General features: G+C 56.7%; 5 protein-coding genes and 1 non-coding gene across 9 annotated transcripts; 4 read left to right on the forward strand and 2 right to left on the reverse strand.

Annotated features, from left to right (window-relative positions):
• The first annotated feature begins 5,985 nt into the window (after nt 1–5,985).
• CLDN3 (claudin 3) lies at nt 5,986–7,245 on the forward strand. The gene has a single exon (XM_040973786.1). It carries the CDS (start codon nt 6,269–6,271, stop codon nt 6,929–6,931), a length of 663 nt encoding a protein of 220 aa, XP_040829720.1. The 5' UTR covers nt 5,986–6,268; the 3' UTR covers nt 6,932–7,245.
• An 18,546-nt stretch (nt 7,246–25,791) lies between these two features.
• ABHD11 (abhydrolase domain containing 11) lies at nt 25,792–27,925 on the forward strand. Its single transcript, XM_040973787.1, has 6 exons — nt 25,792–25,921; nt 26,050–26,185; nt 26,740–26,913; nt 27,067–27,237; nt 27,341–27,522; nt 27,718–27,925. Exons 1-6 carry the CDS (start codon nt 25,809–25,811, stop codon nt 27,848–27,850), a joined length of 909 nt encoding a protein of 302 aa, XP_040829721.1. The 5' UTR covers nt 25,792–25,808; the 3' UTR covers nt 27,851–27,925.
• Nucleotides 27,926–33,231: 5,306 nt separating this feature from the next.
• On the forward strand, nt 33,232–46,636 carry STX1A (syntaxin 1A). Of its 3 annotated transcripts, XM_040973791.1 has the most exons (10): nt 33,232–33,270; nt 39,871–39,948; nt 40,189–40,288; nt 42,263–42,337; nt 42,726–42,799; nt 42,921–43,029; nt 43,492–43,565; nt 44,130–44,267; nt 46,300–46,410; nt 46,559–46,636. In XM_040973791.1, the coding sequence occupies exons 1-10, from the start codon at nt 33,241–33,243 to the stop codon at nt 46,634–46,636; spliced, it is 867 nt and encodes a 288-aa protein (XP_040829725.1). In that variant the 5' UTR covers nt 33,232–33,240. The 3 variants fall into 3 exon arrangements, with proteins under 3 accessions (XP_040829725.1, XP_040829723.1, XP_040829724.1); XM_040973789.1 differs by lacking the exon at nt 42,263–42,337 and having other exon boundaries at nt 33,241–33,270; XM_040973790.1 differs by lacking the exon at nt 46,559–46,636 and having other exon boundaries at nt 33,241–33,270; nt 46,343–46,387.
• A 1,728-nt stretch (nt 46,637–48,364) lies between these two features.
• On the reverse strand, nt 48,365–57,662 carry BUD23 (BUD23 rRNA methyltransferase and ribosome maturation factor). Of its 2 annotated transcripts, XM_040972805.1 has the most exons (12): nt 57,562–57,662; nt 57,429–57,466; nt 55,869–55,964; nt 55,676–55,758; nt 55,483–55,579; nt 54,630–54,726; nt 53,028–53,078; nt 51,746–51,831; nt 51,472–51,517; nt 51,162–51,220; nt 48,627–48,716; nt 48,365–48,510 (listed from the first exon to the last, which is right to left on the reverse strand). In XM_040972805.1, exons 1-12 carry the CDS (start codon nt 57,607–57,609, stop codon nt 48,456–48,458), a joined length of 846 nt encoding a protein of 281 aa, XP_040828739.1. In that variant the 5' UTR covers nt 57,610–57,662; the 3' UTR covers nt 48,365–48,455. The 2 variants fall into 2 exon arrangements, with proteins under 2 accessions (XP_040828739.1, XP_040828740.1); XM_040972806.1 differs by lacking the exons at nt 51,162–51,220; nt 51,472–51,517.
• LOC121152107 lies at nt 48,991–49,119 on the reverse strand. Its single transcript, XR_005883237.1, has one exon.
• Nucleotides 57,663–57,789: 127 nt separating the features above from the next.
• On the forward strand, nt 57,790–58,838 carry DNAJC30 (DnaJ heat shock protein family (Hsp40) member C30). The gene has a single exon (XM_040973691.1). It carries the CDS (start codon nt 57,790–57,792, stop codon nt 58,474–58,476), a length of 687 nt encoding a protein of 228 aa, XP_040829625.1. The 3' UTR covers nt 58,477–58,838.
• Nucleotides 58,839–63,462: the final 4,624 nt, after the last annotated feature.

A 63,462-nucleotide genomic window follows, 5' to 3' on the forward strand; every position in this document is an offset into this window, starting at 1 on the left:
CTAGTGGCTAAAGTCTTTGCCTTGAGTGCACTGGGATCCCATATGGGTGCCGGTTCTAACCCTGGCCGCCCTGCTTCCCATCCACCTACCTGCTTGTGGCCTGGGAAAACAGACAAGGATGGTCCAGAGCCTTGGGACCCTGTACCCGCATGGGGGACCTGGAAGAAGTTCCTGGCTCCTGGCTTCGGTTCTGGACAGCTCCAGCCATTGCAGTCACCTGGGGAGTGAATCATCAGACAGACATTCTTTCTGTCTCTCCTCCTCTCTGTATATCTGACTTTGCAATTTTTTTCTTTATTTGCAATGTGGAATTACAGAGAGAGATATCTTTCATCCACTGGTTTACTCCCCGAATGACCACAATGGCCAAGGCTGGCCCAGGTCAAAGCCAGGAGCCAGGAGCCTCTTCTGGGTCTCCCTTGTGGGTGCAGGGGCCCAAGCACTTTTGAGTCATCTTCTATTGCCTTCTGAGGTGCATGAATGGGGAGCCAGTTCAGAAGTGGAGAAGCTGGGATTTGAACCAGCACCCCTATGGGATGCCTGCGGCAGACAGTGGCTTTACGTGCTATGCCACAGTGTTGCCCCTGTTGCTTCTTCACTATCTTTACACATGCCACACAAGCACTGCACACTCACAGCCACACACTTCCCACACGCACACCAATGCAAAGGTGGTACAGTTCCAACAAGCTGAGTGACCACAGCGAGCAGATCGGTGGTCTGGGCACCCCACTGCCTCTGTCCCCCCAGCTAGGACCACTGGGCCCTCACCCCTCAAAGCCTGAGTTCTTCCCTTCCTTGAGTCCGTGTATAGCTCTTACCTCTTGGTGTCCCTGTGTGTGGCAGGAGATGCTGAGACCAGGCTGGCTGGCAGGAGGATCCTGCGGCCGTAACCAGATGGGCGCAGCCAGGGGGCCCAGAGGACCACTTCTTGCGGGGAGGTAGAGAACAGCTGGGAGAGTGCTACTTACTCAGTACCTCTTTTCCTGGTCGTTTGTTGACTGGGAATCTCACACAGTCACACACACACACACACACACACACACACACACACACACACACACACACGGAGGGTTCTACACAAACACACACCATCATCTCCAGTAATCAAATCCTCCTCCTTGCCACCCTCCAAGGGAAGGCTCTTTTAACCCTGTTTTGACCACAGAAACCCACTTCCACAGGGCTCACTCAACCCCTTTGGCAGGGGCCAGTCCACTCCCACAGCCTAATCATGCTGTTGCTTTGGGACAGGAAATTCAAGGGTGTGTGCATGGAAACATGCCCGTGACCTTGGGTGGGGGGTGAGGTGAAATGGAGCTCCCCACCCAAGGTCACCCCACATCACAACTCACACCACTCCCCAGGCAGTGGGATACACACTGCAGATCCCTGCTGGCTTCGTTTTCGAAAGATTTATGTGTTTATTCAGTTCATTAAAAGGCAGAGTTATGGGGTCCATATCGTGGCATGGTAAGTAACGTCGGCCTGCAGTGCTGGCACTCCGCATGGACGCCAGTTCACTTCCCAGTTGCTCCACTTCCCATCCAGCTCCCTGCTTGTGGCCTGGGAAAGCAGCTAAGGATGGCCCAAAGCCTTGGGACCCTGCTTCCTGCATGGGAGACCCTGAAAAAGCTCCTGGCTCCTGGCTTCAAAACAAACCAACACAGTGCAATCAATTGCAAAATAAATAAATAATTTTTTAAAAAAGATTTGTTTATTTGAAAGACAGAATTACAGAGAAAGAGAGAGAAATTTCTCACATGCTGCTTCACTCCCCAAATGACCACAAGGGCCAGAGATGGGACCTGTCCAAATCCAGGAGCCAAGAGCTTCTTCCAGGTCTCCCACAACGCGGGTACAATGACTCAAGCACTTGAGCCATTATCTGCTGCTTTCCCAGGTGCACTAACAAGGAGCTATATAGGAAGTGGAACAACCGGGATACGAACCAGCACCCACGTGAAATGCCAACACCATAGGAGGTAGCTTTACTTGCTATGCCACACCGCTGACCCTAACTATAGAACATTACAGGTACTCTGTTATGTAAATATCAGCATACTCCACGGCCGAATATTTTTATTGTGCCAAAAAATCTATTAGCAGTCACTCTCCAAGCAGGGTGGGGAAGCTTTGTTCTGCCAAGGGCCATTCGGATATTTATAGCACCATTCTTGGGCTATATAAAATTGTCAACTTAAAAATTAACCTGCTGGGGGCCAGCATTGTGGCATAGCAAATTACACCACTACTAGTGATGCCAGCGTCCTAAACATGTTCCGGCTTGAGTCCTGGCTGCTCCACTTCTGGTCCCAGCTCTCCGCTAATGCACTTCAAGAACTCTAGGTGGGCCTCCCAGAGAGGAAGCAGGGACCTAAGCATCAGCTGCTTTCCCCAGTGTGTTAACAGGAAAGTGAATCAGAAGCGAAACAGGGGCCTGGCGTAGTAGCCTAGTGGCTAAAGTCCTCACCTTGAACACACCGGGATCCCACATGGGAGCTGGTTTTAATCCCAGCAGCCCCGCTTCCCAGCCAGCTCCCTGCTTGTGGCCTGGGAAAAGTAGTAGAGGATGGCCCAAAGCCTTGGGACCCTGCACCCACGTGGGAGACCCTGAAGAAACTCTTGGCTCCTGTCTTTGAATCAGCTCAGCCCCTTGGCGGGCGAACCAGCAGACGGAAGATCTTTCTCTCCATCTCTCTCTCCAAGTCTGGTTTTCCAATAAAAATAAATAAGTATTTAAAAAAAAAAAAAAAAAGTGGAACAGCCAGGACTCAAAGCAACACTCTGATTTGGTGTCAAAGGTGGCAGCTTAAGCTACTGCATCAACACCGCCAACACCTCTTTCTTTCTTTTTTCTTTTTATGAAAGCCACTTTAGAGACTGGTGCTATGGTCACCACCTGTGGTATCAACATCCCTTATGGGCTCTGGTTCGTGTCCGGCTGCCCCACTTCCCATCTAGTTCCCTGCTAATGGCCTGGGAACACAGCAGACAATGGTCCAAATCCTTGGACTCCTGCACCCACGCGGGAGACTCCGAAGAAGCTCCTGGCTCCTGGCTTCCGACCAGCCCCACCTCTAACCACTGTAGCCTTTGGGGAGTGAACCAGCAGGTAGAAGCGCTCTCTGTCACTCCACCTTTCAAACAAAGTAAATATACCTAAAATAAAATACCTCCCTAGCTGAGTTGATATCTCCTTTTGATTTTTATTGCCTTTGCCTATTTCTAATTGAATTTTTTTGTTGTTGTTCTGTTTCTCACTGGGTTGTACGCACCATGGTCGGTATTGAGTAAATAGCTGATGGGGCTGTGTTTGCTCAGAGTCGGTGCTATTTGCCGAGTCTGTGAAGTTTGGCCCCTGGACTCCAAGTCCTCTGTCCTGCTACTCTTTGCATCTAGCCGAGGGCACCTCCCTCAGAACCAAGCCACTGCGGGGTGCTGGCAGTAGAACCATGCCCATTTCACAGGCAGGGAAAACTGAGGCTCCGTGGGGAGGAGGGCCCAAGGTGCGCCCTGTGAGACTGCAGTTGGACTCAGACCTGTGCAGGACCGGCCTCACCATCCACCCCTGCTCCTTCCTGGGCTTCTGCCTCTAACCCTGTCCTTGTCACTGCGAAATGAGTCACACGCACATAATTTTGCTCACTTTATAGGAGGGGAAAATGAGGCTAAGGGAGGCCACATGACTTGCGAGATCCAGAATTCAGGAAACCTAGAGGAGGCCCAGCCCTTGGTTGGAGCACCTGACCCCAGCCAGTATCTCCCTCCCCACCACACACACACACACACACACATGCCACACACAGGCCGGCCATGCCATATTTCCCTGGCTCAGGGCCACCCGAGATAGGATCCTGGCTACATAAACTTCCTCCAGGACTGCCCACACCCAACACCAGCTGGACCCTTTGGCCTGGCACTCCCAACCCCACCCAGCAGTCCCAGCCCAAGGCCTTTGCCCCTATAGAAAGTGGGTCCCTGCGCTTGCCAGGGCCCTCTGGCTCTGTTTACCTCCATCTTCTAGCTCCCCAGGGCTTGGGCAGGCTGCACGCCCGTGTTTGGCAAAGCACGAAGCCACCCAGCACGACAGCAACGTAGGCTGCCCGGGTGGGAGAAGACATTCCCATTCACAGCAGTAAATCGCTTCTTCCTGGACCACACAGCACCAGTGAGCTAAACAGGCCAAACCCTCACCCATCTCAGGGACATTCTGGAGTTGATAGACTGTGTGTGTGTGTGTGTAAGAGAGAGAGAGAGAATCAAAAATAAACAGGGGCAGGCTCACGCTACAGCCGCAAAGTCATTCACTTGGCAGCCGGGCATCCAACACCAGGGTGCCTGGTCCCGGCTATTCCATTTCCCAATCCAGCTCCTCGCTGATGTGTTCCCCAGGGGACACAGTAAGTAATGACGCAACCTTTGGGTCCCTGCCACCCATGCGGTAGTCTCAGATCTCAGGTTAAATTCCAGGTTCACTTGCTTTCTCTCTCTCCCACCTTCTTTCAACTGAGATGAAAAGGAATGGGCCCGGCGGCATGGCCCAGCGGCTAAAGTCCTCACCTTGAGAGGGCCAGGATCCCATGTGGGCGCCGGTTCTAATCCCGTCCCGGCAGCTCCACTTCCCATTCAGCTCCCTGCTTGTGGCCTGGGAAAGCAGTCGAGGATGGCCCAATGCTTTGGGACCCTGCACCTGTGTGGGAGATCTGGAGGAGGTTCCTGGTTCCCGGCTTCGGATCGGTGCGGCGCCAGCCGTTGTGGTCACTTGGGGAGTGAATCATCTGACGCAAGATCTTCCTCTCTGTCTCTCCTCCTCTCCGTATATCTGACTTTGTAATAAAAAATAAATAAATAAAATAAAACTTTAAAAAAAAAAAACAGAAAAGGAACACTAACTTGTAAAGAATGTAAAAACGCAAATACACAGGGAATGTATGGAGTGTGTCTCACAGGCAAAGGGACCTGGCCATGGCAGGTGTTGTGTCTAGGAGCCCAGCAGCCTGAAGGCAGCAGCCACAAGCACACAAGCACTGGGACTAGAAGGGCTTGGGGACCGACCAGACGCACTGGAAACTCCTAGGCTGATTCCGAAAGGCTCAGAGCCGAGCCAGGTGCGGGAGCCAGGACCTGGTGGAAAACATTTCTGACTTTTCCATATTTGGTCCATCAAGCTTCTTTCATCACCACTTTATCAACGTGGACCCCGGCACTGATCCGACGTACCCCTGAGGGACGCGGGAACAGGCTCCCTGAGACGAGGGGACTCAGTGAGGTGGAAGGCGGGCAGGGGGCTGCGACTTTCTGGGACCAGTTCAGCTAAAGGCATCCAGGCTGGTTGCCAGCGCCGGGAGCAGCAGGGGGATCGGGAGGAATTTGGGCTCCCTTCTGCACCCCCTGCCCGCCGCCCCCCAGGCCTGAAGACCCTCGCAGCCCGACCTCGGTTTCCAGACCCAGCTTCCCCGCGGAACTGGACAATGCCCAACAGCTTGGTGGAGACCGGGCTGGCAGGCGCCAGCTGCGCGCATCTCAGAGGCGAGAGGGACCTGGGCAGGTGCAGTTCCCCTGGACGGAGCCCAGCCCACTCGCCCCAGCAGCTGTGGCCACGCCTTCTCTCTCTCTCTCTCTCTCTCTCTCTCTCTCTCTCTCTCTCTCTCTGGGCGCTCAGGGGCCCGGCCATCCAAAGCAGTTGGCCGCGCCCCCCAGGCCCACACCGCCAGCGCCAGAGGCGCCGAAATGCCTCGGGGAGTTTAGAGGGCGGGGTGGAAAGGGGCAGTTTCTGATTTGCACTTCAAGTCGTTCAAGTTCTGAGCTAAAGAGGGACGCGGAGTGGGGGATGGATGGGGAGGGGCAGACTCCGCCCTCCCCTAACAGCCCCCACCCCCAGCACCCGGGCGCACGTCGCCACTCGCCGCCAAGTCCTTCCCTCCCTGGGTGCAAGGTGAAGGTGGGAGGGGGCCACGTCACTGTCCCCAGGCCCGGCTCCGCCCCTCCCGCCCCCGGCGCGCCGCTGGGGCTATGAGCTAAGTCTAACCGGCCCCAACGCACCGAGCCAGAAGCAGGTGCAGGCGCAGCCGCGGCGCCGGAGTGCGTAGCCGAGCCGTTAGCGGCTGCCGTCGTCTGTGAATCCGTCCATCCAGCCGCCGTCTTTCCTCGGGTTCGCGCACCCGCCCGCAACTGACCCCGGCGAGGCCCAGCGGCCCCGGCACCCTCGTCTCTCCAACTCCCGGAGGCGGCTGGTGCGGAACCGTCCGGCACAACCGCAGCAGCCATGTCTATGGGCCTGGAGATCACCGGCACGTCGCTGGCCGTGCTGGGCTGGATAGGTTCTATCGTGTGCTGCGCGCTGCCCATGTGGCGCGTGTCGGCCTTTATCGGCAGCAGTATCATCACGGCACAGATCATCTGGGAAGGCCTATGGATGAACTGCGTGGTGCAGAGCACCGGGCAAATGCAGTGCAAGGTGTACGACTCGCTGCTGGCGCTGCCGCAGGACCTGCAGGCGGCCCGCGCGCTCATCGTCGTGGCCATCCTGGTGGCCGCCTTCGGGCTCTTCGTGGCGCTCGTGGGCGCCCAGTGCACCAACTGCGTGCAGGACGAGACGACCAAAGCCAAGATCACCATCGTGGCGGGCGTGCTCTTCCTGTTGGCCGCGCTGCTCACCCTCGTGCCCGTGTCCTGGTCGGCCAACACCATCATCCAGGACTTCTATAACCCCCTGGTGCCCGAAGCGCAGAAACGCGAAATGGGCGCCGGTCTCTACGTGGGCTGGGCCGCCGCAGCGCTGCAACTGCTGGGAGGCGCACTGCTCTGCTGTTCCTGTCCCCCGCGCGACAAGTACGCGCCCACCAAGGTCGTCTACTCGGCGCCGCGCTCCACCGGGCCCGCCACTACCACCATGGGCACCGCCTACGACCGCAAGGACTACGTCTGAGCCGATGGGCGCGCGGGGAAGAGACCCTCCATCCTCAACCTCAACCGCCACCGCCACCGGGAACTGGAGTGTCCACTAAGTCCTCCGTCTCGGCAGCCTCGCGTTCGAGACCCTGCGGCCCCGGGGACACCTTCTCCCCTTCGCCAGTTGCCACCGCCTCTTTGGGGCGCGGGAAGCCGGACTGCTGGGGAGGTGCGGGCGGTGGGGAGAGTCAGGGTTCGACCCGCGTGGACAATGTACCCCAGCTCCGCCCTCCTGCCCGCCGCTGGGGTGACGACCGCCGCTACTTGCCCGCTCATGGAGGCTCTCTTGTCCTCCACCCCCCACTCCAAAAGCCCGCCGTTGCTTTGGGTCCCTGCGACAAGGGCAGCCAGGAACCGGGCCACTTGATGTTTTTCAATAAAAGCCGTTTGTTTTTGCAGTGGCTGGCTCCTCCTTGTCCTAAAGCTCCCCCCGTCCGGGGGGAGGGGATGATCGGTTTTGACTGGATCCCACCACCCATCCGGCACCCTCAACTTGGATGCAGCTTAGCTGAGAACTAGGGTCTTCCGGCAGGGGCGCGGGGGGGGGGGGGGAAACCCGGGCTTAAATTCCATGCACCCCGCGGGGCTGGGGGAGGGGTCTTTGGCTTACTGGCTGCAAAGTCCAACAGAGCCTGGGGCGGCGGGTGTTTCCTGCTGCTCACCTGGAGGGGGTGTGGGGCAGGCGGCAGGTAGCCGCCACCCCGTTCTCTTGGATGGGGCTTGGAGCACCTGTTGGCGCCTCAGTGTCCCACACAGTCTTAAACAGGAGTTCTCATTCCCAGGCCGGGAAAAGGAAACAAAAGAAGACCTATTGTGTGGCTCCTAGAGCAGTTAGGGGAACGCTCACCTGGCCTCGGAAATGAGAAAGGGACCCCATCTTCCTGCGAACCCCAAGACAGGAGGGAATGAGGGAGAGAGGCCACAGACTCTGTATCAAGGAGACTTGGGGGAGGCCTGGGGTGGGCTCCTGGTGGGTGGGAGTGGCGCTGAGGCCACAGGCCAAGCCGTGGAGGGTCGTGGATGTGGAGCAGCACTCAAACCTCACTCTGAGCACTAGGGATTCTTGAAGAGAAGTGTGTGGAAGACCCAGCATAGCTCTGGACTACAAGGCAGGGGCAGTCGGTGGGGCTGGGCAGAGGGAGAGTGAGGGGAGAGTCCAGAGCAGCCCCAGTGATGGGCACTGCTAGGGGGGAAATGATGGATTCTTACTTTTAAACAAAATAGTTGGGGGCCCAGTGCCCTAATCCTCCACCTGTGGCGCCAGCATCCGATGCGGTGGCCGTTTGAGCCCCTACCGTCCCACTTCCCTGCTAATGCACATGGGAAAGCAATGGAGGATGGCTCAGGTCCTTGGGTCCCTGCACTAATGTGGGAGACCCGGAAGAAGCTCCTGGCTTTAGGACAGGCTCGGCTCCAGCCATTGAAGCCATGTGAGGAATGAACCGATGGAAAGAACATCTCTCTCTCTCTGTAACTGCCTTTCCAATAAAAATATATTTTAAAAAATTATTTGAGAGGCAGACCAACAAAAAGAGCTTTCCTGTACTGGTTCAACCCTCAAATGCCTGCAACAGTCAGGTCTAAGCTGAGAGACCCAAGCTAGAGGAGTTTGGAATTCCATCCAGGTCTCCCACCTTGACCGTGCTGGAACCCCAACAGCTTGAGCCCTCACCTGCTACCTCGATAGGGGGTGTGGGTGCTTTGTTGTTCAGGCCAAACGCCCAATCTCTGGGATTGCACTGTGAGAAGATGGAGCCTGGAGAGCTGGGGGGGGGGGGGGGAAGTCCAGAAGGAGGCGGACCGGAAGTCGGAGGCTGTACCTACAGATTGGCGGGGAGTCGTTAAACGTACACATGGCAAGTGAAACCAGGGGATGGGGTGAGGTCAACATCGAAACCAAAAGGGAAAGAGAGCGGGAAGGAGACCACAGAAATGACCACAGGGGTAGCTGCAACAGAAGGGGCCACTGGTGGCCTTGGCTAAGACCTGGGGATGGAAAACCATGGTGGGGGAACAATGGGCATAAGGTGATAACACGAAAGTAGAGCCTGTGGACCACGTAACCCCAAAGGACTCCGTGGCAAAGCCAGACACTTGAGGTGCAGCCAACCAGGATCACCCCAGAGCTTGGGGGTTAGAAAAACCTGGAAGTGATTGTATCTCAGATATATATATATTTTAAACCCTGGCTGCAACTCAGCCATGGCAGAGGGCATTTTGTGGCAGGTATAAAATTCCTTGGTGATCACCAGCTTCCGGAGGACTGGCTTGGCCAAGAGCCTGCTGCTAGCCACACTGAACCCCTGACCCAGTCACACCAGCACCCTCAAATCAGAGGGCTGTGGCAGAACAGGGCGACAGATCCAACCCTGGGGGAGAGTGGGCAAGCCCCATCTGTCCCCCAAACATGGATGTGTGCCCCAGGGGGACACAGGATATGAAGCTATGGCCTGTACCCTACACCCTCCAGCCAGGGCCTGGCTTTAAACTTGTCCTGACTTAGCTTCCTATGGCTCCTGACTGGAGTCAGGTGCAAGTAGCACAAGTTGAGACCCCAGGGCCACAGGCTGAAAGCAACATTAGCAAGTTCCAGGGTGGATTGTGATGGGGTGGGGGAGGCAGGTGTCTGGCACAGCGGTTAGGACACAGCCAGGGAGGTCTGCATCGAGGAACCAGTGGGTCCTGAGACTCAGCTTCCAATAATTGAAAGTCGTGCTGTTGGTGCAGAACCCTGGGAGGCAAGCAGGTAGTTGCTCAAGTACTTGGGTCCCAGTCACCCCCGACTGGGGATACTGGGAGTGAGTTCTAGCTGTCAGCTTCAGCCTGGTCCAGCCCTGCCTGCTTTAGACATTGGGGAGTGAACCAGTGGTTGAAAGATTCTCTCTCTTAGGCTTTCTTCCTCCCTTTCAAATAAAATGAAAGTAAACACATACTTCTTTCATGATATGAGTTTATTGTGGCAGGTGTGGTAGCACAGTAAATTAAGCCTTGAGTTTATTTTTAAAAAATGCAGGGAGAAAGAGGAAGGTGGCCCAGCACAGTAGCACAGCGGCTACAGTCCTCGCCTTGAACGCACCTGGATCCCGTACGGGTACCAGTTCGTGCCCTGGCTTTTCCACTTCCCATCTAGCTCCCTGCTTGTGGCCTGGGAAGGCAGTAGAGGATGGCCCAAGGGCTTGAGACCCTGCACCCGTGTGGGAGACCGGAAGAAGCTCCTGGCTCCTGGCTTCGGATCAGCTCAGCTGCAGCTGTTGTGGCCACTTGAGGAGTGAACCAGCAAATAGAAGATCTTTCTGTCTATCCCTCTCTCTCTGAAAATCTGCCTTTCCAATAAAAATAAATCTTTTTTAAAAAGGGTAGGAGGTTGAAAGACAAAAGTTCTCCTCGTTCAACCATCAACATGTGGAAGGCGCCCTCCCCCTGTTGATTTCCCTTGTTCATCTCCCAAGGTCAAGAACGAACAATGTCCCAGCTCTCCCGTTTGCAGCACCCAGGCTGGTGCGCACACAGGGAAGGCTGTGGAATGAAGGCTGGCCGGCCTGCCTGCCTGCCTGCCTGCCTGCCTGCCTGTCAGGCCCCTGGCACAGGGCTGAGCCCAAGGGAGGCGCTCAGCACCCCTGTTGTTACGGATTCACCTGGGAACTGGGGGAAACGTTGGGCTCTTGAGAAACATTCTCTGAGTTTCTTCAAAACAAACAAACAAAAAATATTTGGAGCCCCCCACTCCACCCCACCCCACTCCACCCCACCCCACCCCATTTCCCTGCTATGCCCTGGGGTTCCATCTCCCACTGTGGCATCCTGGTCTTGCCACACCTGTTCTCTTGCTCTCTTCCTCCTGGCAGACCAAGAGCCAAGGGCTTTAGCAAACAAACACAGTATTTATTGTGGTTCCGGATGGTACTGCCTCTTCCTCCCTTGCCAAGGTTCCACTAAAGGCAGCAAAGCAGGTGTGTCATGCCTTCAGTTCTCCAGTGCTGCAGCTCCCTGGGGTAGGTGGTACCGGGACATCACCAAAGCTGAGGACCTGATGAAACCCCGTGCCTAGCCCTGCCGCCTTCTGTCAATGCCAGCCCCTCACCTGTCCCCCTTCCCATTCCTTCACTCTCTCCTCTACCCACACAGCCCCAGCCCAGAGAACCACCAGATGGCGGCCATCTTGCCATCTCTGCCTCAGCAGCCAGGTCCCTCCCCAAAGCCTGCTGGACCCCCACTTTTCATTCTCCCTAGAACAATCTTGAACCTGATCCTGTCGCTCCTTTACAGGCTCCCCAAACCCCGGCCCCCAGGGAGGGGTGCATCCGAGGCAAGACACGGATCATAGGTCCCAGGCCCAGTTCGGAGGAGCAACTGTTTGTATCTTACAATCAAGTAAATGTAAATAGATTCCAGAAAAGTTCAAAGGACAGTAAGGAATAATTGGGAAGGGAGAACCTGGGACAAGTAGGTTTGGGTCAGCAGAGGAAGAGGGGACCACCGGATGGGCAAGCAGTGGCAGGTGAGCACAGGGTGCTATGCAGGGTGTGGCGGCCATGGGGAATTCACACCCAGAACCAGGAAGACAGCAGTGAGAGCAGCCAGTGGGGAAGTTGGCCAGGGACTCCAGCTTCTCCCCCGCCTGAAGCACAGCCTATTGCTCCGACTGTCCCACTCGCTCCTCACCGTCTGACCCAGCTTACTGCTTATGATCTCGGAGCAGTGGAGGGTGACCCAAGAGATCGGGGGCCCCTGCACCTATGTGTGAGACCCAGAAAAACTAGCTCCCAGCTTCAGATCGGCTCAGCTTTGGCCACTGTGGAGTCAACCAATAGATGAAAGATCCTTCTCTGTTTCGCTTTCTCTCTGTACATCTGTCTTTCAAATAAACACACAAGTAAACTTAAAAAAAAAAAAAAAGTGTGTTGGGCCCTGCACAATGGCTCAATGGCTAAATACTCACTTTGCAAGCAATGGGACCCCATATGGGCACTGGCTCATGTCCCAACTACCCCACTTCCCAACCAGCTCCCTGCTTGTGGAATGGGAAAGCAGTTGAGGACGGCCCAAAGCCTTGGGACCCTGCACCTGTGTGGGAGACCGGGAAGAGGTTCCTGGCTTCAAATCAGCTCAGCTCCAGCAGTTGCAGCCACTTGGGCAGTGAACCAGCAGTTGGAAGCTCTTTCTGTCTCTCCTTTCTGAGAATCTGATCTTCCTTCCCAATAAAAATAAATAAATCTTTTTAAAAATAAAAAAATGTGGAAGTCAAGGTAAAACACGAGAGTGGCTTTTAGAAGACTGAAAAGGGGCCCCAGCACAGTAGCCTAGTGGCTAAAGTCCTTGCATTGAAAGCACTGGCATCCCATATGGACGCCGGTGCTAATCCCGGCAGCCCCGCTTCCCATCCAGCTCCCTGCTTGAGGCTTGGGAAAGCAGTCAAGGACGGCCCAAAACCTTGGGACCCAGAGGAGGCTCCTGGTTCCTGGCTTCGGATTGGCTCAGCTCTATCTGTTGCAGCTGCTTGGAGAGTGACTCGACGGATGGAAGATCTTCCTCTCTGTCTCTCCTCCACACTGTATATCTATCGATAAAAATAAATAAATCTTTAAAATTTAAAATTTTAAGTGCAAAGGCAGATTTACAGAGAGAAGGAGAGACAGAGATGGAACAGTCTCCCATCCATTGGTTCATTCCTCAAATAACCGCAAAAACCAGAGCTGATCTGAACCCTGAAGCCAGGAGCTTCTTCTGGGTCTCCCACATGGGCACAGGGTCCAGGGTTGAGTTATCCTCTGCTGCTTTCTTACGCCATTAGCAGGCAGCTGAAAAATGGAGCAGCCAGGATACAAACCAGCCTCAGTATGGAATCCCGGTGCTTATAAGTGGAGGACTAACCTGTTGAGCCACGGAACCAATCCTTCCACTTTCTTATTGTGAAGCTTACTACAAAGCAGTAGTGATCACAGCAGCGTGGTGCTAAAGATCAATGTCATAGAACAGAGAGTCCGTGTTCCCCGATGTGCTCCAACGACTTGCAAAAAGCACACCAAGTCTCCACATGCCGGGAGGACAGGCTTTCAACACACACTGCTAAGCCACTGTTATCCACCTACGAGAAAACAAAGGTGGCATGGTAAGGTACAGCGGGCACCAAAGCTAACTGAAAACAGATGGCAGACGCAGTGGGGTGTTTCGTAAGGTAGGGAAGCAGTTTCCACGTCGAGACCTGCTAAAAGTCAGAGCCCTAGGGTGCGGGGCACGGGCAGCGTTGTGACACAGCACCTTAAGCCACCACCTGAGTTGCCGGCATCCCACATCCAAGTACCAGTTCAAGTCCCGGCTGCTCCACTTCTGATCCAACTCCCTGCTAATGCACCTGAGAAAGCGCAGAGTCCCAGGCTCTTGGCTTCATGACACCATTCGGGAAGGTGAACCAATTACTGCAAGAGCTCTCTCTGTCTCTCTCTGTATGTGTCTCTGTATATACATAACTCAGTAAACAAATAAAATCGTTTTTAAAACATTACTCCTTGGATCCAGAGCCATGGCCTAGCGGCTAAAGACCTCGCCTTGAATGCGCCATATGGGAGCTGGTTCTAATCCTGGCAGCCCCGCTTCCCATCCTACTTGTAGCTCCCTGCTTGTGGCCTGGGAAAGCAGTTGAGGACAGCCCAATGCCTTGGGAACCTACATCTATGTGGGAGAGCTCCTGGCTCCTGTCTTCGGATCGATGCAGCACTGGCTGTTGCACTCACTTGGGGAGTGAATCATCAGACGGAAGATATTTCTCTCTGTCTCTCCTCCTCTCTGTATATCTGACTTTGCAATAAATAAATAAATAAAGCCCAGAGATGAGGGAGGCCACACTGGTCTTCCAGACACTCCTGCATTAGCAAAAAATATATATATTTTATATATACTATAATATTATATATTATTTTATATATACTATTCCTTAAATGAAAGTTCTTAAAACACACACGCACACACAGAGACTGGGAGAAAATACAGAGGAGCGAAAGAATGTCTTCAATAAGAAAAAAGATTTTTAAAAAAACATGGATCAGAGCCAAGCTTGATAGCCTAGTGCCTAAAGTCCTCTCCTTGCACATGCCAGAATCCCATATGGGCACTGGTTCTAATGCCAGATGCTCCACTTCCCTTCCAGCTCCCTGTTCGTGGCCTGGGAAAGCAGCTGAGAATGGCCCAAAGCCTTGGGACCCTGCACCCATGTGGGAGACCCGGAGGGCTCCTAGCTTTAAGATGAGCTCAGTTCTGGACATTGTGGCCATTTGGGGAGTTAAGCAGCAAAAGGAAGATCTTCCTCTTTGTATATCTGACTTTCCAATTTAAAACAAACAAACAAAAAACATGAATCAATGAGCCAGTATAATGTGCCCAATTGGCTAACCCTCCACCTTCAAGCGCTGGCATCCTATATGGGTGCTAGTTGTGTCCCAGCTGCTCCACTTCCCATCCAGCTCCCTGCTTGTAGCCTGGAAAAGCAGCAGAGGATGGGCCCAAAGCCTTGAGACCCAGCACCTGCATAGGAGACCCGGAGGAAGCCCCTGGCTCCTGGCTTCAAATTGGCTCATCTCCTACTGTTGCAGCCAGTTAGGGAGTGAACCAGCAGATGAAAGATCTCTCTCTCTCTCTCTAACTAATCAATGCTAATCAATGGGTGAGAGATCGATTTCTTTTCTTCCTTTTTTTTTTTAACGTTTTTTCAAAAATTTTATTGCAAAGTCAGATATACAGAGAGGAGGAGAGACAGAGAGGAAGATCTTCTGTCCAGTGATTCTCTCCCCAAGTGACCGCAACGACTGGTGCTGCACCCATCCGAAGCCAGGAGCAGGAACTTCCTCCAGGTCTCCCACACACAGGTGCAGCGGTCCAAGGCTGTGGGCTACCCTCAACTGCTTAGCCACTAGGCCACGGCGCTGGGGCCTGACAGATGTTTCTCTGTGTATGTGTGTGTGTGTCTTACTGCTTCTCAAATCTATATATTTTTTTAAAGTTTATGGGCTCTTTGTTTTGTTTTGTTTTGTTTTTTAATTGAACGGAACTAGCAGTGACAACAGTCCTACTTTCAGCAGACAGTGAAAGAGAGTCAAAGGCAGATGTTTGCACAGCGTGTTCCTCTGGAGGGATTAAGGACGATGCCAGCGACCGGGTGGGCAACAGCGTGCTCTGTGGATGGAAGGCAATCCTGTCGGCTGCTCCAACACAGGCGGACCCGAGGAGTTCATGCCAAGTGAAACGGAGCGGCCGCAAAACAAAAACACTGGTCACGCCTGGGTGTGGCCGCTCCAGGCGTCAGAGTCCGAGAAACCGAAAGTAGGATGGGACCGGGAGGGCCCGGCTGGGGAACCGCATCTGAGTCAGCGTGGAATCACACACGTGCAGCAGGAGGACCTGATGATGACGGTCGGCAGGCGCGGGGACACGCTCAGCTAGCATCAAAAGATGATTAGAACAGTCGTGTGTGTGTGTGTGTGTGTGTGTGTGTGTGTGTGTGTGTGTGTGTGTGTGTGTGTGTGTGAAAGAGACAGTTATCCCCAGTAAACCAATTCAGATGGGGTTGGGGCTTAGCCTAACTAGGAAGACATGGCATCCCACGTTGGAACAGATGAACTCAACTGCTGGCTCCTGTGCCCGGGGCCAGCTCCCTGCCCATGAGGAGCCTGGGAGGCAGCGGGCGTGGCCCTGGTGATTGGGTCCTTGTTATGCCAGTGGGTTACCAGGAGGGCATTCTCTGCTCCTGGTTTTGGCCCAAGCCAGCCCTAACCATGGACATTCAGGAAGTGACCCAATGTATGGGGGCTCATTATATATAGCTCTCTTTGCCTGTCAAACCATAGCTACACACATATTCACAAAGGGATAAAAAAAACAACAACAACAAAAAAAAAAAAAACAGAGTTTAAAAATAACATGGGGCCCGGCGCTGGCCTAACTGCTAAAGTCCTCACCTTGAACGCACCAGGATCCCACATGGGCACCGGTTCTAGTCCATCCAGCTCCCTGCTTGTGGCCTGGGAAAGCAATCGAGGACGGCTCAAAGCCTAGGAACCCTGTACCAATGTGGGAGACCTGGAGGAAGTTCCAGGCTCCTGGCTTCGGATGGGTGCAGCACCGGCCATTGCAGCCACTTGGGGAGTGAATCATCGGACAAAAGATATTCCTCTCTGTCTCTCCTCTCTGTACATCTGACTTTATGATAAAAATAAATAAATCTTTAAAAAAATAAATAAAATAAAAAATTACATGAAACTTGGGCCAGCATAATGATTCAAGATTGACTCATTTTTATTGGAAAGGCAGAGTTATAGAAACAGAAGGAGGGGCGTCTTCCATCACTGGTTCACTCCCCAAGTAGCTGCAAAGGATAGATTTGGCTCTATACTAAACCAGGAACAGGGAGCTTCTTCTGGGTCTCCCACGTGGATGCAGGGTCCCAAGGCCTTGGCCATCCTCTGCTGCTTTCCCAGGCCACAGGCAGGAAGCTGGATCAGAGATGGGGCAGTCAGGACACAAACCAGGGCTCATATGGGGTGCCACCACTGCAGGCAGAAGCACAATATAACAGTCCCAATATACCTTAAAAAAAAAGTTCCAGGGGTGGGTATTGTGGCACAGTAGGTTGAGCCACTGCCTGGGACACTTGCAACTCAAATGAAATCCAGACTGCTCCATTTTTAACCCAGCTTCCAGCTCATGCACCCTGTGAGGAGGCAACGGGGCTGCTTGCAGCCTTGGGAGTGAGTCCTCAGGGACGGTCTGCTAGGGACTGGGCTTTCACATTCCCGAGAGACACATCACCTTTGTCTTCCCCTGCACGTGTCACCTGGCGTTCTTTCAATAACCGGAAGGTCCAAAGGAACAAGCCCAGGCCACATCAGGTTAAGCCGATGCCGCTAACAGGTCCTGTGTCCCAGCTGCTCCACTTCCGCCCCAGCTCCCTGCTAAGGCGTCTGGGAAGGCAGCGGAGTGCTTTGGGACCCCTGCCAATGACGTGGGAGACCTGGATGGAGTTTGGACAAGAGGAACCTGGACCTGGCATACAGCTTTGACCCCCTAGGGAGGGCAGAGTCCCGCCCCACACTCCTCGCCCCTGAAGTCAGCCTCACTTGGGGTTTCCAGCTAAAGACCTGCCAATCATACAACGTGGCTATTGTTAAAAGACGCCAGTATTTGCTCACACAATCCTGCGAGGAAAACTTGGCTAGAATTTGATCGATTTGCTAGATCCAATGTCAGTTTGCAAGGCGCGCATGGAAGTCAACAAAATCCAGGATATACAGAAATCAAGTGAACACCTGCCTTTTTCCAGAAAAATTCAAGCTGTAGGGGGAATGGGGGAATCTATACGTCATAAAGGGAATGGTACATGAAGCCATCACAGTGATTTCTGATTCAAGGTACGCAAATGCAGTTTATGAGGCTTAAGCAATTATTTAAGGGCTGGCGCAATGGCTCAATTGGCTAATCCTCATCTTGCAAGCACCAAGATGATGCAGATTCGTGTCCTGGCTGCTCCACTTCCCATCCAACTCTCTGTTTGCAGCCTGGGAGAGCATTCGAGGTCAGCCCTAAGCCTTGGGAGCCACATCAGATCAGATCAGCTCTGGCTCTTGCGGCCACTTGGGAATTAGCAGACGGAAGATTTTTTTTTTTTTAAGATTTACTTATTTTTATTGAAAGTCAGATATATACAGAAAGGAGGAGAGTCAGAGAGGGAGATCTTCCATCCACTGATTTATTCCCCAAGCAGCCGCCACAGACAGAACTGAGACAATCCGAAGCCAGGAGCCAGGAGTCTCCTCTGAGTCTCCCAGGCACATGTAGGGTTCCAAGGCTTTGGGCCATCCTCAACTGTTTTCCCAAGCCACAAGTAGGCGAGCTGGATGAGAAGTGGGGCTGCCGGGATTAGAATCAGAGCCCATATGGGATCCAGGTGCGTTCAAGGCGAGGACTTTAGCCACTAGGCCACATGCCAGGTCCCAGCATTCCCCTTCTTATCAATCAGGTTCCCCCTTACCTGAGGCCCCACTTATCATTTCCTGGCCTCATTACTGTCCACACAGCATCCTGCTGGCCGAATGGATGTCACCTTGTACTCACATACCTGCTTGTAGCCTTTCTCCTCCTCCCCCTGGAGAGTAGAAAGCCAGAAACTGGGGTGGGGGAGGGTGTTAGGAAGTGGAGAAAGAGGCTGGTAGAGTTTTTTGGTTTGTTTTTTAAAGATTTATTTCTTATTGGAAAGGCAGATTCACCGAGAGAATGAGACAGAGAAAAAGATCTTCTATCTGCTGGTTCACTCCCCAAATGGCCGCAGTTGCTGGAGCTGAGCTGATCTGAAGCCAGGAGCCAGAAGCTTCCTCCAGGTCTCTCACACAGGTGCAAGGTCTGAAGTCCTTGGGCCATCTTTCTCAGGCCACAAGCAGGGAGCTGGAAGGGAAATGGGGCACCCAGGACGTGAACCAGCACCGTGTGGGATTCCCAATGCATGGAAGGCAAGGACTTTGGCCATTAGGTTACTATACTGGGCTCCTTTTTTGTTTTGTTTTGTTTTGCTTTTAGTTCCTGAAGGAACAGACTCAGGAAGCTGCCATATTCCTACCCCCAAAATTAACACTTGACCTTGGCAGGTGCACAATAAATATTTGCTTTCTGAATGGTTGGGTTGCTGACTGACAGGGGACATCAGTTGGGGACTGGAGTGGACACGTGGCTTTGTGGCAATCAGGATTGATCTCACTGACTCTTCTGTCACAGATCCAGACACTCTCCCTCACATGACAGCCAGCCCAGGTGCCCGAGACAAGTTTTGCTTCAGTCCTTGATGCTGGGATCCCCAAGGCCAAGGTGTCCAGCACTGGACAACATCCAGATGGCAGTGGCGGGGCACCCATCGCTCTGACTCCTGCTGCTAGCATGGGCTCTATGCTTGGGACAAGGGACTCTGATGCCAGCTGCCTTGGGTCTAGCAGCCCCCTAATGCCGTTCCTTTCTGGGCGCACTATCCAAAACCACATGGGACGGAGCCCTTCCTATTCTCTTCCACTGGACAGTCTCTCCTTCCCTTGAGGCTTGGGGACAAGAGCAGACACCTGCTTTTCCACTGTGACTTCTGCTCCGGAGGGGGAAGAGCCAGACCCAGAGCACAGAGAAAAAGAAGTAGGTGGGAAAGCTCAGAAGTTCCACACAAGGTCCTTGCACGATGGCTCAGTGGCTAAATCCTCACCTTGCAAGCTCTGGGATTCCATACGGACACCAGTTCTTGTCCTGGCTGCTCCACTTCTCATCCAGCTCCCTGCTTGTGGTCTGGGAAAGCAGTCAATGATGGCCCAAAGCCTTGGGACCCTGCACCCACGTGGGAGACCCAGAAGAAGCTCCTGGCTCCTGGCTTTGGATCAGCTCAGCTATGGCCGTTGTGGCCTTTCAGGGAGCAAACCAGCAAATGGACGATCCTTCTCTTTGTCTCTCCTTCTCTCTGGAAACCTGACTTTCCAACTTTCCAATTTAAAGCAAAACGAAACAAAACCAAAAAAAAAAAAAAAAAAGGGTGGACAGGAGGAAGCAGGGGAGGGAGTTGCAGGGCAGGGACCTGATGTAGCAGCTAAAGTACTTTCAAGAGTCCCACATTCGTACCCTGACACTACCTACTCTCTCACACTGCATAGGGAAGGTGCCAGTTCATATGCTCGGGTCCCTGCTTCTTACATGGGAGCCCTGGATGGAGTTCCAGTCTCTTGACTCCTGCTCTGGACATTTGGGGGACTAAGCCAGTGGACGGAGGGGAGATGAGGTGTCTTGCACAGAACACTCCCACTTGCTGGAACACTCTCCTCCCTCTGACCTCCTACAATACACTTTCGCACAAAAGCTCTAAAAGCCGTGGGGCCGGGGATGGAGAGGGTAAGATGAGGCTGTGTGGGCCCACTACCCTGTACTTCCTAAGGCCTCCTTCCACCCCCACCCCATCCAAACCAAAAGGGACTCAACGGGGAATCTTGGGGAGCCCCTCTCCTCTCCCAGCCCCGGGATGGAGGAGCAGGGTGTGGAGGTGGCAAGGAGATCCCTGGGATGCTCCTGACACCAGGCCTGGGCTTGCTGCCTACTGCCAGAGGAGGAGGAGACCAGGGAGGCCTCCCTAACCTGCCCTGGAGCAAATAAATACTCCACACAAGCCATTATTGTGTGCTACCTTAATTTGTTCTTTTGTTCAGGGCTCGGTAGCGGGAGGGGCAGGGCGGGCAATGAGCCTGGCAGTTCACCGGGGGTCCAAAAATGTCAGCTGAGCCAACTTGAAAGCCGAGGAATAGAATGTTCTCTCCAAGCCCGGAGAGGCCCGTCGTTGTGGGGCGGGCTGGCCAGGTACCATAGCCTCGGGGATTCGTGCTTGCCATGCGGATTAAACGTCGTAGGGCTGGCGGGGTAGTCGACTCCGATCCAAAACCCGGGATGGAGACCAGCCGGACAGGAGGGCTCCCTGGGGAGTGGTGTGTTTGTGTGTGTGTGTGTGGGGGGGGGGGTGGCCTGCACTGCCCACCACCGGACAGGAGGGTGTGTGTATGTGTGTGTGCGCGCGCGCGCTGCACTGCCGTGTGTGTGTGTGTGTGTGTGTGTGTGTGAACGTGTGTGGCCTGCACTGCCCACCACCGGACAGGAGTGTGTGCGTGTGGTGTATGCCCTGCACTGCCCAGTGTGTGTGTGTGTGTGTGCGTGTGCACGTGTGTGTGTGCGCGTGTGTGTGGCCTGCACTGCCCACCCCGGGTCGTCAGGCCCCAGCAAGGCCGCAGCCCCTGCCCGCCCCACCCCGGCGGCTGGCAGGAATTTGCCCCGATGACCTCCCCAGGCGCACGCCTGTCGCCATGGCGACCGGCCTCGGAAACAAGCTGCGCGATTGTCCCTGCTCAGCGGGGCAGGTGAAACCCCGGCCACGTGACCGATACTGAGCCAGGTGCGGCTGTGGGCCGCGCGCCGCCTCCCCGCCTTAACCCGTTCGCCGCCCGCCGCAGGTCACTCCCCCTTTGGCTCCAGCCCCGAGGACGGCGCGGAGACGACGTCTGAGAGCGCCGCGCTGGAGGTGGCTGCGTGGACACACGCCTTCCTCTACAGGAAAACAAAGATGGCTCCTCCCCACGCCACCCGGCGCTGAGAACTTGACCTCGGGGCCTGGGGAACGGGGCTGGTCTAGACACCCTCCACCCCACCCTCCACCAGACCAGCACAGCCACCTGAGGGTTTCCTAACATGCTGGCAAATGACCACTCCCCAACACGTCACCCCCCACCCACCACTTTCTCTGGAATGTTCTAGGGAAAACCTCGAGCTAACTGGTTTTTCGGCTTACTAGGCCCAGCCCCAAGGGCCCGGGGCTCTGCGTAAATACCTCAAATCCTGTGGCTTCTGGACCTGGGCCAGGCTCAGGTTACCCAGATGAAGGGCTTGGGAGAGAAGGACAGCAGCGGGTTGAGGGGTGGCTGTTGGCTGTTGGTTGTCGGAGGATTCGTTTGAAATGCCTCCCTTTGAGGCACCCATCTGCCTCCAAATCCTTCCACTTCCCTGCCATCAACCCTAAAATAACAGCCTCCAGAGAGGACTGACCCCTTCTGGGGTTCACACCAGCCCCCCTATACACACACACACATCATATTCCTCCCTTCCCCCCAACCCTGCTGTACTTCTAGCTTTCTGATGATTACAAGAGTTACAGGGGAGCACACCATCTGATGTGCGCTCTCGCCAGGGACCTGCCTCAAATTAAAACAAGACACCAGCCAAGTCTTTCCTCTTTGGCAAGGAGATGACCCCTGGGAATTAGGGCACTCCCTGGGGCCCACAGCAGGAGAGTTAAGGACTGGTAAACTGCTGAGACAGGTGTTCTAGGCTGGAAGGGGCCCACCAACCCAGCTAGCAGGTTAGAGCTGCATTTGTGAATACCTGGAAGTCCTTGATGATGAGTCAGTAAAACTGCTACAATGTAACTCTGAGGGTGGGCCCTGGGGACACCTGCTTGGCCTCTCAAGGCTTGGGTTCAAGTCCAGGTTCTGCTGCTAGTCTGTTCTTACTCTCTGGCCCTGCTAAATAGGGCCCAGCACTTTCCCTGGGGGCAGCTAGTGGGGGCAGGGAGGTAGAGTCCCTCTGCCCTGCACCAAGTGGGGGGGGCGGGGTGCCTCTAGACTCCAATAACATAGAGCAATTAAGGTCCTGGGAGGATTTCTGAGAACTCCACATGCAGAAATCCCTCCCACACACCATTTCCCAGAAGAGAGGGGAGGGGAAGAAGCAGCAGGGGGAGCTCCTACTCGTGTCCATAGCAACTCCAGCCTGGGTGCAAACTGGGCTATGCATCTTTTCCAGATGCCCATCTGGCTTAACAGACGCACTGCGATATTCATGAAACATGACCACCTCGCCTGCTGCTGCCTTCTGTCTGAATTCTCCCTTATGCAAACCCAAGAACCCCTGATCGGGCCATTTCCAGGAACACCTCAAGAACAGATGTCCCTACAACCCCACGGGAGACCTGGACTGAGGTCCAGGCTGGTGGCTTTGGCTTGATCCAACCCTGGCTATTGTGAATATTTGGGGAGTGAACTGACAGATGAAAGATTGTCAGAACTGGCGTCATGGCACTGTGAGCACCCTGCTCCAGCCCCAGGTGTTGAATAAATTTTCCTTTTGGGGGGCCGGCGTGATAGTGTAGTGGTTAAAGTCCTCACCTTGAATGCGCCAGAATCCCATATGGGTGCCGGTTCTAACCCCGGCAGCCCGCTTCCCATCCAGCTCCCTGCTTCCGGCCTGGGAAAGCAGTGGAGGACAGCCCAAAGCCTTGGGACCATGCACCTGTGTGGGAGACTGGGAAGAGGCTCCTGGCTTCGGATTGGCTTAGCTCCAGCCATTGCAGCCACTTGGGGAGTGAACCATCTGATGGAAGCTCTTCCTCTCTGTATATCTGCCCTTCCAATAAAAATAAATAAATCTTTAAAAATAATAGTAAAATTTTCTTTCCTTCTTAACTATTTTTAAAGATTTATTTATCTTTTTCATTGGTACGTCAGATTTACGGAGAGGAGGAGACACAGAGAGGAAGATCTTTCATCTGCTGATTCACTCCCCAAATGGCCACAACTGCTGGCGATGAGTCTATCCGAAGCCAGGAGCCAGGAGCTTCCTCTGGGTCTCCCATGCAGGTACAGGGTCCCAGGGCTTTGGGCCGTCCTTGACTGCTTTCTCAAGTCACAAGCAGGGAGCTGGATGGGAAGCAGGGCCACCAGGACCCAGTGCTCATATGGGATCCCAGCACATTCAAGCCGAGGACTTTGCCTGCTAAGCCACCACACCAGACACCCCCTCACCACCACCATTTTGTCATGGTTCTTATGCTCACCTGCAAAGATTGAGTCCAGAAAAAGGAGTTCATAATTTTTTTTTTTAAAGCTGCCTCTGCTAGGGAAGAAGTCAGAAATTAGCCAGTGTGTGTGGTAACAAAATCCTAGTGGGGAAAAGGCCTGCAGAAGGGAACTTAGCAGCCTCAGAAGCAGTGCAGTATTTTGTTTATTTGAAAGGCTGATTCACTTCTCAAACGGGCAGCAACAGCCAAAGCTGGGCTGATCCGAAGCCAGAAGCAAGGACCATCCACCGCGTCTCCCATACAGGTACAGAGCCCAAGTTATTGGGCCACCCTCTGCTGCTTTCCCGGGCCATTAACAAAGAGCTGAAACACAAGTTAAGCAGCTGGTACTTGCACCGGTGCCCATATGGGATGCCAGCACCAGATGCAGATTAGCCTACAATACCACCATAGTGGCCCTTATACATGTCCTGTATGTAACATTTACAATGTCCTGGCCACGCCTACAGCTGGGCCCACCCAGTCTTCCATCCAAGAAAATAGTTAGGCAGAAATTTTTTTTATTACTTTTTTTAAAAAATAGTTTGATGATTTTTTTAAAAAAGATTTATTTATTTTATTGGAAAGTCAGATATACAGAGAGGAGGAGAGGCAGAGAGGAAGATCTTCTGTCTGATGATTCACTCCCCAAGTGAGCACAACGGCCGATGCTATGCTGATTGAAGCCAGGATCCAGGAACTTCTTCCGGGTATCCCACACAGGTGGGGTCCCAAAGCCTTGGGCTGTCCTCAACTGGACTGCTTTCTCAGGTCACAAGCAGGGAGCTGGATGGGAAGCGGGGCTGCCGGGATTAGAACCGGCACCCATATGGGATCCCTGTGGTGCATTCAAGGTGAGAACTTTAGCTGCTAGGCCACGCCGCCGGGCCCAAAGCAGAGAATTTTTTTAAAATATTGATCTCATTTTTATTGGAAAGTGAGATATACAGAGAAAAAAAGAGACAGTGGAAGATCTTCTGTCCATTGATTCACTCTCCAAGTGGCTGCAATGGCTGGAGCTGAGCCAATTGGAAGCCAGGAGCCAAGAACATCTTCCAGGTCTCATACCTGGGTGTGAGGTCCCAAAGCATGGCACCATCTTCAAACGCTTTCCCAGGCCACATGCACAGGGAGCTAGATGGGAAGTGGGGCCTCCAGCACACAAACTGGCACCCATATGGAATCTGAGTGCTTTCAAGGCGAGGACTTTAGCCGCTAGGCTAACGTGCCGGGCCCCAAGAAAATTTTCTTTGCCAGGCGCCAAGAAGGCTACCCGAGCTGATAACACAGAGTAATAAAACCTTGGAAGGTACTCCGTCTGACTATTCCACACCCCGGAAAGCCTCCAACCAGAGGAGGGACAAGCTAGACCCCATGCCCTGAGGAGCCTCTATCTGAATGCAGACCATGCTCACAATTCTCTCCTGAGACATCGCCTGGCATTTCCGGGGTGCAGTGCTCAGCCCTCCCTGCTGGGATGCCCTCCTGGCCGGGCCAGGTGTGTTCTTTTCGTTAAACTTGGTCACCTTGGGCCTAGCACAATGGCTCAATGGGTAAATCCTCACCTTGCAAGCACTGGCACCCTGTACAGGCACTGGTTCTAGTCCCGGCAGCCCCACTTCCCATCCAGCTCCCTGCTTGTGGCCTGGGAAAGCAGTCGAGGATGGCCCAGCGCCTTGGGACCCTGCATGGGACCCACATGGGAGACGTGGAAGAAGCCCAACCTGCCAGAGGCCGACCTGCCCAGTCTACGTGTTGTGGGCTGCAGGTGGCTCAGCGTCCGGGTGGGGTACAAACACCACGGACTGCAGTGCTCGCTGCCGCCACGGAGGCAACTGCCAAAAGCAGCAAACTGCCTGCGGGGTGTGTGCTGAGCTCCGAAAAACGGAGAAGCTGATCCGGCCGCGGCCTTTAGGGTGAGGATATACATGGGGGTGCCCGAGCTCCAGCCGGCCTGCCTGGGCCTCCCAGCCGCCGAGCTTGGCACCACCAGGCTGGACAAGGGCCGCTCCTGGCGCCCGGCACCCAAGAAGCGCCGTGCGAGAGGACAGACAAGGAGCCACCGCAGAGCCTGCAGCGCCGCAGCCGGGGAACCCTGCCAAGCCTCAACCGAGAGTCTGAGCTCAGTGTTGACGGCGGAAGGGGCGGGGTGACGCGCGGCTTGGAGAGGCGGAAGGGGCGGAGCCAGAGTCGGGGCGGAAGCAGAGTCTCAGGGCGGAGCCAGGGTCTCGAGGAGGACCCAGAGTCCCGGTTGGCTCCGCCCAGGGCGTGGCAGGCGTAGCAGGGGATTACGTATGGCGCACGAAGCGGGGCGGGGATCGGGATGGGATGACGTAGACGACGTGCCGCCGGGGCGGGGACTCGGCGACGGGGGGCGGAGCTCCAGAGGAAGGTGGGCGGGGTCGCGCGGAGGCCGCCGATGGAACGGATGTGCTGCTTTGTAAGGTGCACGCCCGGGCAGGGAGCGGTTGCGGACATGCTCTGCGCGGCCCGAGCGTGGACGCTCCCGCGTGGGGCGCTCAAGCCCTGCAGACATGTCCTCTCGAGGTGGCCTGTGGCATCCCTCAGCGGCAGCGGCGCCCAGCCGAGGTCAGTCAAGGGCGCCACGTGGGTGACCGTCTCCTCCCCTTCCCTGAGACCCACCCCTCCGCTGCATGCCCCCTCCTCCCCATGTCCCCTCCCTGAGCTCTGACCCTCTCCCCATCCTCCCGCTGAAGGCCGCTGCCGCTGTCCTACAACCTACTGGACGGGGATGCGGGGAGGCCGGCCATCGTCATGCTGCATGGGCTCTTGGGCAGCAAAACCAACTTCAACTCCGTCGCCAAGGCCTTGGCCCAGCAGACGGGCCGAAGGGTGAGCCTCGGATGGGAAAGGGGCAGGTGAGGTCCCCTTCATCCCTAGGCTGGGCTGAGCAATGGCCAGTTTCTGGTGTGGAGACCGCCCCCCGAGGCCAACAGGGACGGAACTAGAGGGCCAGATCCAGGGACCCAAGCCCCTCATGCTGCCAGCCGCCTAGTCCTCTCCCAGGGCAGAACTGGGTGGCCTAGCAAGGCAGGGGTGGTGGGGCAACCCCTTTCTCTTCACCAGGGCTGACAGGGAGTCCCCCAACTCTCAGAGTGGCTCATGCTGCTGGAAATTCTACCGGGACTCCTCCCTGGTTATCCTTAGGAGATGTTGTAGCCCTCAAGCCAGCCCTGCTGTGAGCCATGAGCTCCTGGGCCTTCTTGAATCCAGTGTCCCAGCTTTTCACCTGGGCCTCCCATAGCTGCCTCTTGTCCGTCCCCTCCCCAGGAACTGTCCGTCTCAACTTGCAGTTCCGTTGTCAGGTCATGAGTGGCCACCCTCAGCAGGTGAATGCCAACCAGGACCTGCTCAACCCTCCCAACACACCCTACCGTCATCCACAGGTGCTGACAGTGGATGCACGGAACCATGGCAACAGCCCCCACAGCCCAGACATGAGCTATGAGGCCATGAGCCAGGACCTGCAAGGCCTGCTGCCCCAGCTGGGCTTGGCACCCTGTGTCCTGGTTGGCCACAGCATGGGAGGCAAGACAGCCATGCTACTGGCCCTACAGAAGGTGAGCCACCTCCAGGCCGGTGTGAGCTCCTGAAGCTAGCCAGATGGCCAGCCAAGTTCAGGCTCCAAAGCCGTACCTGACACCTCGAGGGCCCCCCACTCCCACCCCTACCCCCACCCCAAAACCTGTCCCTAATCCCAGTCTCTTCTGCAGCCGGAGCTCGTGGACCGTCTGGTGGCCGTGGACATCAGCCCAGTGGAAACCACGTCTGTCTGGGACTTCAGAGCCTACTTTGCAGCCATGAGGGCCGTGGACCTCCCAGGCCAGGTGCCACACTCCCATGCCCGCAAGCTGGCTGACGAGCAGCTCAGCTCCACTGTCCAGGTGATGTCCCCCACCCCAGGAGACCAGGCATCTGTCGGGGGGCGGGGGATTGGCAAGAGTCTGGGCCTCACGCAGACTCACGCCACCCCTGGGTCCTGGACAGGATGTGGCTGTGCGCAAGTTCCTGCTCACCAACCTGGTGGAGGCGGATGGACGCTCCGTGTGGAGGGTGAACTTGGATGCACTGGATCAGCACCTGGACAAGATCATGGCCTTCCCATCCCAGCAGGACCCCTACCCTGGACAGACCCTCTTCCTGATTGGCGGAAACTCCCAGTTTGTACTGTAAGCCAGCCTGTGTGGTGATGGGGTGAGGTGGGGGATGGAAGGGACTCGCCTGCCTGGGACTGGGAAGGGGGTTGGGGGAACAGGGTTTGGGAACCTGTGACCTCACCTGTCATTCATTTGTTCCCACTCTGCCTCCCTGTGTTTCCCTCCACCTGCTCATCGTCACGGTGGCCCCGTCTCTGCCCTGGACAGCCCCAATCACCACGCCGAAATCCGGCGTCTGTTCCCTCGGGCCCAGCTACAGACTGTCCCTCACGCCGGACACTGGGTACACGCCGACTGCCCACAGGACTTCCTGGCCGCCATGAGGGGATTCCTGGCCTGATGGAGCCTCCTTGCCTTACCCCTCAGGGGCCACAGCCTGCTGCTCCCTGACCTGGCATGGAAAGACTCGGGTTGGCGGGCAGACAAGGCAGGCAGTGAGAGGATACAAGGACATGGAGTTGATTACAGTTTTAATGAATAAAGACCGAGCTCCCGGGGGTTTCCTGCCCAGCTCTGTCACCGCCAGGGCCCCCACTGACCCAGGGAGAGGCCAGTCCAAGGCTTCCTGGCCGTTTTGGGGTCCCCATGGACGCTCCTGGACTCGCACTGTAGCTGCCTCTGGACCTGCTGCCTCACCAGCTGCTGCATGTCATCCTGGAGGGCAGGAGAGAAGGTTCAAGGCCGACCCCCTGCCTGTGTCCCCATCTCTCCCCCCGGGACCCACGGGCAGTCCTCCTACCTCCCAGGCCTCCACTTCCTGTTTAAGCCTCAGTTTGTCCTCCAGAACCTCCAGCAGCTGGGCCTCCACTGCACGTAGCCTGGCCTTGCACAAGTCCAGCTCAACCTGCAGGGCCTGCTTCCTGCAAATGTCAGGTGGCAGGGACAATGTCCTGAGGCTCCCGGCCCTGGGGCTGGGCAGGTGTGGCAGCATATAGCTGCTGCCTCTGAGACAACTCTGTCTTCCCAAAAGCCTGGCCACCCCCTCCCTCCCCTCCTCTGGCAGGACTGGGCTCTGTCCCCCCACTTCTCCCACCACCCAGGCCCTTTGCCACCCTCTTGCCTCCCACCGGCAGTCCCCTTACTTGGCAATGGCTTCATCCCGCTCCTGGAGGACTTGGTCCAGGGAAGGCGCAGTCTGGGCTTCCCCCAGTGCTCTAGCCGCTTGGGGTTCCGGTCTCTGTTGCAGGGTGTCAGGTGAGGAGGCTGGGGCTTGCTGGAGTGAAGTGTCCACTCGCCCTTTGACCTTGGCCTCGATGCTGATGTCAGGAGGGAAGGGGCTAAGTCCCCCTCCCCACCTCGCACTTGTTCCTTAAGCAGCCAGCTCAGAACAGGGGGACGTGGGTCCAGCTGTGGAGGTGGCCCACGTGGCCAGTACCTTGTCTGAAAACAGGCAGTAAGAACCCCCAAATACAGAAGAGGGCCTTCAGCCAGTCTCCCCCCTGGAAGTGACACAGTGGGTGGCTTTAGAAAGACACTTACCACCCACGAAGGGCCAGGGACAGAGATAGGCCTGGTGCCTGGGACTCTTGACAGTGGGGTGGGGCAGGCAGAGGACAGGGCCCTTTGCCCTCCCTTCAGGGTGAGGCCTTCCCTGGAAGGCCCCACCCCCAGCAGGAAGCAGGTGCCTCTGCCCGCCTCCTGCCACCTGGGAGCCCTCAGCTGCTCCCTATAGGTGTGGGGACACACACACACACACACACACACACGCACGCCTTGCTCCACTCCCAGGGGCACTCTGCCCATGCAGCACAGGAGGGAATGAGCAGGGGTCGGTCCCCCACCCCTAGCCAGAAGCTGTCTTGGTGGGGACCTCCGCACGTAGCATCATCCTCTCACACCAGCTAAAATCAGAAGGAAAAGTTTGTTCCTGGCATGTTCCTCCCAACATCTCAAATCTCCAGCCCCACTGCACGTGTACTCCTGATCTTAATATTCCCAAGATGTGCTCAATGTCTCCTCCCTGCCTCCCCCAAGTACCCTGGCGACAGAACCCACGCAAAGGGAAATTGTGTCCTCCAAGAGGCTAAGAAACAAGATTGTATCTAGTGGGCTGAGTGCTTCAACTCAGCCCTCAACACTGGCTGCTCCCGCCCCACACACTCACACACACCTGCTACCACTGCTCCCCAACCCACCCAGGACCAGCTCAGATTCGGACAGCCCCTTCCTCCCCCACTCCTGTCCCTGGGCAGTGTCTCTCTCTGGCCCAGCAGGTGGCAGCAGCTAGCAGCAGCAGGGCTCCTGGGCCCTGGGCTCAACCCCCAGGCTTCCAAGCAATGGCCAGCCCCTTCCCCAGTGCCTGGCTTCCCCTCCAGGACTCTTCCACAGGAGTCAGAGAGGCCAGAGCTCTAGTGTAGCCATGTTCAGTGCTGCGACCCCTGCCATGCTTCCCATTCCATGTTTCCGTGCATCCCGCACTTGTCAGGGAGCATTGCAGGAGCACTGTCAGGCCTTGGTCACCTCCCAGGCTCCTGATCCCAAGTCCTAGAATATGGACTTGCAACTTTCCTCCCTAGCCAAATTTCCTCCCTGACTCCCAGAACCCCAGGAATATCTACCTGGGCCCTCGGGGTGTCAGGTGCCTTAGCAGGGAGCTCAACCGGAACCAGAGGCAGGACTTGGTCCTAGATGCTGGGATATGGGTTGTGGACATCCCAGGGAGTGAGTTCACTCACTGGGTGGGGGAAATCCCACCTGGTCTTGCTCCCATGGACACAGCCTTCCAGCAATGCTCCATGTCGCCACAAGAGGGCATCCTTTTCCTTGCTTGGAAAGCCACCTGTCTAGACCCTAAGTCCTAACAACACAGGCCACTGACCAACTTCTAGCTCTGGCCACTGGGCTGTCTAACAGGCACTCGAAATGAACTTGCCAGACCCCCAGATCCTGGCTGGCTGCCCCTCCTGTAGCCTCCTCCCCCATCTTTGCAAACAGCTGGATTCAGGTCCAGGCTTGTGGCTGGCTTTGGCCTGGCTTAGCTCTTGCTGTCTGTGGACATTTGGGATGTGAACCAGCACAAGGATATCTCTGTTTATCTCTTTCAACGAAAAATAAATACAATGAAAAGGTTGTTTTTTTAAGAACTATTTATTGCAAAGTCAGATATATAGAGAGAGGAGGAGAGACAAAGAGGAAGATCTTGTGTCCAATGATTCACTCCCCAAGTGACCACAATGGCCGGTGCTGAGCTGATCCAAAGCCAGGAGTCCGGATCCTCTTCCAGGTCTCCCACATGGGTGCAGGGTCCTAAGGCTTTGGGCCGTTCTCAACTGCTTTCCCAGGCCACAAGCAGGGAGCTGGATGGGAAGAGAGGCCTCCAGGATTAGAACCGGCGCACATATGGGATCCTGGTATGTTGAAGGCAAGGACTTCAGCCACTAGGCCACCATGCCGGGCCCAAAATAGTTTTAAATGGAACAGAAAATGCATTCAGAATCAGTGGCATTGTGAAGCAGCAGATATTAAGCCACTGCTTGGGATGCTGACATCACATATTGAGTACCACCAGTTTGAGTCCCAGCTACTCCACTTCTGATCCAGCTCCCTGCTAAAGTACTTGAGAAACTGGGGCCCAAGCACTTGGGTTCCTGCAGGCACACGTGAGAGCCAGATAGAGTGCCTGGCTTCGGCATGGCCCAGTCCTGGCTGATATGGCCATCTGGGGCAAGAAGTAGCAAATAAGAAAATGTCTCCCTTTCCCTGCCCATCTTTCTCTCTGCCACTCCACCTTTAAAATAATAAATCCTGTGACAGGCACCCAGGGCCTTCAGCCTGCTCAGTGCTGCTGTGGGTCATGGTCACTGCCCTGTGTGCCTGAGCCAGCTCTTCTGACTAGTCCTCTTGTCTCGGAGACACACCTGCTGTATCCCAGTCAGTGCTGGACGTATGACTTCCTCACGCCATCCCTCCACATAGAATGCTCGTCTCCCACTCTCCGCTCCTAGTTCTTCTTTTTAAATGATTGATTGACTTTATTTAAGAGGTGGAGACATGGGCCCAGTGCAGAAGCCTAGCAGCTAAAGTCCTCGCCTTGAATGCGCCGGGTATCCCATATGGACACCGACCGGTTCTAATACCAGCAGCCCCTCTTCCCATCCAGCTCCCTGCTTGTGGCCTTATGGACGCCGGTTCTAATCCCGGCAGCTCTACTTCCCATCCAGCTCCCTGCTTGCGGCCTGGGAAAGTGGTCAAGAATGGCCCAAAGCCTTGAGACCCTGCACCCGTGTGGGAGACCTGGAAGAAGTTCCTGACTCCTGGCTTTGGACAGGCACAGGGGAGTAAATCATTGGACAGAAGATCTGTCTCTCCTCCTCTCTGTATATCTGATTTTGCAATAAAAATAATAAATAAATAAATAGGAATCCCTCCCCCAGCTGCAACCCCAACAATCCCCACGCCTTCCTCCCCACCCTGTCTGCTCCATGGCCTCTGGTGGCCATCTGCCTAAGCAGCTAGAAGAGTCAACACGTAGCAGGTGCCCAGGGGACACATGCGGAAGTGAACAGTCTTGGAAAACCTCTCCCTCCACTACACACACACACACACACATGCCCTGCATTCCACATAAGTCACCTTAGCAGTCACAGCCCTGGCCTCATCTCCCACCGCCCGTGCACAGCCACACTCCCCCGGGGTCCTCCACACACAGGACATGATGTGTCAGGATGCCTCGCTCTTCCCCTCCCCCACCCAGGTCTTTCCTGTCTCCTGTCCACCTGCCTGCACATCCTCACCTCAGGGAAGCCCCCAGATGCACCCCGCTGGCTCAGCCTGCACCTGCAGAGTATACCAGCCCAGGCTCCTTCCCCTGTCACTTGTCCCCCCCCCCCCCCAAGCAGGTGAGCCCCACCCCCACCCCAGTTTCACCTTGGTCAAGTGGGGACCTGCTTTGTGGGAGTGAATTCCAGCCAAGTATAAGGAAGGAGTGTGTGTTTCGTCCATCGCTTCGCGTGTCAGATTGTCCAGGGAGGAAGTCAAGGATGGCACAGTGGCCCCAGGGCCCTGCCTGCCTGCCTACCTCCCTGCCAGCCAGCCAGCTCACCTGTGCCCACAGTCTGGGCTGAGTGCCAAGCACACCAGGAGCTGGGCTGGGCTCCAGAGTAGTGTCTTGGTGGTGCTGGGGTAGAGCAAGGCGGGAGGTGAGGTTGGCACAGAGACTTGACACTGGGGGGGGCGGTCTAAGAAGCACCTGTTATTAACCAGTCCCCCTCATCACCACCAGTACCCCTCCACAGGGGCTGCCCCCAAGATTGTGGATAGGAAATAGGCTCCGGGTTGGAGATTGGGCACATGGGCAGCTGGAGAGAGCTGGTCCTTCCTGCGTGCTGCTCTAGGGAGCGCCAGCTGAAGGGTAGGACACGGGTGGGTGGTCTCCCGGTAAAGCCAGAGGTCAGGATAACAGGTGGGAAGGGCAGGGCTCAGTGTCTGGGGGGAGGGGTGTTCCATGCCAAGTGCTCGCTGGGGTAGGAGGGGGACCCCGCCTGGGGGATGGCAGAGTGGACAGCAGGGCAGGGAGGTGATGGGGTTGGGCTCTGGGCCAGGATCGCGCATCCAGGACCTGGCTGCCCCCGCCCCGGGCGGCCGAGGCGGGGCTGAGGGGCGGGACTGGGACCGGGCCGGGGTCCCGGGAGCCGGGGCGGGGCCGGGCCGGGCGCTGCGCAGCCGCGGGGCGGTCGCCGCGCATGCGGGGCTCGCCGGGCTGCAGCCGGTGCAGCCGCCACTCCCGGGAGCATGAAGGACCGAACCCAGGAGCTCCGCACGGTGAGTGCGGCCCCGGGGCTGCTGCCTGCCCGCCTCCCGCGGCCCCCTGCGGCATCCCCCGCCAAACCCCACCCGGACCAGGGGCGGGAGGGAGCCGGGGACCCTGACTCCCCTGCCTCTTACATACACACTCACTCCGGGTCCTGCCCCCTTGGAACCCTTCTCGGGGAGGTCTCCGGCTCGCGGGCGCCGGCGAAAGGAGCCCGGGGATCTTGGATAAACTTTGCGGCGTCCCCTTGCTGGGAGAGGGGAATCAGAAGGTTAGCGGGATGGCAGGACCGAAGCCTGACCTCTCCCTGTCCATGCTGCCCCTGTCACCCCACCCCCATCCCCTCCGTCCCCTCCGTCCCCTCCATCCCCGGTGCCCGCCGACGCACTGTGCTGGCGCGCTGCGGAAACCCTCCCCGGGGCGCCGCCCCGCCTCCATCACCTGTGGCTCCCCTGTCACCTGTGGCTCTTCATCCCGCCCCCACTTTCTGCCCGCTTCCCCTCCACCCCTTCCCCAGCCCCCACCCACCCCCCACCCCCCTGTCCACCTGCCCAGCTTCTGGCCAGCCACGGGTTAGTCTTTTCAGACCCTCCCAAGGTTCCCCTGGGGTGTGGCTCTTGGTGCGGGGTTCAGTGTGCGTGTGTGTGTGTGTGTGTGTGTGTGTGTGTGTGTGTGTGTTGGGGGACTAGCAGAACACAGAAAAGCTCTGGTCACTTCCCACTGTCCTCAGCCTAGTCGAGACTCCCGGGTCCTCTGCTATGGAGAGTTTTCTTTTGGGTTTGGGGTCCCTGAATGTGGAACTGAGTCTCCCCGGTATTGTACCAGGCTTGACTCCTGGGCAGCCTGGAGCTGTTGCTTCCATGTCTTCTCTTCCCTCCGCCTGCATCCCCCACCTGCCAGCCCCCACCTGCCAGCCCCACCTGCCTCGCCTTCAGACCTGTGTGTGTGTCATGGCTGGCCAAGTGCCCAGCCCCAGGGGCAAAGCCTGTGGGGTTTCAGAGGAAGCTGCCAGGGGTCCCTTCTGCAGTATGTGGTCTCGCTGGTCCTTGCCCTCAGCTTCTTGTGCCTCCAGTCAGTGGTGGTTGGAGTCTTGGTGGCAAGAGATGGCTGTGTGGGGTGCAGCTCTACCCTTGTTTGGGTGCTTGGTTGGCTCAGGGAGGCGGCGGGGGAACCAGCTGATCCGACTCTGGCTTATTCTCAGCTGGAGAGGGACCCTGGGGCCTGCCGGCTGGGCTGGATATTGGGGGTATAGGGAAGGTCAGAGTCAGGTACAGCTGGGACTGGAGGAAACCCTAAGGGAGCTTGAGTCACGAGGAGCATGGACCCAGATGTTGTTTGGGGTCTGAGTGCCCCCAGCACACACGCACGCACGCACATGCTCCCCTGCCTGGATGGTAGTCCTGTTGAGAGGCAGCAAGCTTGGCGTCGCTGCAGGGACTGGGATCCTTGAGGGGCGGCTGGCCAGAATGGTCCCTCTGGGAGGATGCTGATTCCCCCAAGGTTTTCCTGGACACAGGAAACTGCAAGTCCAGCCTTTCCTGGCAACCTTGAACTCCGGGCAACCTTGAATTCTGGGCATTTGGGTGTTTGTTTTTAGCTCAAAAATGCAGAGGGGCGCTGGCTAGGCTGGACAGAGGTAGGGCTGTCTATACCACCACCACAACCCCCCTCCACCGCCTTAGCTCGCCCTCCCTCCCTCCATCTTCCTCCTCCTCTCTCCTTCTCGCTAACCCAACACCGCCACCACATTTGGAAGACTCCAGCGCAGGGAGCTTATTTATAAAAGTCACACTTAAGGAAGGAGCTGGCGTGCTTCCTGGGTGCTCTGCAGGCCGGGCTGGGCCCCTCCAGCCACCTGCAGCCCCCGCGTCTCATGGGCAGATCCTCCCAACTTCCCTGCACCCCATCATCCTGCAGATGGAGCAAAGGGGGTCACGGGCAACAAGTAGAAACACCACCCTCAGGGGTAGAGGGTTCAAGCAGGGTCACACAGTTCCCTGGGGGACTTTGCGGGGGTGGGATGTCCCCAGACAGCCTCCTCCCTCTGATGTTCTTTCCGGAGCCTTTCTGGCGCTGACCCACCCCCTTCTGGGGCCCATAGTTGTGGGTAGCTGGGCCCAGCCATGAGTCGCCTCCAGCCTGATCCCGGAGGACTTCCTGGAGGAAGCCAACTTGGAAAGAGTTCCAAGAAGGAAAGGTTACCAAATAGGAGAGTGGGTGATAGGAAAGGAAAGTACAGCCTTAAGATAGCCCCAAGCAAGCAAGGAGAAAGCGGCTTCGCTGGAGGTCTCTAATGCCCACCACCTCATTCTGCATTCCCTGGAGGGCCAGGGCAGGCCCCGATGGGGAAGTCCAGGTCCTACCACCCCACCTACTGTAACCACCTGTCATTGCTGGGAAGGAACTGGTAGTTTAGAAGGCAGCACCCGATGGATGGGGGCACCATCAATCTGGACCCCTCAGTTTCCCCATCTGGAAAATGGAGCCAGTGTTGACCTGGCTGAGGACATTATAGCGGATACAGGATGGGGCCTTCCCATTGCTCCTGCCCCTGGTGATGACTTGGAGTGATGACTTTTTTGGTTTTTTTTTATGTTTATTTATTTTTTATTGGAAAGTCAGATTCATAGAGAGGAGGAGAGACAGAGAAAAAGATCTTCCATCCACTGGTTTATTTCACAAGCAGCAATAACAGTTAGAGCTGAGCTGATCCAAAGCCAAGAGCCAGGAGTTTCCTCAGGATCTCCCATGTGGGTACAGGGTCCCAAGGCCCTGGGCCATCCTCGACTGCGTTCCCAGGCCACAAGCAGGGAGCTGGATGGGAAGTGGAGTAGTAGGGACAAGAATCAATGTCCTTGTGGGATGCTGGTGCTCGCAGGTGGAGGAATAGCCAATTGAACCATTGCACTGGCCCCTCTGGGGCACCTTTTCATCTTGGCGCAGAGGCACCAGGGACATCTCTGCTCCTAGCTTGCAGGTCAGAAAAGGCCAGGCGCTTATCTGAGTCACCAGGGCGGGAAGCTGCCCCTCCTCCAAGCCCCCTGGAGACCCAGCAGAGGGGGTGAGGCCAGGGGCAGCCTGTGCTGGGCAGGGAGCTCCCAGCCCTGGAGGGTGCGTGGGTGGGATGAAAGCCCAACACAAACACCCCCTCCCCATCAGCTCTTACCCTGCTCTGGCCCCAGTGATATTGACTTTGATTAGTCATTAAAAAGAGGAAGGGAAAAAAAAATCACCCTGGAGGCAGACAACAGGCACTCCACAGCTCTGGGGACAAATCAACCCAGCCAGCCAAGGCTGGCCTGCCACCGTGGGCCATGGCTGTCATTGGGACAGGCCTGGCTACTGCCCAGCACCCCCAACCTGTGCCCCTCAGAGGAGACATCAGAGGCTCGCTCCATTGCAGGCAGCTGTCCTGCCTACCTCTGAAGGGAGAAATGGCCACTGGAGTTGGGGGCAACTAGTGGGGAGTTTTCCTTCCTGGTACAATCCAATGTCCCTGCCTTGTTGGCCCAGTTGTCCAGGCTGGAGGAAATGCAGCCAGAAAGAGGAGAAACTAAGCCAGCATAAAGCACCTGTTAAAAGAAATAATAATAAAAAACCAACCTTGGAGTGGGCTGTGGTGCCAAGAGTTGTTACCCCCTGGGGACACCGATATCCGATATACGAGGGTCAGATCCAAGTCCCAAGTACTCTGCTTCCAAAATGTTCCTAATGTGTTTCGGGCTCACTTTTTTTGGTTTGTTTTCATTGCTTAGATTCCTTTATATATTTAAAAGGCGGAGTTAAGAGAGGACCTCTTCCATCTGTTGGTTCACTCCTGAAATAGCCACAACAACCAGAGCGGGGCTGGTCCAAAAGCCAGGAGCTTTTTTTTCTGGGTCCCCCATGTGCGTGCCAGGGCTCCAAGCGCTCAGGCCAACTTCTTGTTACTCCAGGCCTATTAGCAGGGAGCTGGATTGGAAATGGAGCCTCCAGGACTTGAATTCGCACCCAAATGGGATGTGAGCCAGGGTTGATTTTTTTTTTTTTTCAACCCCAAAGTGGATGACGGTTGGGTGTGAGTAGGGAGGGAAGAGTGAGTTCCAAGGCATGCCGAACTGGGGAGGCCACACTCAGGGGAATAAGGGCTCCCCCAGATGTGGAGGTGCATCTTTCCCAAAGAAAGCTGGGTCTGTGAGCTTGTACCTGTCCTGGGCTATAGCCACCTGCTCCACACAGATTCCTCTAGAGCGCTCAGCTCCTCTCCAGACCCTTTCCTGGGGTGGGGACCGCAGTGGGGGTCCCTAATGCTTCTACAAACACCTGACTGCCTGCACCATTCCCCAGCAGGGCCTTGGCCAGCCCCAGACACCAAGCAGCGTAAGTCTGGGTTGGGAGACAGAGATGAGGACTGTGTGTGATGCCCTGTGAACTTCCCATCTTGTTCACCGTCCAGTGAGAACTGAATGGAAGGCCGTGCTCATCCAGAAGTTTCTAGAAGGATGCCCCCACCTTGGCCTGGATGTGATTTGAGGGTGCAAAAGCACTCAAGCTAGGAGCCCACACAATCTCACAGACAGAAATGCGTGGCTGGGCAAAGCTTTCCCTTAAGCGCCAGACCCAACGGTGGTGGGGTAGGCTGGGCTGCGCTGTCGCTTCTAGGATCTCTCTGGCTGTATGAATGGAGGTAGACCGTGCAGAAAGAGGGAGGGTGTGGGTCTGGCCACAATCGGCTGCAGCATCTGCCTGTGCCCCAGGGATGTAGCGGAAGGTGGAGGCTTGAGCTGGGAGCACCTAGGCAGAGTGAAGGGCCAAGGAAACCTTAACTTCTCAAGGTATAGCTGCAGCCACTTGCTAGGGACAGGGCCTGGCCTAGGACCAGGCCCCAAGAATCTTATCAGGAAACTAATGAGTTGCCCATCACCAGGAGTGTGGAAGCCAAGACGGGCAACGGAAACCAGGGGAACTTGACAGGTGCCTATGGATAATGGGCACATCAGCCTCCTGGGCTCTCGGTGGGTGGTGTTAAGTACAAGGGTCCTGCTGGGGTCTGCTGTTCCTTGGGGCAGTGGGAAGGCAGTGGGAAGGTTTCGAAGGATCAGTCACTTCAGGACCTGGCTTAGAGCCCCTCCCATCAGCTGGTTTGCCCATGCGCAGTAGGATTACCCTCCAGTGGGCTTTGGGACCACCCTGATGCCCCCTGTGGGGTGCACCCCACCACCACCCTCAGCCTTAGACCCAGATCTCTCTCCTGTCACAGCTCCATCCTCAGAGAGGACAGTGGGGGGTGGAGAGCGTGGGCCTGTCCCCTGCCTCTCCCTCTTCCACTCCCAACTCCAGGTTGGAGACACTTCTGCGTCTGGCCCCAGCCTGGATCCCAGGATTGTCCATCGCCAAGAGGGCTGGCCATGACTCTCTGAACCTTCTTTCCTGGAAAATTCTCCTCCCCGTCTTGCCTTTTCTGGGCACTGGGAGACACGTCACAACCTGGCAGATGGCCCAGGATGCAGAACTGGGGTCCTTCCTGCCTCAATTTCCCTGGGCTCTACCCCTGTGACTCAGCTTCCAGGACTGGCAAACAATGAGAATGGTTCCTCCTTAGATTTTCTGTTTATGGTGGGCTTGGGGAGAGGGGCCGGCATCAGGCAGCCGCAGGCACTGGTGGGTTTATTTTCCACTGGTGGGGGCGGAGGTGTGATCTCTTAATGAGAGGAGGCCGCCCCCTCCCGCGCGTGCAGGGCCCACTGTGTTGGGGTGAGCCCCCCTTCTGTGCTCTAGCCCTTTATAGAAACTGCCTGGCCTCCCTCCATCCTTGCAGCCTGAGCCCTGTCCCCATTTCCTAGAGAACAGCTTTTCTGGCCGCCCACCGCACCCCCCAATTCTTGCCAGCCTCAGTGGGCTAACCCAGGAGCCAGGTGGTGTCTCTGAAAAATGAGATGTGACCAAAGCCTGAAGCCCAGAGCCAGGAAATGGTCCTAGCCTAGACAGAGGGCTGGCCCCAGACAGATCAAGGTATAGGGTGGGGCCACAGCTGGGACTCGAGGCAGGTGGCATCAGTACTGAGCACTCCTGCCCATGGGCAGAAGGGTTGGATCCCCTGTGTAGACTGATGAAGGAGAGAGTGGAGCCCTGAGAGGCCAGGTGGGCAAGACTGGCACCAGCAAAGACCTCCCCCCACCCACCCACCGTACCCCTGCCGGCACACAGCATCTCCCAGACCTGATTGAGGCACATTGGGCTGGCCTGGGGGAGGAGCACGGTGCAGGATGCAGGATCTGCCCCAGAAAGGGAGCTGGGATCACAAACGCCATCTTCATGAAGATGAATGGGCCAGGAGGGGATGTGCATGGCAGGTGGGGACTGCTTTAGTTAACCCACAAGTGCCCACCCACAAGGAGCTAGGTGGGGGAGGCTGACCCCTGGCCTCACTGCTTAGGCTGGGTCCCCCCAGCATCCTCTGGTTTCCCTATGGCTGGGAGTGGCGGGCACAGCCATTCGGTGCCTGCCCTCAGAGTCCTCTGGGAGGCCAAGGGGCTGCGCCCTGCATGCCTGCGGTAGGCATCTCCAGATGCACGGTGTGGGACCCCAAGGGTGCGACCATCAGCTACTCACGGGTGTCCAACCCCACGCAGGCCAAGGACAGCGATGATGATGATGATGTCACCGTCACCGTGGACCGAGACCGCTTCATGGATGAGTTCTTCGAGCAGGTGGGGGCTGGTGGACGTGGGGTGGACAGCTCCCATCCCTGAGCCAGGGAGGGGGCTCTTGCACCTGCACCTGCCAGCACCCCCATCTAGACCTCCCGGCTAGAAGGGCCACTGGGGGCAGCCACTCCTCTCCCGCCCTGCCTGCTGCTGGTCAGGACCCAAGCCCAAACAGCCACTTCCCTGGGTCTCCTCCTCCTAATTGCCCCCACTCCCCATTTCTGGTCCCACTTTGGTCCCCAGGTGGAGGAGATCCGGGGCTTCATTGACAAGATTGCAGAGAATGTGGAGGAGGTGAAGCGGAAACACAGCACCATCCTGGCCTCCCCCAACCCCGATGAGAGTGAGTTCACAAGGCCAAGTTGTGGGCTGCGGGGTGGGGGTGGGGGGTGCTTCTAGGACACCCAGAACCAGGGGTTGGGAGGAAACAGGGGTCCATGCCTAGCCTCTCCAGCTATATCCAGGCCTCCCCAGCCAAGACTTGGGTGTGCAGCAGGGTGCTGGGGTGGGGTCAGGCCTTCCCAGGTGCACCTGCTTTCTTTCGGCAGCCACCCTGGGCTTTCTGGGAAGGAGGGAGGGAGGGAGGGGCGGGAGCCAACTCTAGTCCAGGTTCCACCCCTTCCCCCGGCCTCCCTGGGAGCACGTGGCAGCTCCTAGGAGACAAGCGCTGTGGGAGGGCAGGCCGGCCCTGGCGGCCTTGGCTCCCTGCCATTCCGTCCCCCCCAGAACCAGGCATTCTCCAGGCTCCAGGAAGCCACCTGTGCCCCTGGGGCACTGGGAGCCTGTTTCTCTCCGGATGCCACACACTGTCCCCAGATGAGTCTCCAACGAGCTGACTGTCACGTCCCTGGGCTGCCCTGGCCTGCTGCAATCCCTCATTGGGTGCCTGCACCTGCTGTACCTGCCTGTCCCTGGGTGCTGTGCCCTTCCTCCCCCAGAGTCCAAAGGGACAAGGCGTGGCCTTGTGGCTGTCCCTGAACCCAGCAGCCCCCACCCCCTGGCCCAGAATAAACCTCTGCTAGGCCCAGGCAACACTGAAGCCCAGAGCACAGTCGTGGGAGGGAGGGTGCACGTGGGTCAGATGGGAGCCAGAAGATGCTGGGGAGGGGGAGAGATCCCACAGCATGGGTGCACCTGTCTCCAGATTTGCCTGGAAGCTGCACACGACACGTGTGTAGTCCATGTGTATCTGGGTCACTCTTGGCTGAGGGTCCACTTGTGATTGCGGGGTGGGGACGGAGCTGCCCAGGCCTCTTCCTTTGGAAGGGCGCCCCAACCCCCAATGCCACCTGCTGCCACTGCATCTCACAGGCCATGAATCTGTACCTGCAAATCAGGCCATCTCAACCTGTGGGTTGGGACTCGGTACTCTGCAGGGGACAAGGGGACCTCTCCAAGGAAGGCGGAAATTGAAGGAGAGATGGCCAGGGTGGGTTGGAGGGGGTGGGCTTTCCTGGGCCCAGATTGGCTCTGTCCCCCTCTGGGGGCCGCCATCCGGCTGGGCTATTTTGGGGACTGAGCAAAAGAGGCTGAGACGTCAGAGCAGCTGGCACCCAAGTTTCTCCTTTGTTCGTGCGATCGAGGAGCCCTCCGCACACACGCCTACTCACCACCATCCCTCCCCGAAAGCCTGCTAGAGACCCCAGCCAGCCGCAGGCTCTGGAGCTGCCCAGATGGAAGCTTGGGTGTGGCCAGGAGCACCCCAGGGCAAGCTGGGTACTCTGCTGCGGCCTGGGCTGGGCCACTTCTGCATCTTTTTCTTGGGGACCCAGCTACCCACCACCTCCTGTGTCTCCCAACCCTCTTTCTCCATCAGCTCCCATTCAAACTAGGGGCCTCCTGCCAGGACTGGGCAGTTTTTGGAGCTATGAGCCACGCCCCATCCCTTGTGGTACCATGACCCCTGGGAATGTGTGGTGGAGGGAGGTTGGCATCTCACTGCCACGCCCCTCTCCCTTCCTGCTACTTAAATGTCCTGGGCTCCCAGGTAAGACCAGGTGAGCCCAACATCCCCACCTTGGGCACACGCAAGCATCGAGTAAATGTTCCCCAGTGCCAACTTGAGCACCGCCAGCTGCTCCCCAATTATTTCTGTCTTAAATTTAGACCCATCTGTTATCTCCCGGGCGGTGCACAGAACCGGCAAGTCGAGCAGGCTGCAGCTGGTGTGGCCCTGGCCAAGAATGGGGGGCGGAAAAAGTGGGGGGGGGGAATGCAGGCAGGTACACCTTAGCCAGGAGGGAAGATGTCTCAGAATTCTGTGCAGCGGAGCTGGAATGGCAGCCGAGGACCTAGCTCTCCACTCCCTTCTCCCCAGAGACGAAGGAAGAGCTGGAGGAGCTGATGTCGGACATAAAGAAGACAGCCAACAAAGTCCGCTCCAAGCTCAAGGGTGAGTGGGACTCTAGGCTCAGGCTTACCAGCCTGCTTCCTCCAGCTGTCTGGGGTTTCTGCCCCTGGTGCCAGGCAGAGAGCGGGGAGGATCTGGAACCCCTTTTTATACCCATTTGCTCAACTGCCTGTCTCTTTCTGGCAAGGCCCAGCTGGGGACAGGAACCCAGGTGTTTGCAGCTCAGTGGAACCTGGGCTCCTGGCCACTGGGCTGTGGCCCTCCTATCTGCTATAAAGGTGGTAGGGGCATGCCATAGGTGTTGTGTCCCACATATACAGCTGGGGGTGTGTCAAGGTGCTGCCCAGGTCCCTTGTCCACCATGCACAGCCCACACAGACTCCACCCCCTGGGAGGAGCCAGTTGTGACTCGGGGGCCATCCTTCCCCAGGCATTGAGCAGAGCATCGAGCAGGAGGAAGGCCTGAACCGCTCCTCGGCTGACCTGAGGATCCGGAAGACACAGGTGGTGGCGGCGGGGACACTGGGGCAGACAGACCCTCTGCCCCTGCTCTTCCCCAGGGCCTTAGGGGTGCCCATGGAGCCTGACCCCTGAACCCCATGCCCCCATCTTGGATTCCCCCCAGCACTCCACACTGTCCCGGAAGTTCGTGGAGGTCATGTCCGAGTACAATGCCACGCAGTCGGATTACCGCGAGCGCTGCAAGGGCCGCATCCAGAGGCAGCTGGAGATCAGTGAGTGGGAGGGCGGGACCGGACAGAAGGGCGGAGCCGAGTGTTTGGGGCGTGGTCAGGGTGAGGGGCGGGGCCCGATGGACCAAACTGAGCCTAAGAGGAGGAAACTGTGGGGCTGAGGATACAGGGATGGGGCCGAGGCTGAGAGGCGTGGTCCTCGTATGGGGGCCAGGATTCGGGGGCGGGCCTAGTCTTTAGGGGGCGTGGTCCTGGGCGTGGTCAGCACGTGGGGCGGGGTTACTCGAGGGCGTGGTCTTAGGGGGCGGGACCAAGCATGAGGGGCGGGGCCCGGTGGACTAGCCCTGAAAAGGGACAGAATTGAGCCTAAGAGGAGGAACCTGGTCTGAGGAGCAGGGCGGAGGAGGGGGTGTGGTCCTGGGCGGGGCCAGGGCTTAGGGGCGGGGCCGAGGCTGCTGCTGAGCTCCCCAGCCTAGCAGCTTAGTCCTGTTGACTCCCTCTCAGCTGGCCGGACCACAACCAGCGAGGAGCTGGAGGACATGCTGGAGAGTGGGAACCCCGCCATCTTTGCCTCTGGGGTGAGTGTGGCCCCTCCTACTTCCCTGGGCTCCCCTGTACTTTGGTCCTTGCCTAGTGCATATGCATCAAGCATAGAGCCTGGGTATTATTTGGACAGAGAGATGGAGGGAAAACAAATTGGCTAAAAGAGGAAGTTAAATGCCAGGGAAAGGCCCCAGGAGGAGGGGGAGATGGGGAGGAGCAGGCCGTGGTCCCGTAAACATTAGTGGGATCCTGGTCTAGATGCTGGGCAGGCAGGGCTGCTTCCCAGGATGACAGGAGCAGGGTTGGGGTATGAGCTTCCCGGGATAGGGAGAAGCATCATCAGCTGGAGTCCTGGGCCCACCCACGTGTGGTCAGAACCTCGGGGCGGGGACTGCAGCAGCAGCTCCCCTGTGACAGGTAGGAAACCAGGTGACATCTAGGGGGTTAGAACAGGATGCTTCGGGCCTCACTTCCACACCAGCTACCAGCCTTGGCCTCTTGCCCACTTTGGCCTGGTGTCCATGCCCTCCCTTTCCTCTCTGTAAGTAGGTCTCAGGACCCAGCTCCCTGTTGCCACACCCACCCTCCCTACCCCTTAGATCATCATGGACTCCAGCATCTCCAAGCAGGCTCTGAGCGAGATAGAGACGCGGCACAGCGAGATCATCAAGTTGGAGAACAGCATCCGCGAGCTGCATGACATGTTCATGGACATGGCCATGCTCGTGGAGAGCCAGGTGAGTGCCTGGGACCCTCCCCACCTCACTCCCCCTCCAGACAGCCAGCAGCCCACAGCAGCCCGCCGGGGGAGGCCTGCTCTAAACCCCTCCCCTTTCTGCCCAACACGCTGCCCTACCTGGGAGGGACAAGGAGGCCTCAGGTAACCAGCTGCCCACTGTTGGGACTGCCTGCAGAGCACTGCCACCCCTCCCTCCACCACCCAGATAACCTGCTGTTCTGCATGGCTCTGCATGGCCCCACCTACCCACTTGAATGCTTCTCGTCCCAGCTGCTCACCCCTAGGGGCCGCCTGTCCTTGAGCAGGAGGTAGCATGGGGGAAAGAGCCAGTGCTCCGTGCTGCGGTGGTGCTGGCTGCTTGGGAAGCCTTAGAAAGCTGCGCCTGCCGCTCAGGGTTCAATGTGTCCAAGAACCACCTGTGTCTCCAGGTGCGGCCCCCCACCTCCTCCCAGGTCTGGATGGGTTGAGATGAAGGACAAGTTTGAAGGCAATGCTGATACCATGGCTCTAGGCAAGCACGCTTGGTGTGGCACTGTGACAGAGTGACCTGGGTGGATGGGGTCAGGGAGAAGACATTGGAGCTGACACATGAGGACAGAAGAGGAGCTGTTCCCCAGGCAGGGTGACCAGCCACACTGTGCTGCTAAGAGCTGGGTCTTACTTAGGAAACAGAGAGGGGGTGCACGAGGCTGGATCCCCGGGGCCCTCAGAGCTAAGATGAAATGGGAGGCCAGGATCTAGCCAGCCCTGGTGGGAACATGTGAAGTTTCAAAGTTTTATACTTCTTAAAGATGTTTATTTATTTAACTTAAAAGTCAGATTTACAATGAGAGAGGGTGAGAAGAGAAATCTTCTGTCCATTGGTTACAATAGGCAGGGCTAGGCCAAAACCAGGAGTCAGGAGCTTCTTTCAGATTCTCCCCACACCGCCCCCCGCCCCCAATGGGTGCAGGGGCCCAAGGATTTAAACCATCTTGCACTGCTTTCCCAGGCCATTAGCAGAGAGCTGGATCAGAAGTGGAATAGCTGGGACTCAAACCAGTTACCCCATATGGGGGGTAGGGTGGAGACACTGCAAGTGGAGGATTAGCTCATTATGCCACTGCACCTGCTCCTCTGAGAGGCAGAAAGAAGCAACACTGAAGAACTTCCATCTTCTGCTTCACTCCCCAAGTGCCTGCCAAGGTCATGCTCGTGGGTGGCAGTCAGACAGTCTCTTGAGCCATCACCACTGCCCCCACAGTGGGCACAAAGGACAGGAAGCTGGAGTCGGGAGCTGGAGCTGGGCATAGAATCCACACCTGGAGAGGCAGGATTGCTGGACCAAACATCTGCCCTTAGGTTGGAGGGTTTTAAGGTAATGGGAGTGACATTAGCTTAGTTAGGAAATCGGGAGCCCAGGAGGAAGCTACTCCCGCCAACCTGGTGAGAGACAGACCAGGATGACATGGAGCCAGTCTTGGGAGATGGAGGCAGCTACCCTTCTGTTGGTGTGACTGGGAAGGGAGCGTTAGAGTTAGGTGGGCCTCTGGGGGCAACAGGAGGCCAAACTGTTGGGCTCTAGGGCTCGGGGTGGGAAGACCCCTGGTCAGCAAGAGCTAGCTGGGGCCACTGTGCCTGAGTGGCATGGAGTGGGGGTGGTCACTCAGTGAGCTATTGCCAGGGCGGGCTGACCGCAGCTCCCCGACTCCTGCCCCTGACTTCCTCTGCCTGCTACCATCCTGCTGCAGGTAGCACTGGCCCTGGGATCAGGTGCCCTGGCTGAGCATCCTCTGCATGGTCTCCAACCCCTTGGCTGAAACTGCATGGTCCTGGGCACCCCCAAGATGTCAGCTGAAACTGCATGGTCCTGGGCACCCCCAAGATGTCTGCTCTCTAGGGTCCAGGAAGGCACAAGTGAGAAGCCATTCCTCACCCTCCTTGTATCCATTCCCTCTCCCTCCTTTTCACTCTCTCCAGCTTGAGCCTCATCCCCGAGTCCCAGGAGGAGGAGGAAGCCCCCTGGAGCTCCTCTACCCTGGGCCCCACAGGGTGAGATGATTGACAGAATCGAGTACAACGTGGAACACTCAGTGGATTACGTGGAGAGAGCCGTGTCCGACACCAAGAAGGCCGTGAAGTACCAGAGCAAGGCGCGCCGGGTCAGTAGCCCCGTGCCCTGCACGCCCCTTGCTGCAGTGCACCTGCTAGGTTCCCAGGCCTTCCCCTGCCTGCCAGGCCTCCCCAGCCGCCCCTGGCCAGCCCTGGCCTGACATGGCTGCCGCCCCCACCCCTCTGGGTCCCCTGCAGAAGAAGATCATGATCATCATATGCTGCGTGATCCTGGGCATCGTCATCGCCTCCACCTTCGGGGGTATCTTCGGGTAGAAGCCGTTGCACCTGCCGCTCTGCTGTTCCGGATGGCCCACTCTGCCGCCGCCACCACCACCACTGCCAAGGAGGCCCCCCTCCCCCGCCCTCCTACCTTCTGGCTCAGAGCATCTACCTTCTCACCCCTTTCTGCTCCTCCCTCTGCCACGGGCACTCTCCATCCTCCCCGCCCTGAGCCGTGTCGTGTGCATGAACTTTGTGACAGTGCGTGTCTGTTCAAGGGAGGCAGAGGGGAGCCAGGGCTGTGGTTGGGCCAGCACATCAGGTGGCTTGTTGGGAGGCCTGGCCCAGGTCTTGAGACCACCCTGATGAGACAGGGCTGCCAAACCTTCCTCGGGCCTGGGGTCTGCCCTTCCCAGAGATCCAGACTCTCTTGGACCGCAGCCTTTGCCTCTAGCCGACCTACTCATCTGCCCTGTCCTCTGGCCTCTCCAGCTGTCACCCAAGCCGAGCCCCCTTAAGGCGTGGGGGACCAGCTGGCCACATGGTGCTGCTTTTCAGGTTAGGGGAGGGGGTGGCCCCGAGGGACAGCCCAGCTCTCAGCCCCTATTAGCTGACCACTGCCAGGGAGGCTCAGCGTGCTGTGGCTGCTGGCCATGTTCAAGGCCAGCCTCCCTCCCCTACCCAGGGCCAAAGCCCAAAAGCTTGCCCTGCACACATTCCCACAGCCCCAGGAGCAAAAACCATGACCCCAGACGACTAGCAGAGCCCTCTGGTGCCTAGTTCCCCCTCCCACCCCACGTTGCCCTTGGGAGTGAGCTGGCCAGGCCTGTGCTGGGACGAGAGCCTGTGGCCTGGGTCCTACTGCTGCCACCCCCAGCAAGCCCCCAGGCAAGTCCTCAGGCCAGTGTTGCATGTTTGGGACCCAGTCCCTGCCCGCTCATGTGCTCTGGGAAGTCAGATGTCACTTCGGGACCACAGTCCCCATCCTGCCCTCACTGCCCCCTCCCCCCGTTGACGTGCCATGTGGGTGTCAGGTGTCTGGATGCAGTATTCAGCAGCCATCTAGGGGCCCCCCAGCCCCAAGCCCCCTTTGTTGATGGGTCAGGGGTGTGCATGCGAGTGCATGCCGCAGGGAACAGGGCCATGTCCGTGTCCCCCTGCCCCCGCCCCTTCCCTCAGCTTGGCTCCTGCCGTGACCACTGTTCGTGTTGCCTTCTTCAACAGCGACCTCCCCGTCCCGTTCACCAAAGGTCTTGGTACAACCAGCTGCCCATTTTGTGAGGTTTTTATGTAGAATAAACATTTGTATCGGTACCAGACCTGGATTTCCTGTCACAGCCCTGAGGGTGTCGAATGGCTAAATGCAGGCTTTCATGGGGGCACAGGCCTGACCTGCCTCACCGAGGCAAAGCAGCCAGAGCATCCACCAAAGGCAAGCCCTGCACCAGACAGCTGGGGAGCCCCTGCCATGGTGCCTGGCAGGGCTAGGTCCTTGGGCATTGCGGCCCATGCGTGGTTTTTACCTGGAAGTCTTCCCTGCCCCTCTGTGCCAGGGTCCCAGTCCTAAGGGAAGGTTAGGGTTAGCCCCACCTTGCTTCCCACGCAGCAAGGCAGGGACCCCAAGAAGTGATGACCACCCGTATGCTGGACACTGCCACACCCTGAGTGCCACACGATGGGAAGTTTTTTCGTCTTTTTTTTTGGAAAGTGCTTTTACAACAAAATAAGACCCTCCAAACATTTTTTGGTAAGAAAATACACATTTAGGGTTTCCTAAAATACTGGTGATGTCTGTACTTGGACATAGAGGGATTTGCCAGGGGCAGGTGCCGCACCGCGGGTCCCCAGCCCATCCCCTACTTGCAGCTGGACTTCAGAAGCGGGGCTTGCGCTTGCGGCCGGTGTAGCGGGAATCAGGCCGGACCTCCCTGGGCCAGGGGAGACCACAAACAGGCTCAGAAAGAAGCAACCAGCAGCGGCCCAGGGTCCCTCCCCATGTACACAAAGTCTTCCCCCACCCTGAAATTCCCCCACTGGGACTCACTTGCCCTGCCGCCTCCGCCGTTCCTTCTTCTCCAGCACCCACGCGCGGCTCTTCCTCACCAGCGCCCGCCTCGAGAGCCGCAATGAGACCCTGGGCCAGAGCCAGGCATGAGCTGAGGGGCAGAACTGCACGGCGGGCACCCACTGGAAGCCCAGCAGCAGTGGAGGGAGGGATGCACTTCCCTTGGCCTCAACGCCCCCTTGTTTACAGCCCCACCCGAGTCCGCACTCTGGTCCCCTCCTTCCTGAGGGCAAAGCGGCTATGAGTGCCCTCAGGCTCCCCAACCTTCACAGGGGAGACCCCAGGTCCTGCCCCCACCCCCTCTGCCGGCTGTGCAGACCCAAACAAGGGTTGCAGCGCCTACAGATGTGTGAGGTAGGAAAACGGGGCTGCCCAGCTCGCGCAGTCCCGACGATGGCCTCAGCAGGCTACTCTCGGCCTGCAGCCCTGGCTGGGAGGAGAGGGACCCCCACAGCACCAAGGGAGGCAGGCCTGGGCCCTCCCTAAACCACACCTCATCACCCCGGCTGTGGCGACCAAACTTGCCAGCACAACATGCCCAAGGGTTGCACACCAGAGAGAGCTCCCCACTAGGCTAAGCCAGCAGAGGCCCAGCACAGCCTAGTGGGCTTTCCACAGGTGGCAGTGGGTGTGAGATATACAGGCAGGGCACAGCTGCCCAGGGTGCTGCAGGAACAGGCACACCAGGGTGCAGACATGCAAGGGGTCAGAGAGGACGGAGGGAGGTCCAGGGGCTGGGGAGCAGACAAGGACAGCAAGATGGAGGAGCACCAGAGAGAAGCCAATGCCGGCGCAGAAGGCTGCAGCGCCAGGGTCATTTCAGGACACATCGAGGGCAGAGTGGCAGCCGCTGCTGAAGGCTGCTGTGGGAGACAGGAAAGCTGGGAAAGCGAAGCTGGGAAGCCTGGACCTGTGGGGGGACCAAGCCTTCTGAGTGGGTTAGCAATGGTGGGAAGGGGGCAGCCAGGCAGCAAGGCTGAAGGAACAAATGCACAAGCAAGACACAGTAATGCAGGCAGACAGATCAAAGATCAGCTAAGTGGAGCTCTGTGTGGTTTACCTGTACCCTTAAGTACCCCTCATGGGAGCAGACAGCCATCCTTCCTTGAGGTCACACCTCCTCCATGAGGCCACGCCTCCTCCTACCATCCCACTCTGTCCACCTCTGAACCCATGAGACGCCTGACTTCCCCAGCTTTATGGTTAGGCCGTGTGGCCTGCAGATGCTGCTGTGAGGACAACAAGTCTTCTGGTGCCATGGGGGGGAGCTAGCAAACCTACATTTCCCACCACACGTGAGAAGGGTACAAGGGAGGGTACCCCTTAGCACAGAAACATCTGGAGCAGCCCCTGGGGCATAGGCTGGGGAAGTGGAGAGTGATGCTGGCCTCAGGTTTCGGGTCCGAGGGCCCAAATCTTGCCCTCCTGGGGTTTTCACACCAGTCTCAACCCCTCTATATCCATTAAGTCATCTACCAAATAGGGCTGAGACAGCCTGAGCACCTGACCTAGTAAGAGCTTGTTGTTGACGCTGGGATGGAGACATGGCCCGCTAACTGGGGGACAGACACCAAGTCAACAGCTACTGTCCAGAGGGGAGGAAGGTACAGAGAAAAAAAAAAGTTGGGGAGAACTCAAAAGGAGATACTACCCCGAGAAACAGAAGCAACACAATGGCCGTTTCAGTGAGATGCGAGGCCTCACTGCTGTGTGGAAAACCAAGGGCCAAAGGCTGAGACTTTAAGCTGGGAACCACTGCAGTTGGGCAAGGGGCAGAGGCACCAGACCAGGGGTGTAGGGGGGCAACGGTGGGAGCTGGGACAGGCACTGCGGGAAAGGATCAGCCAACAGACTTTGTGACAAGTGAGCCAGCAAATGACCAGGGCTCGGACAGGGTCCTGGAAGCCTAGATTCCCACGGAAGGTCCCGTCTGGACACGCTGGGAGTTGCCTGATCAGAGGTGAGGCTGGGACGGCAGGTGGGCGTTAAGAACTTAATACAACTACAGTGGGATTGAAAGCAGCTCACAGAGAGGTGGGGTCTGGGGTGGGAGTGAGAGCCCGAGTGGAGATGAAGACAGAAGAAGGGTCAGTGCGGTTAGAAGTGGAGAAGGGAGTGGGGGGGGGGTGATTGACCTAAGAACCAGCCAGAGGGAGGGGTCAGGTTACAAAAGGAGGTCCTCCGATAGAGAGGGTGGAGGTACTGCAAGGTTCCGGGAGCTGCAGCAGGGAGGGGACCAGCAAGGATGCCCCAGGACACTCCCAGGAGGACAGCAACCTCAGAGAAGGAAATGTGGCAAGAGCAGATGCAGGCCGAGTGCCAAGGGCTCCTCTCTAGTTCCACCACCACCACCCCTGTGGTCGCTGCTTCACTAACCTCGAGCGCCCTGGGCAATAGCAGGGACCCAGCCCTGTCCAATGTGCCCACAGCAAGAAGCGCACACCCAGGCACGGCCCGCCTGACTGACCAACCCCCCGACTGACTGCCCACCCACCCACTGCCCAACCACTTTACCTCTCACTTGTGAAGCGGGACTCACTGGCCTCGTCCTCATCGGGATTTTCACTCAGCCCCTAGAGGAAGCAAAATGTGCTGAGCCCATCCTGGGTTCTCTCTGCCTTTGCCCAAGTGGACGGACTGAGCCCCAGGCCCGAGGTGTCCTCCCACAAGGTGTTCCTGTTGGGATCTTCGACAGGACAGCTTCTGTTGGCACTGCAGGCATTGGAGCCCACCTCATTGCCAGCGTTCTCCCCGCATGCTCTTCAAGCTGAGGTCCAGGTCTAGAAACCTATGGACCTGGGCCTGGCACCCTCGGGTCCCTCACCTTGGGCAGATGGGTCACAGGCCCGGAAAACAGGCAGAGATAGAACCTGAAAGAAAGAAAGAAGGGCAGAGAATGAGGGCCCACTCAAGGCCCTGTGGGAGTGGCCCTCATCCCCACTCCAACCTCCCGCGTGCCTGGGCCCTGGCGGACCTCCCCGACGGGTATCAACTTGGTGCATCACAGCCTGACAAGGCCACACCAGTGCCCTGGCCCTGCCGCCCAGGACGCATGCTGTTCCCCCATCCACATACACACCACCACCACTAGCACTCACTTCTTGGCTTTGGTACTGTTGGGGTAATCCACCACCACGCCGCCAGTGAAGCCAGCCCTCGTGGCCTGGGTGGTGATCAGCTCCAACTACAGAGAGAACAGGGTGGCTCTGAGGCAGGCGGGCCAGGCTGGCAAAGCAGAGCACTTGATGCCCACTGCCCTCGAGGAGCCTGTCTGGGAGTGGGTATTTGTTTTTAAAGATTTACTTATTTGAGGGCCAGATGCAATGGCTCAATTGGCCAATCCCCTGCTCCATCCAGCGCCAGCATCCCATATAGGTGCCAGTTCAAGTCCTGTATGCTCTACTTCCCATCCCACTCCCTGCTTGTGCCCTGGGAAAGCAGCAGAGGAAGGCCCAAAGCCTTGGAACCCTGCACCCACGCACATGGGAAACCTGGAAGAGATTTCTGATTCCTGGCTTCAGATCAACTTAGCTTTAGCCACTACGGCCATTTGGGAAATCAACCAGCAGATGGAAGATCTCTCTGTCTCTTTTCTGTAAATCTGCCTATCCAATAAAAATAAATAAACCTTAAAAAAAAAAGATTTATTTTTATTGGGAAGGCAGATCAGATCCACAGATCTGCTGCTGTTACAGGCATTTAGGGAATGAGTCATACAAGGAGAGCCCTGTCCCTCTCTCAAATCAAGAAGCGTGAATTTATCTGCAAAGAAGAGAGGCAGCACGGCGGGACCCTGCCTGGCAAATGCGGCTGAAGATCTTCGTCAGCAATTTCTAACCAAGTCTCTGGAAGACACCCCGAGGACTGCCTCCGGCCCACGCCTCCCTGGGGGATCACATCACAAGGCAACACCCTGATGTCCCACTAGCCAGCCCTGGGATCCACCTGCTCCTAACTTAACTCAAAGCAGACAACTGGCCGCCAGTCCGGGGTCTGTAGCCTGCTGCATTCAGGTTATCAGGCAGGGACCACTGCCCATGTGTATTTCCAAGCATGCATTCCTAAGTCTCACTTCACAGAGCACACAGACGGCAAGAGCCTCTACCCTGCCCCCACCTGGCAATCGGTACAGAATTCAGTAACCTCACCCATGCCTGACCCACAGATCCCCCTCCCCCCTGTCCTCTGCCATTAGGAGAGTGGATTAAAGGAGATGGTGGGGTCCATGGAGACCACGCAAGGATGTCCGGGGCCTCCTCCTTCTACCAATCAACACAAGGTTCCTTGTCACCTGCCAGCAACACCAGGGAAGTTGAGGAAGACTTAGTTGTCTTGGGCCCTGCTCTCTCTTCCCAACACGTGCGGCAGCCAGGGGCTTACCTGCTCCGAGTTTTCGGGGTACAGCTGCAGGACAGCTCGTGCGCCTCGGACCTATGGCAGAAGAGTCACTGCCTCACCAGCAGCCCGTGTGGGGTCAGGATCCAGACACGCCCCTCTGCCATCACAGGCCAGGCTCTGGGCTCAGCCCTGGGGCTGGGGACCAGGGCCAGGATCTGCTGAAGCTGCTGCTTTCTCAGAGAAACAGCTAACTCCCAGGAAGTGCTGGAGGCTGGGAAGAAATACCAACTGGGACTGAAAGCTGGAGAAGTGAACCAGTGGACAGAAGACCTTCCTCCCTGTCTCTCCTCCTCTCTATAGATCTGACTCTGCAATAAAAATAAATAAATCTAGGAAAGAAGAAAGGGAGGGAGGGAGGGAGGGAGAGAGGAAGGAAGGAAGGAAGGAAGGAAGGAAGGAAAAGAAAGATCCAGAAGCATCCGTGTTCACTTTGGATTCCCGGCAGGCCTCACTTGGAGAACCCTGGAGCTGATGCCCCAATACAGCAGGGGGCTGGTGGCTGAACCATCCAGCGGAGAGACTCCTCGGCCAAGGAGGGTAGGGGTGGCCAAGGGCTAAGCCGGAGCATCAGGGCTAGGCCACAGGTATAAGCGGAGAACGCGTCTCCAGAAGTCCGCGGGCCACCCTGGTGGTGAAGCTAGACGTAACACACAAGAATCAAGGTGGCCAGATAGCTGGGTCCTTCCAAAATGAAAACCGAGTTCATTTTCAGGATCAGAATCTTAAAAAACAATCACATGGTCTGAATAAACAACTGAAGCTCTTCCTAGCTGGGGGGTGACAGCTCTGAGGGTGGTGAGCAGGGTGCTCCCGCCCCAGAGGGCTCCCAGAAACCGGGAGGGAGGGTGGCTGGCGAGAAGTCGGAGAACACAGAGCCCCAGGAGGCCTCCGCAGTGTCCTCACTCTGCTGAGTCCCACCACAGAAACCTCTTTTAAATTCAGCACACAGGGCCCAGCACAGTAGCCTAGTGGCTGAAGTCTTCACCTTGCACGCATATGGGATCTCATGTGGGCGCCAGTTCTAATCCCGGCTGCTCTACTTCCCATCCAGCTCCCTGCCTGTGGCCTGGGAAAGCAGTCGAGGATGGCCCAGAGCCTTGGGATCCTGCACTCGCGTAGGAGACCTAGAAGAAGTTCCTGGCTCCTAGCTTTGAATCAACTCAGTTCTGGCCGTTGTGGCCACTTGGAGAGTGAATCAGCAGACACAAGATCTTCCTCTCAGTCTCTCCTTCTCTCTGTATATCTGCCTTTCCAACAAAAACAAATAAATCTTTAATAAAAAAATTTAACACACATGGTCACATTGTGTCTGTGCTCCACACCAAGTAGGCCCTAGGTCAAGTTCATGAGTTGCCTGGGCTTGGGTTCTGCCATCAGCATCTTCCGGATTTGATGGGACTGTGCCGGGGCACTGAGTGTGAACTTAGTTAGGACCAAAGCAACAGTGATAAAGCTCTGCCTTCCCAGGCGGTTCCTGCCTTCCCAGGGGCATCCTAGCTCCCACCCCTCTGCCTGCAGGGCTGGGGCCGGGCAGCCAGCCCGCATGGAAAACACAGACGAGCCAAAGGGAGCACACATACTCACGAGAACCGAGTAGAGCGAAGAGAAGAAGCGGAAGAGGCGCTTGGCCGGGATGTCGGACTTCTTGTTGGAACTGCAGAGCCACTGCACGGCCGAGATGCTGAGCGACGGGAAGGGAACTCATCGGGAGAGGCTCCGGGCCTCTGTGGGACCCCTCCACCAGCCTTCCTGGGTCCCCTCCAGGCAGGTCCTCTCCAGGGGCGTGCTAGGGGTGGCATTCACCCCTCCAGCCAGCCCAGGGAGCCTGCCCTCAGCCTTGTTTTTCTGAGTGCTTTCCTGGGCACTTTAGTAGGGAGTAGCTTCTGTGTCTCCACCATCAACAAAATATGACTAGTGCTATACAGAACTAACCACCTACCATAAGAGACCCAGAATAGCCTCGTGTGTCTAAGAGTAATTTCCATGGACCAAGGCCAGTTTATCTATATCCTATACAACATGCACAAAGCTTGATGTTGGAGCTGGCAGTGAGACACAGGACTGGGGGCGGGGGGGAGGGAGTGTTAAGTTGCACCTGCAAAGCTTAACAAAGCACGTCATCTGGGCCCCGTTCAGACGACATCGGGCGTGTTTGGGGTGGTATGGCTGTAGGTAGGCCCCATTCAAATCCCGGCTGCTCCACTTCCCACCCAGCTCCCTGCTCATGCATGCAACCAAGAAAACTGCAGACGGTTCAAGTGCTTGGGCCCCTACACCCAGGCAGGAGACCTCAAAGAAGCTTCTAGCTTCTGGCTTCAGCCTGGCTCAGCTCTGGCTACTGTGGCCATTTGGGGAGTGAACAAGTGGATTTTTAAAAAATCTTAACAAAAAAAGCACTACTCAACAAAGGCTCAGACCCTACATGCAGCCCCCTCACCTGATACAGCCGTCAAAGGAGCCTGGCTTGAAGGGGATGCCCTGGCCCATGTCACCCAGAAACAGGTCTCCCTGGGTTTCTCGGTCCAAGGCCGCATCTGATGCAAGAAGAGGGAGTGGGGCGGGGGGCAGGCAGTCAGTATGGGTTCTGTACCATGCAGGTGGCGACCCAGCCCTGGACCAGCCTGACCTACCAAGCATGGCTGGGCTGATGTCGATGCCCACCCAGTAGTGTCCCTCCTCTGAGAGGTAATCTCCACTCAGCCCAGAGCCGCAGCTGGAAAACAGACAGATGCACGCTCAGTGTGAGCAGCAGGGATGGCATCCCATGCCTGAGTCACCCCATGCTCCAGTCATAGGTCGGGGGGAATCCCAGGCAGACCTTACCCAATGTCCAACAGGAAACATGGCTGACCCTCTGGCAGGTTCAGGAGCTCCAGCGCCCGGCCAGTCATCTTGGTCTGAATGTCGATCATGCGGGAGCTGCAAAAGCCAGAATGAGTGAGCGGTCAAGGGATTCTGAGTATCACTTCCCCACAGCGGGAGGGGGGGGGAGCATCACCTGGAGGTGTCTTTCCCAATCTCTGTAATTCCAACTTGACACCAACAAACATACATCAGAGCTATGTAAAAGTGATCCCCGGGAACTAGCGTGGTAGCCTAGTGGCTAAAGTCCTCACCTTGCATGTGCTGGGATCCCATATGGGCACCAGTTCTATTCCTGGTGGCCCCAATTCCCATCCAACTCCTGCTTGTGGCCTGGGAAAGCAGTGGAGGACAGCCCAAAACCTTGGGACCCTGCATCCACATGGGAGACCCAGAAGAGGCTCCTGACTCCAGATCGGCAATCAAACCACTCTCTGAATTTTACCTTCCTCAGGTTTTTGAAGGCACAAAAATACAAGAAGGTCTGGTGGTGCCAGTCAGGGGAATAAAATATACATTAGTCAGTCAGACAAGAGATTAAAGAATGCAGCAAAATAAATGGCAGAAATAGTTACCTAACCCAGTAAGTTTTTTAAAAGATTATTTTGTTGTTGTTGTTGGACAGGCAGATTCACAGAGAGAAAGGATCTTCCTTCTATCCACGGGTTCATTCCTGGCTCCTGCCGCAACAGCCAGGTCTCCCACGTGGGTGCAGGGTCCCAAGGCTTTGGGGCGTCCTCCACTGCTTTCCCAGGTCACAAGCAGGGAGCTGTACGGGAAGTGGAACAGCCAGGATATGAACCAGTGCCCATATGGGATCCTAGTGCTTGCAGTGGATTAGCCAACTGAGCCATCACAACGGCCTCTAACCTCAGTTCCAACCATCAACACACCAAAAATTAATTTTAAAAAAACAAAACTTGACATTTCTGCCTACATAGTCACTTGGGAGTAACCTACCACGGTATCTATAGCCAGGATTACACAAAGTTGCTTTCCAAACGCCTAACTGGGGGGGGGGGGGGGGTGTGTATGCAACTGGAATCCTAGTTTAACAAGTGGGCCAGGGAGCCCTGGTGAGCCTGTGTCTTGGGACTTTCAATCTGGATAGAAAGGAGATGAGCCAGTGCAGCGTTGTCTACGGAGAGGTCAGGTTTGCGAGCCCTCACCCCCTCCAGCTTTGACTCGTCTTAAAGGCATTCGGTCCCTGCCTCTGTGCAACGGTGCTCGCAAAGACTGACTCAGAAAGACCAGAGGAACACAAGCTGTATTCTCTTAGTTCCTCCTCACCTCCTTCATGCACATAACAAGCTGTGCCCCTAAACCTTGACAGCCACCTGTGGGTGGGAGGGGAAGTGGGGGGCAGGTGTAACCACGTCCACTTCTTCATGCTGGGGACACAGACCCTCCTCATCTCCCCAAACTCTAACACAAGCTCCCCCCACCCAAAGCAAGGCCCCGGTAGCCGGGTACGACTTGCGGCTTTCCCGACGCCCGTGGAACAATCCAATCTCGACTCACTTCCGAACGTATTTCTGCGCTTCATTGTGGTCGTAAAACTGCGACAAAGAGAAAAGAGAGACACGGCAGCTGGAAGAGGGCATGACAAGGACAGGGGTGCAGAAGGGGCTTGGAAAAGGATGAGGTGCCTCACCAGCTCGGCTGGTCCGCAGTGCTCGGGACGCCCGCCGCGAGACGCCATGGTCGCGTCTCAGGAACACGCCGGCCCCGGGAGCTCCCTTTTATTTCATCAGTTCCGCGTCCGCTTCCCAAATGCGCATGCTTCGCCTCCTTGCTCCCGCCTCCTTCTGGACTGGGTTGGTTCCAAGGGAACTCTCCTCGCTTCCCATTGGCCGGGCACCGCCCACCTGACCCACTCAAGATGGCAGCCGCGTGCGGCGCCGGGTGGCCGCGGCGGGTCCTGTGGAGGTTGTGGAGGATCCGGGTCTGTCCTCCAAGTCAGGTGTCCGGCGTGGGGGGCCTGCGAGCCAGGTCCTGTTCCCACAGCGACGGCCCATACTCGAGGACGGAGCTTTATGAGCTGCTCGGCGTGCCCTCCACAGCCACGCAGGCGCAGATCAAGGCGGCATACTACCGGCAGAGCTTTCTCTACCATCCGGACCGCAACTCGGGGAGCCCCGAGGCTGCTGAACGCTTCACACGCATCTCCCAGGCCTACCTCGTGCTGGGCAGTGCCACGCTCCGTCGTAAATATGACCGCGGGCTGCTCAGCGACCAGGACCTGCGCGGCCCCGGGGTCCGACCCTCTAAGACGCACGCCGCCGACCCCAGCCCGCCCCGGCCCTCGCCGTCCGCCGCACGGGCCCCCCACGAAAGTCGGGGAGCCCCCGGCGGCGCCCACCGTACCATGTTCAACTTCGACGCCTTCTACCAGGCTCACTACGGTGAGCAGCTGGAGCGGGAACGGCGCCTGAGGGCCCGGCGGGAGGCCTTGCGCAAACAGCAGGAGGACCGGGCCACCAAGGGCTTCAAATGGGACGAGGTCCGGGACACCACTTTCATCTTCCTCTTCCTCTTCGCCTTCATCGCTGTCGGCTTTCGGATGTGATCGGAGAGGAAAGGCGGGAAGAGTGGACCCCAGCTCTGTCAGTGCCAGGACAACAGCGCCCTTTGACCTTTGTAGTCTACCTCTACTGGGATCCCCAGAACTGAACTCCCCCACCTGCCCAGCTACATCCCTCCCCGAGGGTCCAGCAGAGGGACTTTTGTGTGCCCAAGTGAAGTATTGGTCCCGGTGCCTTGAGCAGCACTAGTAGCACTTTCTGTATCAATGTCTGGAATATTTGCTCTCTTGTCTTTATTGTAAGCCCCTCTGTGTGAGGGGATGTGGGGGACAGGGGCTCTCTGTACCCTTAAAACGTGCAATATTGCCCCCGTATTGGCTGCCAAAAGAGACATGCTGGGATTCTATGAAAGCGAATCTTTTTTTTTTTCCCTGAGTCCTTCTAAACTATAGGTGACACTTGCCACTTCACCCCTGGCCGGGGTCAGAGTGCAATCTGAGGTGGTCATCCTTAAGCTCACTCCCCTCCTGTGTGTGGTGGGTGGAAGTGGGCTGGCTAGGGAATGGAGCAGAAGCGCCCCATGTGCCTGTCTGTGAGCCTGGTGGTGTGGCAGGCATGTCTCCCTATCCTCCACCCCCTCTAACCTACAGGTCTGCCCCATCGTGCTGGTAGAGGCCAACGTTGTTGTTTGGACGCAGTGCCTGTCACCTGATCAACATCCCCTTACCGGCCTGTCCTCCTCCCCTTCCCAGGGGACACATTCAGCTCGACTCCCCTGCCTGTGTGTCGGCCCCACGCCAGCCTCATCAAGTTAAGTCATGGATGCTGGGGAAGTCTGATGTGGGCAGGACTGGGTGAGGCTTGCTGGGCACTGCACAGACACAGGCCTCCGGGAGCGAGCCACTGAGAGCTGGCCAGATCTGCCCTGCAATGGCTCCAAGGGGGTGACAGTGCGGCAAGTTGGCTTTGGCCCTGAAGCTGAGGCCATGGGAGTTTGCAGTAAGGGGTCCAGAGCTCAAGACGGTCCAAGTCCAGGGTCTGCAAAGGTGCAGAGGTGTGTGGCAGCTCAGCGTCTTGGGTGCAAATCCTTGTGTAAATTAGGATTCGGCCCACACCTTGTCCCAATCTGGCCCTTGAAGTGGCGGGAGTCCCTGGGGTGCGAGGTGGAGCTGGGCTCTCACTTCATAGCTTGTCAGTAATCAGGGTGAGCCCACCCTGGTTCAGACTGTCCTGGGGCAAAGCGGGGAGAAAACTGGGGCAGGGGGGAGGTGCTTTGTGAGAGAGCATACACTGCTGTTCTGTTTCGTATTTGGAAAATAACTTTGGAACATCTTGTTGAATTAACATTGGCAGGGGTGAGGGGGGTTGGAATTTAGTGAAAGAAACTGGCAGAAGCAAATGAGTGCCAACAAGAAGAGAGCTGTAAGAAAAGCCCAGGGACTTGACCAATTTGTGGGTTTCCATCAGGTTAGGGTCTCCTAGTGGATTTGTGGGAGCACTATTGAGCAGTCTCTCATACCCTGGGCCCCTTACGTCACACCCCTCAAGTTTGTTTTCCCTCTACCAAGATGATAGTTCGAAGATGTTCTGCCCCCCAGACCTGGTGGTACATAAAAAGAAGGCTTTGGGGGAGGGGAGTCCAACCCGCAAAACACTGCTGTCCTGTAAGATGCATCAGTGTGATCCAACCCCGGAGCCAAGGGCGTCCACTCTGATGGTTGGCCACCCCTGCCTGCCTAGGGCCTTTTTAGGCCACCGCCAGCCCCTTCTCCCTGACACGGTCCGGGAGCTGTTGTTGGTGCCTGTTAATTAGCACCGCACACACACCTTGTAGGTTTGGTTTATTACCGCATTCCTGGTGATGAAGGCAGGCTCAGGTTGCTCAGCCAGGGTGGGAGGCGCCCAGCCTGCTCCAGGCTGTGTTCAGTGCGCCAGGCAAGGGAACCTTTGGACTTGGCTGTGACTTCTGCCTCCTGGGCCCAGCTGCTTTTTCCCTTTTGCCTCTGTGCAGAAGGACCCCTCAGGGTCCTGCTTGCTTCCTTCGGATGTCCGGTGTTAACTTCTCTGGGTGCGCCTTTGTTCCACTAGGACCAGAGATGATTACCACAGGGACTTACCCACTGGGTCGTGCACTGGCTGAGCCAGAAGTTCCTAAGAGCCACCAGTTGAGGCGGAGGCATCGAGTGCCCTCCTGCCCCTCCAATACTCCTTTGTTGGACATGGCAGAGCCCAGTGTCTTTGAACCATGAGCTTTCTTGGAAGGCTCTGTGAAAACAGGCTGAGAGAAGGGGCAGCTCTAGAACATTCTGGAATTCCATGCACCAGAAAGGCGGGTTCCAAATGGCCTTTTGTCTCCTCTCCAGGGTTCCCCAGGCCTGTGATGAAACCACACATTGCCACCTGCCCAAGAAGGGGTCCTGGGGAATCCCCGCTCCACGTGCAGGCTTGTGTAGGGAGTTAAGTGTCCTTCAGGCTCACGTGTCAGACCCCAGTGAGGGCAGACTCCTGGCCTCCCAACCTCAAGCGTACCCGGAGCTCTCACTGTTTGTAGAGTGCTCTCACCATCTGCCCCGATGGTCAGTGGCACTATGGACATTTCTGGGCTGGTCCTTCCTCCCTCACATCCTCAGCCCAATAAGGGCACCTGCTGTTAATCCAAAGGAGGTATCTTGCAAGAGGCTGGCATCATCATGGCGTGCTGGTGGCACGTGCCAGGAATCTATATGGGCACCGGTTCTAATCCCGGCAGCCCCGCTTCCCATCTAGCTCCCTGCTTGTGGCCTGGAAAAGCAATGGAGGACGGCCCAAAGCCTTGGGACCCTGCACCTGCATGGAAGACCCAGAGGAGGCTTCTGGCTCCTGGCTTCGGATTGGCGCAACTTCAGCCATTGCGGGTCTTGGGGAGTGAATTAATGGATGAAAGCTTATTGGAAAAAAAAAAAAAAAGGAAAATTAAAGAAAAAACATCCCTTGGGAGGCCTCCCTCCCTTACAAGAGTGCCTGGTTTGAATCCCATGTCCACTTCATGTCCCAAATTTCTGCTAACGCACACCCTGGGTGGCAGCAGAGGCTGCCTTGAGTATCGCCCCCTGGGGAAACTCGGATGGACTTTCCAGCCCCTGGCTTCCCCCGGCCCAGCCCCAGCGCTTGCAAGTATTTGGGGAGTGACTCAGCAGATGGTGCATGTCCCCAAGTCTCTGCTTTTCAGATCAATGGCTTTTCCAAATTTGAACTCTCCTAATTCTCTTACGGTCATAGGAGAAGCCAAGTAACACACACCCGTTGCTTTTCATATTATTATTATTTTACTTTTTATTTATTTGAAGGACTGAGGTGGTTCCTATCTGTTGGTTCACTCCCCAGATGCCCACAGGCAGCTAAACTGGGCAGGGTTAAAGCTGGGAGCACAGAGCTCAGCCTGTGCCTCCCACAGGGGCAGCTAGTCGGAGTTGGTGGTGCCCAGCACCTGCTGCCTTGGGTTAGCAAGAAGCTGGGATTGGAAGCAGAGAGGCCCCACCCCCTAGCCGCTCCCCTTCCCTCCACAGAGGTGAAATGTGCCAGGTCTTTATCTACCACCAGTGGCTACGGAAGTCATTTCCTTACCCCCAATCTTAGCAACCTTGGAAACCATATAAACAGGATCATGAGTTTCCAGTAAATGAGGTGGGGGGTGCTGGGAGCATTTGTTGGCGGGCATGGGCTGTGCCAGTAACATGGTGCCGTGACTTAAGCCACATCCTGCGAGGCCAGTATCCCATATCAGTTCAAGTCCTGGCGGCTCTACTTCCAGTTCAGCTTTCCTGCTAATGCGACTGATAAGGCAGCACATGCCCTATGTCCCTGGGCCTCTGAACCCACACGCGAGACCCAGGTTCCTGGAATTTTGGTTCTGGCCTGGTCCAGATTCGGACATTAGAGGCCATCTGGGGATTGAACCAGCAGGTGAAAGAGCTCTCTGTCTTACAAATAAACCTTCAAACAAACAAAAAGCTGGACTGCTTTGCAACTGTGTCACCTCTTTAGTCTCTACAGATGCTGGAGTGTGCAACGCCCTAAGCTGCATCCCATTGCTACACGAGCCTGCAAGGATGCAGGGCGGCACCTTACTCCCTGTAGGGATGGAAAGATGCTCTGAGGCTGACAGGTGCGGTGAGGCTGCAGGCCAAGCCAGCGGCCCTAGGGTGCATTACAGTGACTCATCCCATCTTCCGTGGAAGCTTGAGATGCACAGGGAGGAATCTGCAGCAGCTTCAGCCAACTTGACACTTTGGAAACATTCAATCCTCTCTCTTGCCCCGGCTGGGGTCAGGGGCAAGCTCTTAGCTGCAGTTTGACATGGAGTACTCTGCGGTTCAGGCCTGCTCACCTCGGGGAGCCTTGAGTCCATGTCATTATTTCTTGTTTTCTTGGAAAACAAGAGGGGAGGGCCCGGCACAACTGGCTAATCTTTCCCCTGCACCCACATGGGGGACTGGGAAGAAACTCCTGGCTCCTAGCTTCGGATCAGCTGTTGCAGCCACTTGGGAAGTGAACCAGCGGATGAAAGATTTGTGTCTTCTTGTGTAAACCTGCCTTTCCAATAAAAATAAACAAAATCTCTCTAAAAAAAAAAAAGCTTAGGAAAAGCAGAAGCTAGAGATTCATAAATGATGCTTATTCCTAAATGATTCCTAATGATGCTTTTAAAGGCAACATTTTTATTTTTTAAATAGAAAATGGGTAGTTTCACCATTTGGGTGGAGTTTGGGGGCTGGTTGACTGGCTGTCATAGGATCTTTATCAGATTCCTTCATGTGAACTCCCCCTCAACACACATGCTCCCACCTCCCCAAGCTTGCTCTCTCACAGAGGATCAGACATAGTAGCAACAATCTCTGGGGCCCCAGGAACCTAGATACAGAACATTCTAAGAACTGGCCAGTTGAAGGGAGAACCCAGATTGCCTGAAACCTTCTGGAACTTTCCAGAACATTCCATGTGCCCTCGAATACATGAAGATTTGGTTTGTTTGTTCGTTGTTTTTAAGACCA

This window comes from Ochotona curzoniae, unplaced genomic scaffold, assembly GCF_017591425.1.
Source record: "Ochotona curzoniae isolate NIBS_2020 unplaced genomic scaffold, NIBS_Ocur_1.0 contig_2321, whole genome shotgun sequence".
In the NCBI taxonomy this organism is placed as follows: Eukaryota; Metazoa; Chordata; class Mammalia; order Lagomorpha; family Ochotonidae; genus Ochotona; species Ochotona curzoniae.

What these genes read in the sequence shown, in the direction of transcription:
- CLDN3 (XM_040973786.1), top strand. Translation starts at nt 6,269, where the DNA reads ATGTCTATGGGCCTGGAGATCACCGGCACGTCGCTGGCCGTGCTGGGC.
- ABHD11 (XM_040973787.1), top strand. Translation starts at nt 25,809, where the DNA reads ATGCTCTGCGCGGCCCGAGCGTGGACGCTCCCGCGTGGGGCGCTCAAG. An exon ending in GGCAGCGGCGCCCAGCCGAG is followed by an intron (nt 25,922 to 26,049) that starts GTCAGTCAAGGG and finishes CTCCCGCTGAAG; the next exon opens with GCCGCTGCCGCTGTCCTACA. An exon ending in AGCTCAGCTCCACTGTCCAG is followed by an intron (nt 27,238 to 27,340) that starts GTGATGTCCCCC and finishes GGTCCTGGACAG; the next exon opens with GATGTGGCTGTGCGCAAGTT.
- STX1A (XM_040973791.1), top strand. Translation starts at nt 33,241, where the DNA reads ATGAAGGACCGAACCCAGGAGCTCCGCACG. An exon ending in TGAGGATCCGGAAGACACAG is followed by an intron (nt 42,800 to 42,920) that starts GTGGTGGCGGCG and finishes GATTCCCCCCAG; the next exon opens with CACTCCACACTGTCCCGGAA. An exon ending in CCATGCTCGTGGAGAGCCAG is followed by an intron (nt 44,268 to 46,299) that starts GTGAGTGCCTGG and finishes TGGGCCCCACAG; the next exon opens with GGTGAGATGATTGACAGAAT.
- BUD23 (XM_040972805.1), bottom strand. Translation starts at nt 57,609, where the DNA reads ATGGCGTCTCGCGGCGGGCGTCCCGAGCACTGCGGACCAGCCGAGCTG. An exon ending in CATCAGCCCAGCCATGCTTG is followed by an intron (nt 55,580 to 55,675) that starts GTAGGTCAGGCT and finishes TTCTTGCATCAG; the next exon opens with ATGCGGCCTTGGACCGAGAA. An exon ending in TCCCGCTTCACAAGTGAGAG is followed by an intron (nt 48,717 to 51,161) that starts GTAAAGTGGTTG and finishes GCTCTGGCCCAG; the next exon opens with GGTCTCATTGCGGCTCTCGA.
- DNAJC30 (XM_040973691.1), top strand. Translation starts at nt 57,790, where the DNA reads ATGGCAGCCGCGTGCGGCGCCGGGTGGCCGCGGCGGGTCCTGTGGAGG.